At 39.7% G+C, this 55,510-nt stretch overlaps 3 protein-coding genes across 3 annotated transcripts; 1 reads left to right on the top strand and 2 right to left on the bottom strand.

The window, feature by feature from the left end:
- The first annotated feature begins 5,706 nt into the window (after positions 1-5,706).
- On the top strand, positions 5,707-16,782 carry onecutl (one cut domain, family member, like). The gene is made up of 2 exons (XM_042489226.1): positions 5,707-6,754; positions 16,472-16,782. Exons 1-2 carry the CDS (start codon positions 5,707-5,709, stop codon positions 16,780-16,782), a joined length of 1,359 nt encoding a protein of 452 aa, XP_042345160.1.
- Positions 16,783-23,808: 7,026 nt separating this feature from the next.
- LOC121945417 (cathepsin S-like) lies at positions 23,809-38,064 on the bottom strand. The gene is made up of 8 exons (XM_042489576.1): positions 37,977-38,064; positions 35,204-35,328; positions 34,946-35,068; positions 32,049-32,201; positions 30,540-30,767; positions 28,326-28,491; positions 27,618-27,720; positions 23,809-24,491 (listed from the first exon to the last, which is right to left on the bottom strand). Exons 1-8 carry the CDS (start codon positions 37,993-37,995, stop codon positions 24,392-24,394), a joined length of 1,017 nt encoding a protein of 338 aa, XP_042345510.1. The 5' UTR covers positions 37,996-38,064; the 3' UTR covers positions 23,809-24,391.
- Positions 38,065-39,044: 980 nt separating this feature from the next.
- Positions 39,045-54,973, bottom strand: ctsk (cathepsin K). The gene is made up of 8 exons (XM_042489577.1): positions 54,888-54,973; positions 53,449-53,572; positions 48,683-48,805; positions 46,181-46,333; positions 42,466-42,684; positions 41,096-41,261; positions 39,965-40,073; positions 39,045-39,784 (listed from the first exon to the last, which is right to left on the bottom strand). Exons 2-8 carry the CDS (start codon positions 53,569-53,571, stop codon positions 39,685-39,687), a joined length of 993 nt encoding a protein of 330 aa, XP_042345511.1. The 5' UTR covers position 53,572; positions 54,888-54,973; the 3' UTR covers positions 39,045-39,684.
- Between the last annotated feature and the right edge of the window lie 537 nt (positions 54,974-55,510).

Here is a 55,510-nt window from a genome sequence, read left to right as displayed (position 1 = left end):
CACCTGTTTAAGTGTAAAACGCACGTAACTTTGTCTCATGTGCTCATTTTCATGAGACAAAGTTACGTGCGTTTTACACTTAAACAGGTGAGGAAATGAAACAGAAATGTCGACTGTTGAAACTCTGGTGTTTTACATCAAAGAAAAGTGACACAGCTCACAAATTTAACGTTTGAGTGAAGTGACTTTATTTGAGATGGCTTGCAGAGACTGAGAGAGCAGATTATCTGCCAGATCTGGTGAAACGCAGGCAGCTCCACATATAACAGCTGCAACAGCTGATGGCCACAGCTATATGACAGGGAAATTAAAAAAGAAGATAAACATTGTTGAATATCGGTATAACACACACACACACGCACACACACACACACACACACACACACACACACACACACACACACACACACACACAAATGATGGACACCTTTTAGTCTTCAACTTCGGTTTTGAAGCCATGATACATTAACACATGACGCATTTATTCCAGCACCATATATACAGGCTATTCATTGATTTTATTTTACTGTTTGTGAGGATTTATTCCGGCTGAAGTCAGTTTTGTTTATGAAGTTTGTTGATTAAGTTGAAAACTTGCTGTGATTTTTTTTTAATGGCGTCAATTTATGTATCCTTTCAAAATAAGAGATGAACCGACTATCCGAAACCTGCTGTATTATATTTGTATGATTCTTTATGACAATAAACATTTTGGGAAATTAAATTGTGTTTTGTATGTATTATGCAGGCTACTGTACAGTGAGTACATGTGTGTGTTAAACTACTACACACAGAGTGATGAGTGTACATGACATCATGTAAGTTCACTCTGCCTCTGCAGTGTGTGTGTGTGTGTGTGTGTGTGTGTGTGTGTGTAAATAATGCATGTGATAAAAAAAAAACTTAACAACAACAACATCAATCTGTTATCACAACATGGGGGTTATTATTATATTTTAGTAGTTAAATATATAGCCTATCATTATCAATATATAGTAATATATGTTTATGGATATATTTATTGATTTTGTTTTACTTTTTGTGAGGATTTATTCCTGCTGAATCTTGCTTCCAATATGTTTGTTTGCTTATTAAGTCGGTTGTATAAGATGAAAACTTCCTAAATTTGTTTTAACAGCATCAACTTAATGACAATTATATTACAGCTAGATTTCATTCTTCAAACGAAAACATACAAATACTTTCAGAAATATGAAGAATCTGCTTTTCTTTGTTTTAATCCTCCAGATGATTCTTCTTCTCTCGCGGCATAAAAAACGTAATTTTTTTGTTTTTTTTTTTTTCCTTTTTCGCCTCTGCAAACAGGAAGTCAATATCTCATTCAAAACTGAAACCCTGCGCGCGCACTCCATCTATTATCATTTACCAATAAGTGATCACGTTTATGCGGTGATTAAACAGCAGATTTGGGGGGCGAGTGTGAAGTCCAGGATGAATAATGTCGCGCTGTGTGTGTGTTTGTCCTCCGTCCTGTTGCTGCAGCTGCAGCTCGGGGACGTCTGCAGGCCTCTTGGGCCAGCATGCACTGCGCGTCCACTGCTGCACAAAAAACGATTCAACTCAGTTTTTTTCCTTATTTTTATAATTTTCTTCTAATAAAATATGAATATATAAATGTTGACGACTCTTTCCTCAGCAGCATAGAAACTCAGACAGCAGCCTTTTCTCCTGCAAAAACAAACACGCCACCTCTCTGCCTCTCTTTGGATTATTCTATTTATTTTGCAGGCCATGCATGTCCATCTTAAGGTCACAGCAATGTCCCCTGACCCTTGACCCCCTCGCTATTGGCTGCATGTAATATTGGTGATGCAGGATTTGATGCAGCTACATGTCCCTGAGGATGGAGGCATCAGCTAAATGGTTCAAATCTGAAGGCGCTCAGTATTGGCTTTAGATTAAAAGCTTATATCAGGAGTCACTTTACATGAGAGCTGCGGCTAAATGGCTAAAATGTGAGTGTTCCTCTTTGGTGTATTTATTGCCTGGATTGGTAATGGAAGGTTTTTCCTGATGGCTTAAATGTAAATGTTGTGGTTGTAATGTTGCAGAAGCTAAATTATGAAAAACTGCTGCTGATCTGAAATTTTGGGCTCAGTGTGCACACTCAGCTTGCAATTTTTTGGTGGAAAAATGATGCAATGCAACCAATAAATGTTTTAGTAACATTTTCAGCAGCAGGTTTTCTTCATGTGTTCAGAATGTTCTTAAAGTTTGAGCAACATTCTCTATAAACATTAAAAAAAACGTTTATTGTTAAATTACATTTCATCCAAAAAAGAGTCTCTAATCTCAGTACTCAGTTACATTTTATGAATGTTGCTTTGAAATCGTTCTTCTTTTGTTCTTATGTAACATTGTGGGAACGTTAAAAAGAATCTGTCACCTCTGGACATCACCAAAACATCCTCAGAGTGTTGCGGTTAAAACGTTGCATCTTAGTTTATTCTTAGCATTTAACCTTAAATGAACATTATATGAAATGATGAACATCTTTATAAACGTTATTTGAACATTAGGTTAAAATATTTTCGTTAAAACATTATTATACCGTGTAGGTAACGTTAGCCAATGTTGTGGGAACGTTCTTTACTAGCTGAGCAAACTAATCTTTTCACTAAAGCTCCTTATTACGCAGAAATACGGTATTGCAGATCACAAGTGGCTCTGTGTTGACAAACTCGGACCCTGAACCGGGTGTGAGTGGGTAAAGTTGGGGGGCTCTGCAGCTCGAGTGTCAGCCTTCCTTCTCGGATTTGCCAGCCACAGAAGGTGAACTTTCACCCCGACCTCCAAAAGGACCTTTTATTTTCGCTCTGTAGCCGTTGACCATTTTACCTCCAGCTACTCGCCATCCATACACGCATCCCTCCGTGCTGGCTGCGCGCGGAGCGGATCGATAGGGCAGCATCTGCTCCGGGAAGCCGGCGGTCCCACACCGCGCACCGCTCCGCTGTTTCCAAACGCCAGAACTGCTCATCTCTGAAAATTAAACTGACAGACAGATATGATTAGTATGCGCTCTGCCTCCCTGCTTCTGTCTCTCTCTGCGTGTTTCTCTCTGAGGCCGGAGCGCGCGCAAACATGCACGCACAGGCCTCACTATGCAGACTAGATGTACATTTATGCTTTTTATATGCTCCTACAGGCGCCAAAGCACATAAATAGATTCACGTGAACGCGCGCAAGCAAGCATGCACCCACTCAAGTCTCCACAAATGATTGTACACTCACGCACGCTCACAGATTAGACACAAATCCGGGCGTCCATGTTGCACAGTAAATTTACACAAAGTGACATTAAGTGGATGCTCTTACACGTGCACGCACTCGCGGGCACGCGCTGTCAGCAGGCCGGGCCTGCAGTGTGTCTACTCGGTGTTGCAGCAGCAGGTCGAGGGTCTTTTGAAGAAAAAAAGGGTCGCATTGATCTTGTTGAGGGACTTTCCAGACTCAAGTGTTGGCGCTGTGAGTGAATGGAGGCGCGTGCTGAGTGCTGATGAAGAGCTGAAATAAACACGAGCGTCACTTGGCAGCTTTTGCCCCTAAAATGTGGCGCGAGAGGAAACAGAAAAAAGAGAGAAATGCAAAATTCTTCAGGAATGTTTGGTGCTGTAGAGACAAAGAAGGGCTGGGGTCTGGTGTGGAGCGGGCGCAGCATGGTGGGAATGGATGGATCTTTTTCTGGAGTCAATAAGTTAGTGAGACCATTTACATAATTGCATATTCATCCTAAATTCCCTTTTTAAAATGGGTTTGGGGCAGAGATACTCAACCTGCTTTGCTTGGGGGCCACTTTTGCAAAATGACAGGGGCCAGTTACATCAGCCCCATTCATGTTTATAGGATTTTAGTTTTTAGGACATTTCCAAGATTTAAGTATGTTTCTTTGATTTCAGTCTGTTTCTAGGATTTTATGGCATTTCACAGATTTTAGGACATGTCAGGATGTTTCCAGAATTTTAGGACATGTCTCAGATTTGGGGGCATTAATAGGATTTTAGGTTGTTTCTAGGATTTTAGGACATTTCCAGGATTTTAGGACATTGGGAGCTTAGGCCGGACCTCTGTCAGGGGATGCATAAGATCCTCCACTGACACTTTTTTTTTTTATATAAACAAGCCCTATTTTGATGGTGTTTTATGCACTCTGGCATCTTATGTTTACTAAAAGTACAAAAAATCCCTGAAATGTATTCTCTAGCTCTGTGTCTTTCAGTCTCCATGTTCCAGTTACCTCACTGTGACCAGAGCATCACTTGTTACATGATGAGGAAGAAACCGACATTGCAGCTTGCAGTTTGTGATGAGACACAATAAAGAGCCGGGCGCAGCGCACTGACCAGGATGCGCGCACATAATTCATAAATTGTGCATGCAATCAGCTGAAGGAGGCTTAACCTGTGGGGTTATGAGAAAGGGAGCATCTCCACCTCCACACCTCCCCCGCCCAGTCACCCCTCCCTCCTTCCCCCCCGGAGAGAAAGGGTTAATTGGAGTAGGAATTTCATCGCACATCTGTCAGATTTTTAAGGCCGTGACGCACTGAAAGCAGAGAGTCAATGTGAGCAAGGGGGAGGAGGAGGAGGAGGAGAAGGAGAAAGAGTTGGTGGTGAGATCGATGAAGTGGCAGGCAGAGGGAGGAGGAGGAGGAAAATCTCACGAGATAATGAAAGAAAAAGAGGAGAGCTGCTAGTGGAGAGCAAAAAAACGAGGCAAGACCCGGAGATTTTTTGGAAAACAAAAGACCGAGAAACGGGAACCGGAGAGAGAGCGCGAGAGATTTCGGTGTGTTAGCCGCAGATGGTTTTTGCACTCTTGGTTTTGGTGAATGTAGCACCCCGGGGCGCAGCGGACCAATTGTGTGAATCTGCAGGGCTGCTCGGCGACACAATCGGAGACATGCACAGGACGGACAACAGCCGCGGACGCGTTCTGAGAGGTGGATCATAAAAGGTAGGATTCATGGAGCTCCGCGAGGCTTCACACGTCGATGTTTGTGTGTCTGAATCGCCGTCGTGTTTTTGGTAGTTTGTTCACGCGTCGTTCACATTCATTACATGCTGGAAATATGCAAACGCACCCAATACGCACCTAATGCTGAGCGCTTCGCATGCGCGCTCCTTCTGTCCGGCCAACTTTGCATAAAGAGCAAAAAAATCGCATGTTGCAAAAATGAAGTGATTAAAATGCTGATATCGATGTTTTCTGCCGGGATGTGTGAGATAAAACGACTAAATGCTTCTATTATTGTTTTGTCTTTGGATGCACGAGTGTCGATTAGTGTTTAATAGTGAGCAGACAAACGTTATTCCCTCTCTGTGAGCATGAAAGTTGAAACGGAGCGGAGTAACAGCGGCTGTCTTGTCTCACGCAGGCACAAAGCTTCTGCCGAGGAGCACAGCTGAGCACCAAAGACACCACAAGAGCTGAGGATCAAATCTCAGGCAAAGCTCCTCATGCTTCTGCAAACTGCCTTTCTGGGAGTTTGAGGGAGTTTGAAGACAGTACTTAACGTTATCAGATAATTAATTAGACACCCCATAAGCCCGGAAATCAATTAATTCACAAATCGATAAATCCATAGTCTGGTGTAAGGAGAGCGCGCAGACTGTTGGCCCCGGCTGCTTGAACAACAATAACAAGAGCAGAGCCACAGCACGCGTTTATCTGCTGAAAGTGAAGATGGATGGGAGTCTCGGGGAGATGTCCCTCCACAGCCACTCCGATCTGGCTCACAGTCAGGACGGCAGGGCCATGCTGCACTCGCGGGACCTTTCAGCTGCTTTCCCCAGGCCCTCCCTTGGGGGACCCTCCATGTCCCTGGAGCCGGAGCCCCGTCCGCCGGGCTTCGACCACTCCATGTCTGCACTGGGATACAGCGGCGACTCCCCGTCCAGCTCCGGCAGCACCTACACCACCCTGACCCCCCTGCAGCCCTTTGACGACAAGTTTCACCACCATCACCATCACCATCACCACCCCTGCCTCCCTGTCAGCAACGTCATCGGCAGCTTCACCCTGATGCGCGAGGACCGAGGCCTTGGCACCAACTTCTACAACCCCTATGGCAAGGACCTGGCCATGACGCAGAGCCTGTCGCCGCCCTCCACGGGCTCGGGCCTGGCCTCCTCCATGCACGGCTACGGCAGCTTGGGCAACAGCCCCAACGGCAACGGCGGCCAGATGCTCCACGCCGGCTACGACGTCCACGGGGGGAGCCTCTTCTGCCGGACGTCCGATTTTGGCCGCGAGATGTCGCCGCCGGGTCTGGGAGGAGGCGACGTGTCAGTGGGGCATCAGCTGAATAAAATGGAGGCCCACCAGCACGCCCCGGGCCACCACGCTCACATCTACAGCCAACACTACCAGCCCCACCACCACCCGAGCCAGCAGGCCTCCAAGATGGGCGAGCACCTGCACTCCTCATCGTCCGGCTCGTCCTCGCCCGGTGAGGGCATGCTGCCGGGCTCGCAGGGCAGCGGAGGCGGCGGGGAGGAGATCAACACCAGGGACGTGGCCCAGCGGATCATCACTGAGCTGAAGAGGTACAGCATCCCCCAGGCCATCTTCGCCGAGAGGGTTCTGTGTAGGTCACAGGGCACGCTGTCTGACCTCCTGAGGAACCCCAAGCCCTGGGGCAAGCTCAAGTCCGGCCGTGAGACCTTTAAGAGGATGTCCCGCTGGCTGCAGGAGCCCGAGTTTCAAAGAATGGCCTCACTCCGGCTGGAGGGTAAGATCTGGCTTTGCTCTCTATCTGCCTCACACACATGTACACACTGTGCTCACACACACAACAACAAACAGACACTCGCTCTCCTCTTGTTTTCCCCAAACACCTTCCTTCTCCATGTCTTCCAAAAAAACAAAACCCTCCTCTGCAGCATCAGTATGCAGCTCAGGTAGAAACATGAGGAAAAGCATCACACTGATGTTTCCTTCTTGAATGCAGCACGGCCTCCATCTATTGTCTCATAATCACAATTTAGCAGCACACAGAGACAGTTTGAGCTGCAGAGGACCATATGTGCCGTTCCTTTGTTTACTTTGCTCCCAAACAGCTCCTATTGATCTGTACAGTAGTTACAATAATAAAAAAAGCCACAGACATTTGCCCTCCTCTCAAACGAAGCATGAAGATCAGCGGTTGGCAATTTAATCGCTTTTGAGCCCACAAAATAATTTGTGCAGATATGCCCATTCTGGAGCGATTGATTAATTCTAGCAGTGATTTATATCTGCTCAGCACGCGGCTGAAGTTGACTTGGCAAGGTAGCTGATGCAAATGAGGCTTGAGCTTCTGCCAGACGTCTTTTATCAACGTCGTCACCGAGGCAATTACTGCGAGGCTAAATACGAAAAAAACGCGGTCCTGCTCCGAGGCAGCAGCGTCGTCACTTTCCTCATATCTGTGAAAACAAGTGGAGGGTTGTTGCTGATGTGGAGGTGATCTTTAGTGCTGCATCAGCTGACATAATTAATTGGTTTTGATAATCAATTTATTGAAGTCAATTAGCCAGAAAAACAGGAGCTCCTCAAAATGTGAGATCATTTTAAATCCAATATATTTGTGGACTTTTGGCTCATTTTTCACAATTTTCTTGAATTTAGTCAGATTTTTTTGTTGCACACCAGTTAGTATTTATACAGACTCTACAGGCTAAAGATTTTTTTGAAAGGCACATTGTAATCTGCTGCTTGACATTTAATATTCTTTGGGGATGTGGATTGAAGAGACGACAGCACGCTGTACAGTGCCGTGTTACAGTGTTGTCCCTCCACAGGGACCAAGGGCCCATCTGATACACGCAGCACAGAAACAGATCCAAGTGAACACAGTAATATGAGAGGAGCATACGTGTGTGTGTGTGTGTGTGTGTGTGTGTGTGTGTGTGTCTCACTGCGGGGGTCTGTGAGGAGGACGTGTGTGTGAGCCTGCCCAGTTGATCACTGCTTTTCGCTCTCTGTCAGCAACTCGACTGATTAAGCTCAACAACACAATGGAGTTCATAGGTAATGATTGTGCACTCTTGCAATCCCTTCACAATTATTGATCTTTGATTGTTTGGCTCTGAGAGCACATGTGTACATCCTCCATTCAGCAAAACGTTACAGCAGCCCTTATCTAAAGACGAGTTATCTGCCAGTTTGTTGTGTAATTTGACAGAGATTTTGTTTGATGAATCTAATCGTGAGAGCTTTGTATGGAAAACGCCTCTTCCTGTCTCACACACACCTTATCTTCCTCGGGATAAAACAGCCCCTTTTTGTTCTTCTAATCATCAATCATTCTCTCTTTATTTTGCAGCATCTTCATCTTTCCAAACATTATTTTAACGAGTCCGAGAAGCCGATCAATCAGCTCATAAAAAATTAAAGTCCCTGCACAGAGAAGTGTGCTATAATGTTTGACAATGCTGCTCTCTGCGCTCCCACACACTCTCAAACTGCATATTTAGTTCTTGGCAAAGCCACAATTTGGACAGCCCGGCCCTTTTCTACATAACCTCCTTTCCGAAGGGGGTTGTTGTTTCCCCCCCCCCCCCCCCCCCACAGCCAACCCCCTTTTGTTTAATTACAAGCCTCTATTGATTTCCATGGGAAAGAGCAGCACGCCTTGCCCACACACACCTCGGCCGCATCGGCAAATCGAGACTGGAATTAGAATGCGCGGTGCCCTGTGCTCCTCAGTCTGAAGATAGCTCAACTGCTCTCTGCTTCACGCCTCAAGTTTTAAGATGATCCTCCTTAATGCAGCACTCGCTTAAACACATAGAAGGCCCTTCAGTGTCAGCCGGCAGCAGCGTGTTATTTCCATAACTGTGTCTCTGATAGATGGAGGCTGCAGAGCTCTCAGTAATTATGGAACGTAGCCGCTGCCATTTTGTCTTTTTCAAATAATTGTCTTTTCTGCGGAGACATTTTGCTAAACACGGAGGAGGTGATCCCTGGGATTTATCCGCAGTGTCTTGTTTTTGTGTGGATTACTGCACTGTATATATGAGATGCATCTGTAGCCCAACCTCAGGCGGTGGAGGAGGCAATCAGGATTTAGTCGGAGGAGAAGGAGGCAGGATAAAGACCACACAGCCATGCTCCGACACTTAAAGTCAAGCAGTGTTGGAGGGGGGGATCAGAGACTATAACTTTAAAGATGATGGCCGAAGCCCTTGACTAAAGGTCTAAATGAATAAGAAAGGTCAATGCGGTTTACGTGTCGGCTCCAGTGCCTGCACCACCCCCACAGTAATGAAAGCCACAAAGCCTCGTCCACCTCTCGCTGCGTACAGTTCACATCCTCCCAGCGAGGCTCAAAGGTCAACGCCGATTCCATTTACATATCAGGAATTGTAAACAGGCGAACCCACAAACATGCTTTTTTGTTTTTTTTATCTTGGCTCTTGCAGCTCCCCCCACTCTGGCGCTGAAGGGGTTAACCAGCCTCTGTGGGTCGAGGAGTCTGAGCTGCACAGATTTAATCAATAATTTCTATCAGCCCCTGGCCCAAGAAATCAGCAGGGGGTGGGCTGGGGGCTGCGGGGCGGGGGTGTTGTGTGTGTGTGGGGGGGGTAGGGAAAGGGCTTTCGATCACGTAGGTTGAGACGCCGGGGGGTAGGGAAAGGGCTTTCGATCACGTTTCAGCAACACGAGACAGGGGCATACATCATGATTAGGGGCTGTTCCCACGATCATAAGAAGCCTATAGGGGAATATTTATGTCTGCAGGAGTCGCCCCAGCGCCGCCGATTTATAGCATGGTAATTGTGAGCCTTTTACACATGATTACAGCATAAGGAAGCATTTAGTTAATGGTCGGCGTTATGATCGTCAGGACGGCAGAGAGCCGAGGATGGGATGGAGGCGAGGAGGAGGCACCCCGACTTCTCCAACAAGCCATAAATCCGCGCTACAAGCCAGCCGTAGCCAGCACTATCATGTCACTCCTTTCATTAAGCTGAGAGTGCACCACTGTACACCTCCCAACCCCCCCAGCACAGAAATATTGATGGTGTAACGCCAGTGAAAAATGTAGCATTTGGAAGAAAAAAAATAATAATTTCACTTGTAGTGATATTGACATGCCGCTGACATCTTGGCCTGTTCAGATTTTAATGAGACGTGGTTCGATAACTCTCAGAAATGCAAACGAGCGCCCCGGATGCCCAAAAGCTAACAGGCACCTGTAATCTCCAGTTGACAAGGGTGCATCCCCGAGTCCAAACACTTCCTTCAGATAATGATTCAGAGGAGGACGAGCACACACACGGGGAAATCACGGCCAGATTTATTCATGTCCAGTCGAGTACTTTAGTTTCAGAAACTCAGCTGGATGTCGGGGCAATCAAAGTCTAACGGCGCCGCACACACACATGCACGGCTCCACGCCCGCCTCTGAAGCTGCTGTTGTTGATGGCACTCGTGTGGAAAAGACGGCAGTAAGGTCACACTTATCTCTCAAGCGCTCTGCTAATGAGAGGAATTTGCTGCTGTGAGTTTGAGGAGTGCAGAGGCGGTCATACAGTAAACATCAGGCCGCGCCGTGTGAGATGTTTCTCAATGGGAACATGTAAGCCAATCAATCCAACGTGTCAGCTCTGCTCTCGCTGCAAAACGCCACCATCTTAGCTTCATATCATGCGTGTTTGGAGCATGTGTGAGTGGGATTGTGTCTCTGCGTGTGCTGGGCTTTGAAATATTGGATTTCAAGGTTGTTTCTTGCTGTTATCTCCATCTAATCAAGTCATTTTGGTCCATAATAGAGGACCATAAACCTTGTTTAGAAGTGGAGACATCTGACAGTGAGGCGACATTATTTAAAGAAAGTTTACACCACAAAGAGGCACCTCAAAATAAAAGTGTCATCTTCTGCCTTTTTGTTTCAAAACCAGGCATTTGGGAGGAAAACGATAAAGAATAATATTACAACATTTTGTGTGGGAATATTGTATGGATACACAGATGCCAGGTATCATTTAAAAAAAAGTTATTAATATTGCAAATACAAATTAAACTCTTGGTAGATGTCTTGAATAAAAAAATTAATTGCTTTTTCAGTCCACTAGATACATTTTGTTGCAATAAAAATGACTGACGTGAGATGAACAGAATGGAAACGTTATCTTATTAGATAAAACAAATGTTGTACAAGACATTTCCCCCTCAGGATTTGGTAGAAATGTGCATTCCCACCGCCAATAAAAATATAATAGTAACAGAAGACTTTTATTGAAATTAAATGCATTTCCACCGTAAAGTAATGCAGAAAAGGCACAAAATTTATGTATAAAAATTCCCGACCCGAAACCCCAAGTTTCATATGTGTCTGACCCAAAGTTTATATGAAATCTTCAACCTTGCTTTTTGTACCATAATTTGATAAAAGGAAATATATGTCATAATACTCAGTGTATTGCAAAACATTTAAAATCACAATAATACTGTATCTTGACCTAAGTTTCATGATAATATTGTAACTTGGGGTTTCTGGTGATTCCCAACTCTGTTCAAAATACAAATATGTCATTAAGCATGCATATTTCTTTGCATTTATTAATTCATTTATATATTTATGTTCCCATTATTCACTGGCAGGGTAGCAACTACTCTCTCTGTGGTTCACACAAGTAAACATTACTTCATAATTTTAAAAAAACACAAATAAAAAATTATTAAGGCAAAAAAAGGGAACGAAACACAACAAGAAAATGGGCAAACTACAAAAATAACAATAAAAGAAAACAAAACAATTAATAACAACAAATGAATGACAATATTATATATATATATATATTTAAAATTGATTGTTTATTTCAAAGGGACAGCGCACAGTTAAAGGCACCAGACTTAGTTAGCGGCTGATTTGCATCTGTTGTCGGGCAACAGGTAAACAAAAACAAAAAAAAAGTAGCCTTCATCGCCTAAAACACCACAATAAATAAACGACCACAAACTTTCTTAAATTCACTACATACAACCACACAAAAGACCATTAATGTGAACATATCACGCAAAAAGATGCAATACATAAAAGTCCATCAGTATAACATCAGCATGACAGACGGTAAACAAGAAAATCATTGATGTTGACACTTATGCAGATTTTAGCTAAAATTTAAATGCTGTGAACCTTACAGTTTATATAACTCCAACAATGAACCAATGTGCCCTCACTGTGAATAAATAATCAGCAAAACATCTGATACAAGTCAAAGATAATAGTTGCATTACTGAAAACAGCAAACAGCAGTGACTGAGAATAAAAAAAAAGAGCATCATAGATTTCTTTATTAATGACAAAAACATCTGAGATTGTAGGAAAACTTGTCCTGTGTCTGAATTTTAAATATTTTCCCTTTTTTCACTTAAATCGTTTGAACATATACAGTAGATGTGTGACACTGACATGTCAGATACGACAGAATAAGAAACCAAAAGACAAAACAAAACAAACTGCTTGGGTGCACGAACATTATTACATCTTTGATGATCAGCGTATCTGTTGATTATTGTTCCAGTCCAGTGTCGTCTCTTTAAGTTTTGTATAGTCCGTTTTTTAAAAAACATTTTCTTTCTGGTTTTGCTTCTTGTAGTCTCAGTTTGTGTGCCAATTTTTCCATTGAAAAGATTTCTTCCACGATTGTTGGCCATTGGTGTTTTGTTGGTTTTTTACTCTAGTTCCTCCTGACAGCTTTCTTGCTTACCACTTGCAGTGTTTTGATCAAATATCTATTCCTGGCAACAACATTTTCTTCAGAGAACTTACGTAGTTAAAGCACCAAACAGCTGTTAGGGACCTCATATCCTTGTTTGTTTTCTTTTAAATCCTTACCATTTCCCAAAATGCAGTTATCCAAAAAACATGAGAATGAAGGCACTCTTGCCAACATTTCTGATGACTGTTCAGCTGCTTTCTTTTCAGTTTTGGTGTAATAAAGAAACAAATCAGTTTCTTAAATGTTTATGAATTAGTGTATGAATGATGTATCTTCCACATATTCTGCCAATTTTTATCTGAAATTTCTACGTTGAGTTCTTTCTCCTATTTCATCTTGATAATTTTTATTTATCCTTTATTGAGCCAGGAAGGTCTCATCAGGACACAATCGGTTACAACAATATGCAATATCATAAAGCAGCACAAGTGAAAATAGTGAAAGAAGAGGGCTATTCAGAGCATACCAGTGACATCTAAACACATTCCCCCAAAGGTATGAACTATAAAAAGCAGCAACATGTTCCCTTCACTTAATTTGTACAAGAAACAAGTTGAAATCATCACAGTGTTTTGGCAGAATTCTTCACTTATTGTGAGAATATAAGACATTTGGGATCCTTTTTCTACACAAATATAACGTGTTCACATGGATGTAGCTAACCACGGACACAAGGCGTTTCTCTTGTTTTACAGGATTTTATTACACAAACATGCACTCACACATGTTGTCAAGTGTGCCATGAGAACTAAAAACACACAAAAAAAATCACAATATAAGTTGATCAACACATAAAAATCTCTCTACCTCATTGGCATAAATAATATGCTCAACTTAGAGCTTGACCACGTTAACTTAAAGAGGAGAACAGAAACGGCCTTGAGCGTTTTCACAGCTCGTAATTTTAATTTTATCTCCACAATTCATCTTGTGCATCAGTTTGACCACTCAGCCTATATTACCTTGCAGGTGAAGAGTTCAGCTCTTAGGAAACACAGTAAACAAGGGAATACATTAGTTCAGAGACATATATTTTTAAAACTGATCTTATTGTTAATAAACAAAAGACACACAAAGCATCATTTAATTCAACTCAAATATTAATAATAAAATTAAAAAGGTATAACTGCCACTTATAGCAGCAACAGTGGACACTATAAGTCCTAATTTAACTCTCAATAAAGTAATGTTTCAAATAAAACACATTTTAGCACAATCGGTAAGAAAATACACTTTTGTTTACAGATTTCAGGCCTCCAGGCCAGTGTTCAATAAAGTCCAGCATTGGCACCAATGCACCGGTCCTCCCTCAGTGTGTGTGTGTGTGTGTGTTGTGTGTGTGTGTGTGTGTGTGTGTGTGTGTGTGTGTGTGTGTGTGTGTGTGTGTGTGTGTGTGTGTTGTGTGTGTGTGTGTGTGTGTGTGTGTTGTGTGTGTGTGTGCGCACAAACACGCTTGCTTACACTCAGAGAAACGCGTTTGATACCATCAGCAAAACGTTCGCTCAGCCGCGCAGCGCTGATTGAAACCTCTTAAAAGTGTGCATTTAGGTAATTGCACGACTCCCCCAAATATGTTTTAGTCCACTTAAGGCTTCTAAACACCCCGAGCAATGCCGACTCTGCTTGTTTCACTCACCCCTGACGTAACCCGCCTTTAATAGAAAATAAATTAGTTCCCCCTAAAGTGATTATTACTCACTCAGTGCCGCCACATGTAAATGACTTTTATGAGAAACTAATGATGTTGAAGTGTCCACTAAGGGAAAGAGAAGAGAGGTGGAGGGAGATGGACAGAGAGGAGGGGTGGTGGTGGGGGGGAGTTGGCTCGGTACACAAAGGCAGAGGTTGGTGTTGTGTTTCCTGTAAATACAGAATTACAGCGTGTTGGAGGTGAAAGGTTCGGCGATGGATATGCAGAGAGAAACATTCAGCCTGAATTTAAAATGCTCGTCTGATTCTCAAAATGGATCTGAGCTCAGCCCACACATACACACACACACACACACACACACACACACACACACACACACACACACATATCAGCGTCTCTCACACAAAACTGGCCCTGCTTTTTTTTTGCACGATATATTTAAAAAAATAAAAATAAATTTCAGACTTTTCGTGAGGAAATATTGATTATATAATTGGGCAGGCTGCCGCAGCTACAGTGGCGTTTAACCCAGACCCCGAGTTTGTATTTTGTGGTTGGTGTAAGCGAGTCTGGCATTAAAAAGACAAATTAACACAAGACTTCATCACCTCCATCACCACTTAAAAAGTTTGAATACGGAGAACTTTGACATCCAGCTAATTTTTCCTCTGTGGTATAAAAGAAATATGGAAATGCAGAATATGAAGGGAGGCAGAGTCTGACTAAAATATGGCAGCTTTCTCAGTCAGTTTATTCTAAATGCAAACACAAGATGAAAAAATCATCATTTTGTGTATCTTATTTGTCAGTAATGTTTCTTTTGATTTCTGGGAGCAGATTTCAGTTAAAATATAAAAACAGACACCAGTGGTGGAGTATAATTAACTACATTGACTTAAGTACTGTACGTAAATGTGAATTTGAGGTACTTGTACTTTACTTGATTATTTTCTTTTTGTACTATTTTATACTTTTACTTAAAACTACTACTTTGCAGATGAATATTTTGCATAAAAATCAGAAGAAGAGTTTATAAATAATTTATTTTATTATAAATTAAATTACCCAACAATTTACCAAAGCACAAGTGGTTGATTAATCAGTCAGTTAATAGTTGCCAACAATTTTTATAAATGCTTTGGGGTTTGGGGGTTAGCTATTTCGCTATTTTTTAATTTTGAGTTTTTGGATGTTTTTACTTCTTTTAAAAAAAAGTTGTGTGGGTTCTTTTTCCCCCAAAATTTATCTTTGATCATTTTGAGTTTGGTGGTGTTTTTTTCCCTTTAAAAATAATTTAGAGGTTGTTTTTGGGTTTGTTTTTAAAGATTTGTCAGCTTTCAGTACTTTTACTTTGAATACTTGAAGTACACTTTCTGAGTGAATATAATTACTTTTGCTTATGTACCATTTCAAAGCAGGACTTTTACTTGTAACAGAGTATTTTTTTTACAGAGCTGTATTAATATTTTACTTGGGTAAAGGGTGCAGATACTTCTTCCATCACTGACAGACACAGGAAAATAAAAACTAGACTCCATGTGTGTTTTTTAAAAATAGATTTAATGATAAATAAGTTGCAGGAATGACATCATAAGAAAAGAAAACCATGGAGGATTTTTGCTGAAAATAATCCCTGTTGGGTCCATCGGTACTTTTGCAAACTGAGTGCTTCACTGTGCATCTGTTTGTGTGTTTTTTTGGAAGACACGGCCTTATTCAGTGGATGACAACACCAGATTTTGTCTGGAGGCCAAATCCATGTAAAAATATACAGTGTTTTCCAAAGCAGCATAATGAGAGCCGTGCAGAGCTCCGGCCTGGATGTAGTTATCTGTTTTCTGCCGGCAGCAGCTCACGGGCAACACGACGTGAAGGGTTGAACATCTTGATTCCTTTACTGCACAATGAAACAAGTTGCTGATTCATCTCTTTTAACTAATCAAAGTTGCTTAGCTAATCTGTTTTCTTTCAACAAATCCACTTTCCCTCGGCTTAATCCATTTGTCCTAGTTAGCCAGCCGGTCTGTTAGCTAACCTGCTCCCCCCCTTTCCTTTTTTAATTTATCTTTTATCCGTCTGCCTGCAGCCTGCAAGCGGAAGGAACAGGAACAGAGCAAGCTGGAGCGCAACCAGGGCCCGAAGCGCACCAGGCTGGTGTTCACAGACCTGCAGCGGCGTACGCTCATGGCCATCTTCAGGGAGAACCACCGCCCGACCAAAGAGCTGCAGGTCACCATCTCCCAGCAGCTGGGCCTGGAGCTCTCCACTGTCAGCAACTTCTTCATGAACGCCCGCCGACGCAACGTCAACAAGTGGGCGGACGAGGGCCGTCCCTCCTCCACGGGTTCCTCGGGCTCAAGCGTTTCCTCCTCCGCAGTGTCCTGCAGCACGGCATGATGACGGACCGCCGAGGAGGCGCGGTGGGGAGGGCGCTGAGGGAGCAAGGGGGCACATAGACTGGTCTAGGCAGAGATCAGCCGTCATAAATGTCCTCCTCGTTATCAGAAGGAGCGACGGAGCCAGCTATTATAGATGATTTTATGAAGATGAAGCATTTTCCCAAACCAAAGTCGATCGCTCCCCTTTGAAATAGAAGGGGGCGATACCCAGAGTGATATGAGCGCAGGGCGCGAGGTCCTGCTTGTATAGTCAAGGGCGCAAAGATGATTTGACTCAAAGATGAGTCACGCCCTCACATAGACTCCATCTCATTGCATTATTTTGAGTATCTAGATTAGAGATAATGAGGGTATTACAAATCAGGAGGAAGCATATTTTGGTGTACCTTCTAAATCTTTACTCATCTCTCCAGACATGAAGAATCAAGAAGTGCTCACATGTGGGGAGCTCCATCGTGTAACTTCTTAATCAAAAGTGTTCATCATCCAAAGACGTTAATCCTCCCCGCGATGTTCCCGTTTTTCCTCGAGAATCAAGGCGAAAGAGGAAGAAAAGGCTTTTTTTTAATCTTGTTTTTTCTGAAGAAGCTAATTCTCCTTTTTTTTTAGCATGTGTTTTCAACGGTGGCGTTGTTCCAAGTTCGGAGCCTGGAATTATCAGGACGGTTCTGTAGCGGCCTTGACTCCACGCTGTCAATCATTCACCGCCAACAGGAGCCTCTCCTGTGTTTTAGGAAAGTCGGTCCCGCCTTGAATGAATCAAGAGTTTTCGGGGGGGGGGGGGGCATCTCGCCATACGCCAGGACAGAATCAATAAACACAAGTAGGACGCAGACTCGTTGGTGCAACCGTCTAGCTTTAAGACTCACACCGAGCTTCCAAATGAAGCTCCTCAGCCATGTTTGACTCAAAATTAAGCCAAAAAAAAAGAAAAAATGAAACACGGAGGCTCGGCGGGAAGAGCTACACAATGTATAGTGACATTATTTTTTTCCACTCATTTCCAAACACCTCTGCTCCAAATCTTTTTTTTACAGATGTCTAGAAAAATGGAGGAATGTGATTCTTTCAGCCCTTTTTGTACAGATTTCAAGCACATCGCTCGATTTATAGAAACACGATGGAAGAGTGGGGCGGTTTGTTTCAGCCCTGCTGACGTTACAAGGTCATTTTTTTGGTCCACAAAGGAACGGCTTTAACACGCCTCCTTATAGCCAATAGTGAAATCCAACCAAGAACGTTTCAAATGCAATTGCTGATCTGATCAATGTATTTATTACTGCATTTGTGTATTTATTGTTTTGTTTTTTTTTCCCTTTTTTCTTTTTTCCTCTCTATTTATTTGGTTATTTATTTATGCTATCTATATACTGTAAGTATTTATTTAACAATGCTCTGTATGTCTGTGTGAACTGAGTACTTTTTCTGATGGGCACTTTTAGCTGTAGAATCCCATCGTAATACCAAAGATTAACATTGCCTCCCTGAATGTACGGCCTGAATCCCCAAAACCCCCAGTCCCCGACCCCGGTCCCGACCCCCTGTTCAGCCACCCAGTGATGTTGCGTATCTCTCTCTCTCTCTCTCTCTCTCTCTCTCTCTAAGGCCTGGCCTTTGGGTTTGTTTTTTTTGTTTTTGTAGAATAACGGGGATTTCTTTACTCTTGCAAATGTCTCTGCTGCGGTCAGCTCTTAACGCCAAGGCCAAAGCTTGTTTGAATGTTGTGATAATATTTATAATTAATACTATGAATAATAATAACAATAATAATAATGATGATGATGAGGCATCCCATAGGTTCACAGGTTGCTTGTAAAGTTGTGTTCAGACCAATGCCATCCGGCGGAGTGTGTGTAAAGTGTCCGGGGACCCACTTAAAGCGCCGTCTGAGTCCTTCAGGGTCACATGAAAACATGCGTACTGTGCGTCTGCCTGGGGAAATGCATGATTGTGACCCCCCTCTTGTCCCATCTCTCTCACCTGCCCCCCTCCCCAGTGCAGTGCAGACACTCCTGTCTATGTCCGACTCCGTGTGATTTCACCGTCCCCCCAACATGCCGAGCCTTGTGACAGTTGTCTCAGTTCCATCAGGGCTCTTAGGATTCGCTCTTTGACCTTCTGGGTTCTTAAGGTGTTTCTTGGGTTTTCATTTGCTGGTTTCTAAAGGTTTGTACTCCTGGTTTGTTCTCGTCTCTGGATCTCTGATTTGGTTGCGAGGCCTCTCAGGAGTGTAGCTAAACTTCTTAAAGAGTTTGTTCTAGGGATGTCCTGACGCCCCCCCCGATCCCCCCCCCCCATCTGAGTCATTGGATATCGAGTATCTGCAATACTGAGTCCCGATCGAATACTTGTATTTACCTCGATAATACAGCTGATACAGCTGCACGGTGCACACTTCAAGTGTTTTAAAGTTATTAAAATCATTCTGGTGTATGTGATGATAGTTTAATAGCTCTGCAGTGCAATGCAAGAAAAAATGTCTGCGTCCGAAAAGTTCCAAATAGTTTTTTATTTTATTTTTACAAAATAACAAAGTAAACAAACTGAAAATATAGTTTCTAGTTATTGGAATAGCAGCATCACACAAAAAAATCTGCAGCAAATTTTGCTCTACGTTTACCACTCCTGCATTATGCCGGACAAACAAAGGATTGCAAGGAGTGCGTGATAAAAAAATATCTAGATCAGTTAAAAAATGCGTTGATCCCGATCCTTCAGTACCGATCCTTCAGATCTGATTGGGACATCCCTAGTTTGTTCATCATCTTGTAAGAATCTGTGATTTTGATGCGAGGCTCCTGGGACTCTCTATTACCCCTTTCCACCAAATCAGCTCTGGTTCTTGAACTGGTTTCGTTTGGGACTATTTGTGCAAACCAGCAAACGTTTCCACCACTCTTGAGTGGAACCTTTGTAATTGACTTTGCGTCACCAACGCAGGGCGTTGCACAACGGAAGTGAAAACAACAATGGTACCAAGATGGCAAATCACATTGTTTACCTGCAAGCTTTTGTGACATTATTAATAGGGCTGCACCCGACTCAGAATTATGCCAGACGAATCAGAGTTCGTCTGGCATAGGCAGTTAAATACAAATTTTTAATGTTGCGTTTTGTTTTCCGTACAGAGTCCCGGGCTCTGCGGAACGTATAGTGTGTCACCTAATAGAGTAAACAAGCTAATGGTGCTAATGACAGGTTGCAAATGTGCAACAACATTTTTTGTAGACTCAAACAAAAGCCTGTATCCTATTGAGCTGCTGTGAGCTGTAAAATCAGCATTTCTTCACCTAATGGTGCAATCTCTCTCCCTCTGTGCTGCTGCCTACATGTCTGCAGCTGCAAAGAGGAGCGTAAAAGTAAGAGCGCTCAATCTGCAGCAAAATCTGGGGACCAAAAACTACCCAGAAGTTCACTGCACAGAAGTAAACTACTCCTCGAGTTGAGGCAAGCTTCCAGCTGATGATTCGAGCGTCCGACTTTCAAGGGGCAGCGCTACTATCCATAAAACCAGCACATGTTTTGAGTGGAACCATTAATGGAAGACATTGCACAACAAACAGTGGAAGTAAGATGGCAAATCACCTCGATTACCCGCAAGCTTTTGATATATTATTACAGATATTTGTTTTTATCTAAAAAAATGAGCATGGACCAACTTTTCATGATGCAGAAGACAAACAGTTGTGAAGACAACTATTACATGCAAGACTCCTTCGTCTCTTTTCAACCTGCAGAATATGCAGAACATGTCTTGTGATGTCTTCACAGTTTGTTCTTCAGGTCAAGAAAAACTCCTATTTTTGTCAAAATGCTCCAAACGTTTCAAATTTAGGTGTGCGAACCAGAACTGAAGCCGTTGCATGTTGGTGGAAAAGGGTTAGAAGAGCGTTAGTGGGGTTCTTGGAGTTCGTTCCAGGTTCTCTCAGGGTCGTTTGGGTTCCCCCGACAACTTGCAAGTGATTTGTATATTTCCAGCATTTCCTAAATCACGAGAAAATCACCCAAGATGTGATTCTGTGACCCCTGTGTGAATGCTGCCAAAGAGTGGTGAGGCTAGCTTGGCCATTTTCCACCCGTCTCTCTTTCTCTCTCTTTCTGTCTTTAACGGTGGAAGGGGGCGGATTGCCGGGGCCCCCTTCACAGCGTGCACTTGAAAGACGGGCGGTCATGAAAGAGGCCATCGACTTTTTCGCGGACTTCAAAGGGAGGCTTTTTTCATCCCGTCTCCTCTCTGGGTATCTGGTCTGGGGTCCGCTCTTGGCCAGACCTGTGGGCTTTAGGGGGCATTCAGAGGGGGCGGGGGGGGAGATCAGAGAGGAGGCTGAATCATCCAGAATGAGGATGGTGGTGTAGGAGAGGTCGGGGGGGGGGGGGGGGGTTTGAGGGATAGGAGGTGTTGGAGTGGTGGGGCATGGAGCTGAATTAAACTTTAATGAGCAACAATTGTAAGCATGCTGAGAGCGGGGGGGGGGGGGGGTGCGCGCTCAAGTCTGTACAGGGGGGGAATAAAAAATAAAAGAGCTGGGAGGCTCCTCTGCTCGCTACTGTCATTGTATCAAAGCTGAGGTGACACCTTTCAGGTTGCTCTTTGTCTCGGAGACCGCGAGCCTAAAATGGAGACAGAGCTTTTTGTATTGAGCCACCTTCTGCTCCGTGTCAAAGCAGGGAAGCTCTTCCCGTTCTGTACAGATGGGAGGCGTTGAGGGGGAGGCAGGGGAGAGGCTGCTGCAGGTGATCAGCATTGCCATTTTAGCCTGCGGCACCCCCTAGTGGCTTTTCTAGAAACTTGAGCAGCAGCAGCCGAGGACGCCGACAGAGCAACTCTGAGGGGGGAAATACTGACACAACTGAAAGCCGATATATACTTTCAGAATAAAAAAACGAAAAAAAGATTTTAAAAAATAGTTTGATAAACCAAAAAAACAACCAAAGATTGATGGGTGACTGCTGAACCGTGATGTATCTTGGGTAGTTTTAGCAGTTTCTTATCAGAGCTACCGTAGCACTCAGAGGATTCAAAAAAAAAAAAAAAAAAAAGCACCAGTGGGGTTCGGCGTGCTGATTATTTATTATGTTGAGCTGGAACTGAGAAACTGACATGAGGCAGTGTCTTCAGATGGAAGTCTCTGTGAACCCCAGTGTCCCCCCCTGTCTGTCCCTGCCCGTCCCCCTGTGTGTACATGAAGACTTTACCCATCTACCTCAACTGTGTGAGATGTTGTGTGGCAAAGATATTCCTTAACCAAAGAATCCATCCTGTCAGGGTGTCTGTCTATCTATCTATCTATCTATCTTGTCTGTCCATCCGTCTCTTCTTCATGCCTTTTACTCCGAAACCAAATGTGCTGGAATCAATCTGTAACAGGAGCCAAACGCGGCCCCCGTCCAGCCAAAGCTTTAAAGTCCAGTATGCTCGAGTGTCCCATCAATCCATGTCCTGTATATAAAGAAAATCATTCTCAAGACCAAAAAAAGAAGGAGGTGACAATCCAAGCAAGGAGGATCTTGCTGTAATCAACGTTGCCTATTCCTTGTTTTCCGAAAAACTAGAATCATTGCTGTTAACAGAAAAGCCCAAGAATCATCCAAAAATAAAAAAAAAAGGTCGGAGGAGACAGAAGCTATTTTTCCACATTTGTAAGCCACCCCTCCCACCCCTGTTTTTCCAAAAATGTTTAGTGTAGTTGAAATACTGTTTGATCCCACTGTTGTAAGTAGGAATTAATGAAATCCATACAAAAAGCTTTAAACGGGGACGAGCTGAGGGAAATATTATATTTGACTGAGTCTGAGTTTCCTCGGCTCCGACTCGACCCACCATGCTTTATCGTGCCATTCTTGTCCATGTGTTAGACTTACTAATGAATGTGGCTAACCAACCAAAGGCTTTAAAAAAAGATACACAACACTTTAAACGTCAATCATGGTGGGACATTTTGTATCAACAACTAAAGAAAATCCCTTTGAATACCTCATGTGAAAATTGTTTGTTGTGATGTTGCACTAAAAAAAAATAAAAATGACTCATTTGTAACCCAACGCTGGATTTCTGTTGACTTTGTTCTGACCTCGCTGGAGGTGTTGGCGGAGAGCTCTCAGCGCTCGCAACCAGAGGATTTGATCCGAGACTCTGCAGTCTTAAACTGTATTTTCAAATAAAGTTAAATTCATCCAACAAAAGGTGCAAAAAATCAAACTCATGAACTTTGCTGTTGCCTTAAAAGTTGACCCTGTGTTGATTCACTGCCCGAAAAATACAGTTTTAATATCTGCATCTTTCAGCTCCATAATTATGCTTCATGAAAACATTCAAACTTTACAGCAGGAACTCTCAACTTGTTTTGCTTAGGGGCCACTTTTGCAACATGACAGAAAACAGACAGGGGCCAATCACAGCAGCCTCAAACGTGTTTATAGGATTTTAGGACATTTCTTGGATTGTAGGACATTTCTAGCATTTTAGGATGTTTCTCGGACTTTAGGGACATGTCCAGAATTCTAGGATGTTTCTCAGATTTCAGGCTGTTTCTAGGATTTAAGATTTTAGCACATTTCTCAGATTTCAGAACGTTTCCAGGATTTTAGGACATTTCTCGGATTTTAGGACATTGTTTGGGTTGTAGGACATTTCTAGGACTTAAGGGTGTTTCCAGGACTCCAGGAGATGTCCAGAATTCCAGGACATTTCTCAGGTTTCACAACCTTTCTGGAAATTTACGACATTTCAAGGATTTTAGGATGTTTCTAGAATTTTGGGACATTAGGGTCTTAGCTAGGACCTCTGTCTGGGGTGTGGGAAATCCTCAACTGGCACTTTTTTTTATTTGAATATTTTTGTTATATGGTCAAGAATAATGTTATTGCACAAATTCCCTGAAATATGGTGATATTATTTTAAAGGTCATATCGCCCACCCCTAGCAGGCAGTTAGTTTAGCATACAGACTGGAGGCAAACGCAGCCTGGGTCGGGCTGTAAAACCATTTTTTTGCCAAATTAATCAAAAGAGACAGATGAGAGCATTTTTTTTGTTTTCATAAAAGACTTTAATTAAAACACACCAAAAGGCTTCTCACTTGAGATGATGTCACTGCCCTGCAGGGATCGAGTGTGTGACATGCCATCACATCAGCATGTGCACAGGACGGAGATATTAACCAGAGACACGCGTATTGATTTTGGCGTTCCCTCTGTTGCAACATGTAAAAGCTAAATTGACCAACAAGCCAATTTCCAAAGGAGTCGATGAATCCTTTCAGTCGGTTTTCATGGCGGATTTAACAGACAAACCGCGATTTCAAAAAAATCTCAGCTTCACCTTCATCGTGTCTGATGCACATCAGGCCGAGATCACACATCTGTCTCTTTATTACACACAAATATAGAAATATAGACAAACAGTCAAACACAGATTCTACTTCAATGCTGTTCATGTAGTACGAAAAAGTCCAGCAGCTTTTGACTTTCAGCATCAAAACATGCATTAAAAAGAATTTTAAAAATGTAGAAATATTAAAATGTTACGATCAATGTGACATTAAACTGTAAAAAAAAACCCCTGTATACATGAAAAAAGAGAAATTAAACGATTGGTTGCAGTTGCAGCTACATGATGGGGTAGCACCCGTACAGAGCGATGCCACACTGGTCGTTCTTGTTACGAGCCATCCGGACGTAGCCCTGGTCTCCGAATTTAACTCCCCAACTGGAATCACAGAGCAGAGACACAGATGAATATAAATAAAGAGAATTAACAGAGGTTTCTAAAATACCTTTTCAGCAGTAACCAAAAAAACCAATTCGCCAATATCAGTATAATAATTATAATAAAACTACCTTTTAGTTGCCAGCCAACATTCCCGTCTTTAAGAGGCTGTACCGGGCTGAGTTTTAAAGAGATATTATACTGATATCATATGAAACTAGATCATACTAGATCAGAGGAATCCAGTGGTGTCAAACAAATCATGCTAGCCCCTCAGAAAGAGGAGTTAATAATGCTCCAAATTTAGGCTTTGGTGATGATAAAACAGCGTATGGCCACGCTTCACAGGGGTCCCTTGACCTCTGACCTCCAAATTTCTGAATGCAAATGGGTTTTGTGGGTACTCATGAGTCTCACTATCACAGACACGCTCACTTTATGTTAGTCCCAGGCAGTTTTTGTCGTCATTTGATTCCTTATCAAGAAAAATGTCACATGGTCTTCAAAACTGTTTTGAAATGCAAAATGATGGAATTGAAAACATGATTAAAAAAATGTGTTTAGTCACGATTAACTATTGGAATTCTGCAATTAAAAAAGGTAATAGTATGACAGCCACAATAATAACAATAATAATAATAAATGATACAGGATGCTCGCCTGGCATGCACTTTAAAAATGTAGGTTCCAGGTTTTATTTCCACAGGAAACAGGATTGAGAACGACATGTTCGGTTTCTGAACGCTGCCAACTGGCTGTTGGTTCTAAATTTGTCGCCTGTTGCTTGTATGTGAATTTTTATGCTGTTTACTTGTTCTTTTATGTGAAATCCTTCCTGCTGCTGTCCTGGCCAGGACTTGCTTGGAAAAACAGATTCTGAATCTCATGGGAGTATTCCCAGTTAAACAAAAGGTTAAATGAATAAAAAAATAATCATTTCCGTGGTATGCTGCACACTGAATATTCACAGCAGTGTTTCTCACACTTTTTTTGCAGCAGACTTTGTTTGTGTGAGACACGAGGCAGAGTATTTTGTTTGGGGACTGAGCAGTAAAAGTATTCTGGACTGATCACTGCATCGATATCGTGTTGGTGTCTTGTTCACCCCTGAGGGATGCTCACATGTTTGTGTGCATGACACAAAATAAAGAATCGATGAATCAATCTGGCGACTGGACTGAAATTACCCACAATAAAGTTTTAAACTTGTTGGTAAAATAAAATGTATAAAGTCAGAGTGGCTCCAAAGTTGCAGGACTGGCATAGACACAGGAAGCGAAGCAGGACTGTGTGCAGTGGATGAATGTGAGTCTGTTCATCTGATCAAGCTCATCAGCTGCTTTAAATCATTAAAAAAAGATTCTTACTTTAGATAACATTAATAAACATTGTCTTTGTCGGTGTAATGTGTGTTAAAGTGTTCATATGGATAAGGCTGAATATTTTAAGAAGTTCTTTCCTGAATGTTTTTCTCTCTTTAAAGAAAAAGTCTCAGAAGTGGAGAACAGAGCTCAGAGCTCTTTTTTGTGCTGCTCACAAAAGTCTTTTCATGTCTCATCAGAAATAAATCAGCCTGTTATTTGGATATTACCAAATTCTGATGCGTTTCTCCTGACCCCCCCTTGGGAGCAAAAGAATAAATCATCAGGAGATTTTTCGGCTGTGCATAGAGGTTTCTCAACTCTGAGAGCAGATCAAATATAGAGCTGAAGCTTCCATTTGATCACTGAGACAAAACTCTGAAATCTTGCAGGCTCATTTATAAGCCAATTAAGTTTTCTTTTGGATCTCTCGGTTTATTTCGGACAAATAAAGATCAGTGCAGTGAGAAGCAGAAAGAGCTTTTTAAGATGATGAATTAAGGTTGTGCTGAAACAGGAAGGCTGTTTGTAAGAAAGTCTGAGAAAATGATGTGAAACTGAGCTTAGTAATGTCTCAGAGACACAGGCTGGACAAAGGACAGATCTTATTTTAAATTTGCTTTTCTTTTAAGAAAACCTCTAAACCTCTAAATGTTTTTGACATGTGCATGTGCATGTGCATGTGCATGTGCATGTGCATGTGCATGTGCATGTGCATGTGCTGTGTAGTCAGTGTGCTGCGACGCTCTGACTTAACCGGATGGTTTTTATAAGCTTGAGCTGCCCAGCACCTCACAGCTGCAGCTCATCAGTCGTCAACAGGAGGAGAGAACCAACAGGTGAACAAAATCAAGGTGACGGTTCAAAGTACTTTCGGTTGTCTTAAAAAAAAGTTAAGTGAGCAGTGTCCCTCCGCAGGAGAAAATACATTTTAATTAAAAAAAAAACCCTAATAATCTGCTCCTCTCTAACACAACACAACACAACACAACACAACACAACACAACACAACATAACATAACATAAAATAACATAAAATAAAATAAAATGAAATGTAGCAGCAGATGTTGAAGTTTCAGGTGTTTTCAGATATCACTGCTTAAACTCTAAATTAAAGGGCATATCTCCCTGTTAATATATTTTCACCAAACACATAATTTGGCATATGCCTCCCACTTTAGCATTTACAGTCTAAAGAAAAGAGCACAAAAAATATATGAGTATGACAAAACAATAATGATAATACTAAAATATGAACTAAAGTTAAAAGTAAAAACCAAACAGAAAGAAACAAACAATAAAAAATAAACAAGCAAGGAAAAAAATATTTTAATAGTAAAATTTTTTAAAATTGTAAATTATTTAACAATTAATGTTACCTTTTATATGTTTTCTCTCTTGTCTTTTACTGGAAGTTTCCATCTTATATCCATATATTTCCATATTATTTTTTTATATTTTATTGCTCTGTTAGGCACGCTGAATTGCTCTGTATGAAATGTGCTGTATAAATAAAGCTGCATTGCCTTATTTTTGATGCAATAAGTGATGAGAAATAAAACACAATGATTTTGTTACAGTGTCTGATAAGTCTGTTCAACAACTTAAACTCATATCAGCAAAAAGTCCCTCTGTGCGTGTTCACACGGTGTGTTTTACTGCAGAGCTCTGACTTCCCTGTTTCACTTTACTGCGTAAATATGCATGTATGCCCTGTATGTGAGGACTAGATGGGGATTTTTGGGACATCAGAAAAAAATCTCACCTGTTCTTCACCAGCCAGTAGTCTTGTCCGTTCAGCGTGCCGTAGCCCACAGCTAACACCCCGTGGTTCACATTCTGTGTGCAGCCCGGATCATCGAACACTCCTGATGGCAGTGGTCAAAATAAGAAAACACATCTCATTATATTCATGTTTTTTTGTTTTCTTAGAAGAAATATTTAAAGGTCCTGTGAGTCAGATTTAGGAGGATTTAGTGGCGTCTAGCTTTGAGAACTGCAGATCGCAATCAGCTAAAAAGTTTTTACAGGAGCTGAATTACCAAAAAAAGTGATAAAAAAAATAAAGATCTGAATGTAACTTTACTCATTTCTTTCTATTTTTGGTTCATTTTTTGGTAAGTTGCTTATTGTTTTTTTCCCATTTTTTTAAAGCTATGATATATTTGCTCAGGTTTAAAACTTGAAAGATTCACAAACACCAGGCTGAACAGCTGCGTTTTGCTGCCCTCTGTGGTTGAAATTTACTGTTTTGCACCTTTAATTCCAAACAAGTCAACAGTGACGTCGACCACTGGAGGTGTGCGAAAACAAGATTGTCAGAGAGTGTTAACTAAATCACACTCCATCTGTGAACTTCTGCAGTAACCACTTCCTGTCCCACAATGCTCTAACAAGACATTTGGATGTTTCTGCATCTATTTCAGTCATGTAAGAGCAGATGAGTGTGTGCAGCTGATGGTGTGTGACGTACCGCTCCTGTAGAAAGGAAATGTGGGCCGCGTGGCATCAATGGCTACAGAGATGGGTCCGATGGTGGCGAGTGCCTCCTTCAGAGTCCCCTCGTCTCCGTAAGGCAGGAAGCTGTATGTGGAGCAGTTGGCGGCGCGGTACGCGGGGTTGTAGCGGCACAGCTGGGACTGAAGTTAGAAGACAAACAGGGGTTAAAACCGATGATTGACATTGTGTGATATTCACCCAAAAATCATCCATATTTTTAAAACTTTTTTCCTCAGTCGCTGTTGTTGATGTTTCCATGTTGCAGCAGGTTGAGCCGCAGAGCAACTCTCAGACACAAACACGAGTCACTGTGCTTATTAACAGAACATTTCACATCACTGACGGAGTTTTTCTGCATTTTCGGGTGAATTGGAGCCACAACACCTCCGCGAGGCTGGAACAGTCTGTCGGATCGGCTCAGAGCTGCCCTCCTCCTCCACACAAACACCAACAACAGTGAACCAGATGAAGCCTGGAGGACAAACACGTTGTCCGCTCCGATTAATTTATTGTTGCTCCAAAGAGACATTAACAGCAGACAAGTGAGGAGAGTGTTGCAGTCTGCAGCCCGAAGGGCCCGACTTAACTTCGTGTACACCCACATTGTTGTCTGATACAGGAATTTGTTCACTGTAAACCCGAGTGTGCACCACATTTCCTGCTTGTTTCCACTTGTGTTTCTATTTACTGTAAAAATCTGTCCGCAACTTCCTGTTTCAGAAAAGAACAATCATTCCTTAAAAGTGAGTAGACAAACAATCCTTTATGTGCAGGAGAAGTACTGACTTACAATGACAAATGACAGTTTGATATTTTCACCATGCAGCCAAATAAAACTCTGAAGCATCGAACACCACTTTTTTTTTACGGTCGCAGCTGACAATTGTTTTCATCACTGACGAATCCATTTATTTGTTAGATAAATGTCAGCGAAAAGAGACAAATGTGCATCACACAATCTCCAAGTTCAAGTCTTCAAGTGTTTGGTTTCCTCAAACCAACAGTCCAAACACATTTTAACTTTTCTAAGCAGGATTCAATTACAGATTTAATCTTAAATTGATTTCTTTTTTTCCCCCCACAATTGAACCACAGCATATATATGTTGCACTTATTTACACTTTATTATTTGCACTTTATTGTTAGCTTGTCATTATATTTTAAACCTTATTGTTATCTAGTTTATGTTTATATATTTACTTTTCATTACTTTTTTACTTTGTTTTGTATTTGCACACTCTGTATGTGCACTCCTCTAACTCTGCATTGCAACAGCAATCTCGCTCAAGATAAATAAAGTCATATCTTATCTCATCTTAACATGTTTGAATATTTGAATTTTCTCTTCTCCAGCAGCACTGCACACACACACACACACACACACACACACACTGATCAGAGGAAGACTTGTCTCTGTGATAGTTTGTTTGCTTGGAAGTTTTTTTCAAAGAAATAAAATGAAAAACTGAGGCCAGAGAATTGTGATTTTTAAAAAAATGCTGCCATCTTAGTATAGTTTAGTATATTTAAGAGGGAGAAATAAATAAAGAAACAGGGCATACACTTAAACAAAAATCCTAAAATACAGCAAAGAAACAAAGGGGAAAAGAACAGGTCATTAAAAAAAACCACCTTCCTAAAATCCAACGAAGAAAGAAATAAAGAAACGGGTATACAGTTGAAAAACTAAAAAAAAAGGAAAAAGGTTTAAAAACAATTATAAAAGAAAAAACAAAAACAAGAATGGACATGCAGTTTAAAGACTGGAAAGGGACAGAATTTTTAAATACATCTTTTCCACCTAATTTTGCACCCTTTTTTTAAGCATAGGAAAATCCATAAAAAGTAGGCAGACCCCCCCCTCATGTGTACACAGCTCTGCAGCAGACGAGTATGCCTATCCATTTAAAAAGCAAACAAAATATTCTTATTATTTTTTGCTCGTGTGTCACGCTCGTGAGCTGGGAAACAGTTTGGTAAACAGTAGAAAGTGGCACGGAGAATCTTAAAACACCAAATTCTACTCGGTATTTCCTTGGAACATATAAAGGCAGCATTAGACGGTTAACTTTTAGTTTTATTTTTCTGCCCAGCTACGAGCTCCAAGAGACCAAATTAGTTTGGAATAAAAATTTGATAAATGGGTAAACGCGTCTCTGCTGTGTGTTTGATGAGAGCAGTCCCTCACCTGTTTGCCCGTGTACGGGTACGAAGCTTCCGAGTCGATGCCCTGGTTGTCGATGACGTACTGGAACGCTCTGTGCATGAAGCCGCCGTTGCAGCCGTGGTTGCCGTATTTGCTGGAACAGTCCACCAGGTTCTGCGGGCTGAGGTCCACCAGCTTCCCTGTTGTCTTGGCTAACTGGCCCTCCAGGGCCCCCGCAGCGCTGAAGGCCCAGCAGGAGCCGCAGGCGCCCTGCATGTAAACGAGCCGTGTTACTCTCATGTCATATTTCCTCTTTTCTTTATTAGCTTGGAAGTTACATGAAACACTTCACATCTCCATGTTTGGCAGCTCAACAGGAGAGTGTGGAGCCGGAGCCAGCCGAGTTGAAGAGGTTAAAGAACTCTGCAGACTCTATTGGGAAATTTCCTTGTTTGTCTGTTATCTCCAACATGTTGCACACAACAGAAGGAAGCCCAAAATCAATACTGAGAGTCTCTGGCTGAATGAAACTCATCTGCAACAACACTTCTCCTTTTTCGTCTCGCACTCGACATCAACTTCTTTGCAGGTTTTGAAACAAAAATACACTTTTCTTATTTTTGACTTTTCATGACAAAATCTTGAGACCCATTTTGTGAGAAAATGTCATAAACTTCATTTAGTAAACTTAGTTTTAGGAGTTTTCCCGTTTGATGTGTTTTTCAATCATTGTGTCTTCAACATTTTCACCACCATTTGTCTGTGGTAATTCAAGAAACAAAACTCTGAAATAATAATTGATGTAACAAATGGGCCCTCTAAAGTGACACTGACCGACCGACTTCTGCAGGTGTTTTTTATGACGACTTGAAAACAGTGAATCATAACAACCAGATGAGGAATAACAGACTACATGACGTGTCACTCCAAAAAATACTTATGAGGGGAAACTTTATAATAAAACGAGAGGGAAATCCAGACACTCCAAAAGTGTGAAAAACAAGGAGGAATTACATTAAAAGGCTTGTATTGTCGTGGCTAAATCATTAAAAAAGCCAACATGTTTGGACCAGCACCGTTCTTCGTCAGGGCTTCAGAAACATATGCATGATGGATATGGCCCCACCGCCGTAAATTATATTAATTTTAACTCTGGTGGATATTTGGGGTCAAAGAGGTCAAATAAAGGTTGTTCTAAATTTTGACTTCTTGAGTATTTTTCTGATCCAAAAACTGTAACTTTAAAAAAAAGTGACATCACTTTCATCGCTGAGACATTTAAAAGATAAAAAATAAAACTAACATTGTGACTTTCTGGTGTTAATGTCTGTCAGGAATTCATCTTAAGCAAAAAAATCAAAGTGGATATTGTGAAAAAAAGTTGCAAAACAGTTTTTTTGTGGTGACGACTTCCTGTGTGATGAGGAACTGCTTCGAGGAAAAAGAGCAGCGGGACTGAGTGGGACGATGTTTCTGCTCTTAAAGCTGAATCCTGCCGACTGTCGGTTAATGAGTCACTGATGGAAACTGAATCTGGGTGTTTTTGTGTACCTGCATCTTGACGCTGGTGACGCAGCCCTTCTCTCTCCAGTCCATGGTGTCGGGAACATCGGCGCCGGACGTCCCTGTGAAGGCAGATGGTGCCCTCTGGATGTCAGTGGGAGGACTGAGCGCCGTGTAAAACTGCACCATCTCCTCTGGAGTCTGATGGGAAAACCGATAACGACACATGAACAGCAGCACTCAGATCAGTTTAGAGCAGCCTGGATTTATTTATCAGGGCTGTGAATACGACTTTTACAGGACAGAAGTCTTTTACAGGAGTAAAAATGTCTGAAATTATCATCTAAAAACACATATGTGTGAAGTATGGCTACACTAAAAATAATTTTTATTATCATTATTAGTATTTCTTTCTCATTTACTTGATTTTTCTATAAAATGTGAGAAAAAAAGGGCAATATTTCACAGAATCAACCTTTTTTTTATTTTTTAATTCTAATAGCAGGTCAAATCCCCAAAATATTCATCTTATCATTTCAATATTATTATTTTACCAGTATTTAAACCTCTGATACATGAGAAAACTGGTATGATTTCTTTAAAAAAAACACAGAGAAAAACATAATGAGCAACTTGGCAAAAAATGTTTCTCATACAGGAAAAAAATAGTAAAAGGTGACAAAAAGAGATCTGAAAATTAGCTAGGGAAGATTATCAGATATGATTTAAAAAATAAAATATAATAAAGAAAACTGTATTTAAATTGCTCTTAATTATATTATTCAAATAATGTTACAGCTTATTCATTTTTTTGTTTGCCTTTTTTCAGGTAATTTTCTTGTAATTTTATTTATTTATTTTTTTTTTACTAATTTATTGCTTTTTTGGGGGCATTTTTTGTTCAGTTGTTTGTTGCCCTTTTCCCATGTTTTTGAAAGAAATCAAGCCAGTTTGCTCAGGTTTCAAAGGGTTATTAATAAAAATAATTGCAGATTTGTTGTCTGTTAATTAATGTGTTGTTGCAGGTCTTTTGTAAAGTAAATATATTTTAAACGCTAAAACTCTGCTGTTAAATAAATCATCTTGATTCCTTGAACATTTCTAAAATGTTGTGACGGTTAAAAGATTATAGCCGGTGGGAGAATAAAATCACATAGAAAGTTTATAATTTAACATTGTGCACTAACTTTTAGTGTAACTTATTATCCGCGCTGTTTCAGCGATAGTTGTCAGGAATCTTTCTTGTGGCGCGATGAAGATCAATAAACTCAGGTTAAAGGACACAAAGCAGACGCCACGTAGTTAATATTCCAGTTTGCAGTCACTCGTTAATTTCGAGGCAGAACAGACTGCAGGCAGTTTGCTGGATATGTGCTGGATGTGTCCTACAGCTGCAGAAATCATCTCATTACTTCACTCAAGTCTCAGAGAAACTTAAGAGCTTCAGACAAAGTGAAGTTCCACCAGTCGAGGGGCCAGAGAGGGAAAATTTACATTCTGCATTAAGGTTAAAGCAACGTACGGTCATTTAGATCCACGTTATCTAAAGCTCGGAGACACTTAAAGCTGCTATAATCAATGTTTTAACAAGAGAAAAAGTGTAATGCCAAATAAAGAATTTTAGATTAAAGTTAAAGTTTAAGAAGTCAATCTTTAACACAAGTGTATTTAACTTTTTAAAAAGACTCCCCCGCTAATTTCACAAAGCGGCCAGACTCTTAATGTTACTTTACACAGAAAGAAACAGAGAATTTATACTATTTTAGGGGTCAACAGATTATGAGCCTGGCTGATTATTGGGGTGGATATTTGGCATTTTCACACTTATCTATATTTTATTTTAAAGAACGCTTATAAAATAAATTAATTAAAAAGTGCAAAGAAAGAAACGTTTACTTTTTAAAACCCCAGGGAGCTATTTTTATTTATTAATTTAAATTTTCACTTGACTTCATAGAAAAAGCTGCTGAGAACTTGCTGCATGTGATGTTGAAAGTCTCAGTTTTGATTTAACATGTTAAATGCTAAAGGCATTTAAACAAAGTTTTATGCTGGAGTTTGTTTAATTTTAAATTATAAATATTGTGAGAAAGATTTTCATTTTTATTGTAAATGCATATCTGTTCCAAATATCAGTCTCTGCTAATCTAATAACTGATATCAGCCCTGAAAAACAAATATCAGTCGACCCCTGAACTATATCAAGACGCAGATTTAAACACACTTGCTGCTCCAGATTTGCACAAAAAATCTGATCTATCCCTTTAAGGTCCACATCTTTTAAGGCACTTTAATATTTCACATCTCAAACCCATTTGCATTTAATTCAGTCATCACAAACTGGAGGTTGACACACCACGACTGATGACGGAGGAAATCGACTTTCAATCACACTATTGATTCGATTTAATATGATTTTAGTCGGACTTACATGTTTACATGTATTTAAAAGTCCAGTTTTAGTCAGACTAATACAATAATTCCACTTTTTCTAACATCATGTAAACATACTGACAGAGTTTTGGGGCCTCACGGGGGTCCAGTTACCTGCTGCCTTGTCATTACTCAGCATAAATAAACCAAAATAACTTCATTATGACGTTTAGCTGTCGATCTTCAAAGTCCAGACTCATTCTGTGTGTCTGTTTCCTTCTGACCTTCCAGCATCATTTATAGCGTGCTGTTATTTATTTATTTATTTATTGTCTCTGTTCATTCAGGTATTGTCCTTGTCTACTTGACTTATAATTTGTCCTGTTTTTTTTCCTTTTGGATAAAACCACTTTAAATAAAGTGTTAAAAATATATATACCTAACTAAACTTCCTTCTGACCTTCCAGCATTATTTATCTTGTGTCATTAATGAATACTTTTTCCGATCATAAATCAATAAATAAAACTCTGTGTCCTCCGGTGTAAACCGGCAGAGTGAGCGAGTGCCTCACCAAGTCTCCCATGTGGTTCATGCTCAGGTCATAGGTGTGAAGCCCCATCGAGGCCTCCAGGTTGTGCATGGTAATGAGCTGTAGGTTCTTCTCCCACAATTCCCTGCGGCGCAAATCCTCCACCTTGACACACACACACACACACACACACAGAGTTCATAAGGTCAGTATGATAAATCCCACATATGGATCCTGCGCCTGCAAACATCTGAGAAAACTTACATATTTATAATACATCCTGTTTTTTTAATCTCATACCTCATTCTGGTACTTCTTCTCATGCGTCTTCTTCCACAGCTCCCAGTGGATGTCCAGCCGGCTGTCCAACATGCCGGCTGCTCTGACACACATGGAGACGAGCAGCAGGCCGCCCAGCATCATGCCTGTAAACACACACACACACACACGCACGAGAAGTCAGGATGTCGCCTGACCTTTGATGAGACGGCTGCTCGCCAACACGCAGAGAAAACAACGCGCCCGGCAGAGATCAGGCCTCGAGTCAGAAACATATGAGAAATAAAAAAAAAAATCCACACGGAGAGGATCGACGAGTCAGAGGCTGCGGGGAGGATCAGCTGTGACGACACAAGGTTTCGACAGGACGCAGCTCATTCAGAAGACAGAAAACTTATGAACACAACACAAATCTTAACTTACTGTTTCTTCATTCAACACACAAAATTCAATAAACCTTCCAACAACTTTGCAAAGCAGAAACCCAACTTTTCTCCTGGAGGTCTTAAATTATTACCTGGATAAACTGACACTATGCTACAAGCCCTGAAATAAAAAATTTTACCTTTTGAAACTCGAGGAAAATGGCTTGATTTCTGTCATAAAAGAGGAGGAAGAACAACAACAGAAGAAATGACCCCCCAAAAAAAGCAGTAAATAAGTGAAAAGTAAAATAAATTTACCTGAAAATTAAAAAAACAAAAACAAAAAACAGGTAAAAAAGAGTTGTAAAAAGTGCAAACCACAAAAAAAAAAGAAAAGCAAAAAGCAAAATAATAGTTAATTAATCGTAATCAAAGTAAAATGTTCAATTAATGGTTATATTGATTTTAGGTATGAGGTTCGGACCTTTGCTGAGAGGAAATTTTAGTAACTGGACCTCTTTGAGTTTTAGTAGAATAGGTCCTCCAGTTGGTGACGCTGTTCTACAGTATATTTGTCATGTTCAATGTCTGACAGAAAATAAATATTTAAACCAAAATAACCTTATGATATCTTCATATCTCACTGAGGAGTCAAAGGGAACCTTTAAGCTTGACAGAAATAGTGATTTGATGTATATCGTGATATATATAGATATCGACTGATATGAAAAAAAAATATTGTGATAACACTATTCTATATCGTCCAAATTTTTGACTCATTTTCAGTGATGTAAACCAATAAATATTTATTTTTTTAGTTTTGTGTCATATTTTAAGCATACAAACCTTAAAAAAACAAAAAAATATATAAAAAAATGTCATCTCAGTGAAGGTCTTTGTGTTGTTTTTTTCTTCTTTTTTTTTTTTAACTTTCTGATCCCTTTTATTTCACTTCTCAAACACTGTGTCCTAAGTGTGTGTGTGTGTGTGGGTGTGGGTCTGTGTGTGTGTGTGTGTGTTTAAGATCTTCAACTGCAGCAGTCTGAGTATCACTTCCACAAATTTAAAGCTATTGAACTGCAAATAAATTCCAAACCGATGCAACCATCACAGGACCAGAACTGAAACTAATGAACAAGCAGGAAATTTGGTCAAACTCATCACTGAACATTTACTTCAGTTATTGTTTTATCACAGCTGGTATTCAGAGGACTCAGGAATCAGCAGTTAATAAAGGAAATGAGATTAGCAGCTAATGTTCATCAATCATTGACTGTCACGTAACAGTCAGTTCAATATGTCGATGTTCCAGTTTCACCTGAAGGGAAAACAAAATCAAGGTGCCACAGGTGTCACCTGATACCTGACGGACTCACCATGACACCATGTTTTTTCACTCTTGTCATGCATGCTAACTGGCTTGTGCAAGTGCTTTCTTTTAAAAACATGTATAATAAAGTGATTTTTTATTAAATGTCACTATGTTACGGTCAGATTTTTTTTTTTTAAATACGGAAGTGTTTGCCCCACATAAAATTGTAAATCTCAAAATTTCAATGATAATTTTTGTTTTTACAGTTTCTGGCTGTGATAAATAGTGTCATCTAGGTGATTTTTAAATATGCTTCCAAACCTGTGTCACATTTTAAAAAGAAAACTAAAACGTTTAAAGAAAAAGGTCACAAAAAAAGAAAAATCACCTGAATAAAAAAATGCCAGATTGAAAAAATTTTTTTTTTAAAGAAATAAATCCTCAGAACTTTTTAAAGAAAAAAACCCAATATTTTATTTTTTAAAAATGCCAACATTTTAAAAATATTGCCATGTTGTAATACAGAAAAAAGACCCCTATTTTTTTTCATAATTTATATTGGTGGAAACATAATTACAAATTATAGCTATTTGAAGATGTATGCCCCTCCCCTACGCCAAAAGATAAAAAATTAAACACCCATCCCAGTGTTTGAAAAATTATTTGACATACACCCCCAATAAATGAAGTCCCTTATTTTTATCTTATTACTGATTTTAGAAATATTAATAAAAAAGACATGATATCAGATTTATAATATATGTTTTAAATAGTATACTGCAGAAAAGATGTTCAGCAAATCATTTTTAAATAAAAAAGAAAATGAAGAGAAACACATTTAGTCCTAAAGTCATGAAAGATCACCACAGCCACATTTAACCTCAGTGAAACAGTTTTATAGCAGCTTTACATGATTATTTCTGTCACTTTTATTTTTACCTGCAGCCTGAACATCTCACACACACACAAAAAAACACAGAAACGAAAGTAAAAGTACACTCGCCTTAAATCTTTTTTTACTGAGGGATTCACTTCTTTTCTAAAATACTGGCATTAATGTAAAGACAGAATATGTTAATAAAAGCTGTAAATTTACAGATGAAAAGATGAAACTTGCCTCGATCAGTCGGACTCATCTGTGCTGTGTTCAGGTTCAGCTCTCTGACGGGTTTCCTGCTCGCTATTTATGAAGAAAAGTGTCACATGATCAGACGCAGCTCTCCTTCCTCTTTTCATGCACTGAAGCTGCATCAGAAACCACCTGAATGACAAAACAAACACACACACACACACACACACACACACACACACACACACACAGAGAGGAGGAAGTGAAAGCATGACGACGTGAATAAATATTTTTTAAATATTTTTAAACTTTTACTGCGTCAAAACTGAACCACAGAATCAGGTCTTTTTTCATCTGTGAACAGAGGAGGAAGCCTGTGATCTTATTCAATATCCAAACACAATGACAAATCAACATTTATATTAAGACTAAGTCCCAAGACTAAAGTAAAGTCCCAATAGCGTCCTCCAAAGGGTGTGATGTGAATTACAGCTTACATTATTTTTATTTTTTTGAATGAAACAAACAATAAAAAATAGGATTAAACAGGATAAAATATCCCATCCCATTAATTCTAAATGTTTGTTTGTTTTCTCCTGAGGGAAACAGTAAAAATTCATTCAAGTAATGACAAAACTCCACATAAAGATACACAGCAACCAAAAAACAGAGTGACAATGCTGTTTATTTGCTTTTCACTCTCAACCAAATATTGATCTTGTCATCTGATTGAAAGGAAAAATCACATTTACATTGTTCTTAATTTTTATTTATTTATTTTGCAAAAAAATAAAAAAATAGTTTGGGTTGTTTTTTTCCTGAAATTTATATGAGATGTATTCATATTCAAAATCTAAATTTGTGTGATTTGAGGGATGATGGAAATCTGTCCCTGACTTTGACAGTGGGGAAAAGAAAGTGCTAACATGCTATCTCATTTCTGGGTTTTAGGATTAATTCCTGAAATACTCTTTCTTAGATGACAAGCATTTGTTTGTAGGCTGGGGGGTGTAAAATATCTTTTAGTCATTGTGTTCTTTTTTTTTTCTTGCACTTTTTCAGTGGAAATAATTATTAATTGTTGGGTGTTGGCTCGAAAAAAAAATCAACGATGCATTTAACTTTAAAATGAAACCTTTATTCATAGAAAACATCAGTTTGATCATCAGAAAAGTGCTGAACACAAAAACAAAACAAAAGTCGAGAGAAAACCAAATTTAAGGAAGTGATGCTCCAACAGGAAAGGAGGAGCTCCCATCGCCCAGCAATGCTTCCTGTCGACATCAATTTAAACTCAGAGTAAAGCTGAAACTGTTGCAGCCGGCTGTGATATGTTAGTGGTGTTTGTAGATTTAACTCGGCACCAAACTCGCCCATGTTCTGGTCGCGGGTTCCTAACACTCGGCCCCGGAGGCGCCGAGTGTTTCTGGAGGCGACCACAGCGGACGTCTGCTGCTCTGAAGATAAAACTGAAAAGTCTCTGAGGGTTCAAAGTGCTTCAGTGACCTCAAGATAACCAGACATCCTCATCAATGTTTTTAAGGACATTAAGACGACTCAACATGTAGCCCTTTTTCATCGTGGAAGAGTTTCATTCCAAAAAAGTCCAGTTTGAGTTTCTTTTTATTGTGCTCTGTTTAAAAAAAACCTTTGTAAATCTGCTGTTTCTGTCTGTAGTGCTGCAGTGTTAGAATGAACTCTGTACATTTTCAAACGTGTTTTTGTGTGTAGTCGTCTGAGCAAAGCCCCTTCGTCCTCACATGACCGGGTAGCTGGCGAGGTTGGCGATGCCGCAGAGGTTGCCGCGGTTGCGTGCCATCATGATGTAGCCCTGATTGCCCCACTCCGTCCCCCAGCTGTCAAAGACAAAAGACAGACACATGAGAGTCGAACGTGGCCAGGAGTCATCTCAGCTCTCAGTTTGTCACCAACAACAGACGGCGTCACATCAACGCCGAGCTAACAAACAGGCCGTCGTTTCATTTTGGCGGCCTCATGAGCCACCTGATGCCGCTCAGACAGCTGACATGTCCCACCTGTTCTTGACGATCCAGAATTTCTTCCCCTTGGTGTTCACTCCGAAGCCCACCGCCAGCACGGCGTGATTGATGTCCTCACTGTTACAGTTGCGGTCGTAGTAAACACCTGAGCACACGACGGAGAGGAAGAGTCAGTGAGCTGAGAAACACAAACACGCCGGCGCATGTGGAGCTCACAGAGGTTTTAAAATGATTTTTCACAGTTAACTTGTGGAAATTTGAAACTTGCTCTGGATGACAAAATCTCCAATCTGCCAGAATTTCACCGTTTCCATTCAAACTTATTATCCTTAAAATCTTCATGAAATCGTGAACACTTTTTATATCATTGGAAGTTTTCCTGCAATCGTCCTTTAAAGTACTCATATCCAGTGATCCTCCTGTGGTTGTGGTGGAGTCCGCCATTTGCGCCCTGGTCTATTAGCCTATTGGTTGAGACCTCACCACAATCATTCATCAAAATTGCGTCTACAAACCAAGCAGCGCTGTAATGTAATGAAGTAAAAATACTTTTGACTTTGACTTTTACAACATTTCTCCTGAGCATTCACAGTACAATCAGAAGGTTTTACAAATCAGCGATCCTAGCTTGCAGGTTGGATTATGGGTAAAGTACATAATGTACATAACCCTTTAAAACCTGGATTGACATAAGCGTTCTTTTGCAGCATTCAGACGCCTTTCACAAGCAATTAAACATTAGAAACAAAGAAAACAAAAGAAGAAAAAAAGGGGGAAAATATAAAATGCATACATATTTATCATAATTATATATTTAAATATATGTTACAGAAATATATTAATATACTAATTCCGCACTTAAAAAAAATCAGGAATTTTTCTTGTAACTTTTACTATTTCCTTTGCCAATGTTTTGGGTTATTTCCTGGAAAGTTCCACATTGTCTTCTTCTAATGTTCTTGAAAGAAATCAGGACAGTTTGTGGGATTAAAGTTTCTGGTTTCATGTTGGTTATCACATCATGTAGATTTGTTAAAAAAGAAGCCAATAGAAGCTCTAACCCTTCGAACCCTGAGCATGTTGTGTGAGCTAAAAACAAACAACGATTTCAGTTTGTCTCTATCTCCATAAAATGATACATATGATAACAAGGAGCGTCTCACTGACCCTTGGTGTAGAACTGGAAGCTGCTCAGCGTGGCGTCGATGCCCACAGAGACCGGACCGTATTTAAAGAGCGCGACGGCCAGCGCATGCTCGTTGCCCTCTGGGATCTCCCTGTAGCCTTTGCACTGGGCCGCCATGCCTGATGAATTGTAGCGGCACGGCTGGTCCTGCACACATGACAGAGGAAAAAAAAACTGTCAAAGGTGAAGCTGAAAGTGTTATTTGCAGTTCTGCAACTGACAAAAAGGGCCTGAAATTTAAGACCTTCGACAATCAGAAAATGTTACATAAGGACACAGCGGGGTCACGGTTACAGACTTAAGTGTCTTTATATGAAGAAATTCATTCTTTTAAACAACGAAGCAAAAACTTACAGAAATGCAACAAAAAGTGAATAATCCAAAAATAAATCAGCAGAAAATATCACAGAAACTTTTCAAAATATGAGAATCTGCTGAAAAATCTGAAAAAAATGTCTTCTGTTTTCTGGTGTGTTATGGAAGATATAATTAATTGAGAAAAATCTTTGAATAATTGAATTATGGGATTGATTGTTACTTGCAGGTCTGTACACTGAACATTAGATTTACTGTGACATGCAAACTTCTCAGGACATGTGTGATCACAGCGGCAGAACATTTCTAAAATCCAAACAACAAAGAAACAAAGAAATCAAGAACCAGCTGTTTTTCTTCCTTCATCACCAGCAGATGACTAAAAAGGAAACTCTCTCTTCATTTCTGCTGAATCATTTCCATTTGTGCTGATTAAAGGTCACAAAGTGTTTGGTTTTCTTTCTTTTTGTGTTGAAAGGTGATTGGGTAAAGTGTGACATCGGGACTGCTGAACATGGCAGGTTCAGTCTGTGTCTACAGCTCTGGTTTGATAGTGATTTTTAAAAAAAAGTTATTTGGTATCATATAAAACTAGCATGATTAATTATTAAATAGAAGTAGGACATTCATCTTAAGTTTGTCTCCACTCCTGTTATCAGTTTTTTTTTTCATGTTGCACATTGCCAGCACAGCGGTGCAGTTGTGTCACAGTGTCAGACTCTGGAAACAGACTCTGGAAACAGACTCTGGCGGGTATTCAGACTGGCTCTAGTTGCAGCTTGTGGTCACAGAACAGGAAGTCACAGCACCAGCAGCGGGGGAACACGTGTTTCACACAACAGGAAGGAGAAACGAAACACTCAGCGAGGTCGACCTCACTTCGCTTCACGTCTCGGGACATGTGATAATTTATTAAGTTGACTGAAAATCTGACCCACTGAAGTGAAAGTCGAGTATAAATCTATTTTATCCTCGACTATATCGGATATATAGACTGGATCTAAATATTTCTTTGATAGGTGCAGGATTTACTGACCTCTCCGACGTACGGGTACGCCTCCTCAGAGTCGATGCCTCCGTTTTCCTGCACGTACTTGAAGGCGTTGGTCATGTATCCTCCTCCGCAGCCGTCGTTCTCTGTGACACAGTCCACCAGGTTCTGGGGACTGAGATCCACCAGCTGACCTGTCGTCTTAGCCAACTGACCCTCCAGGGCCCCGGCTGAGCTGAAGGCCCAACAGGAGCCACAGGCGCCCTGAATCAAAGAGAGGAGAGTCGGATGATACACTGTGCACACAGCAGCTGATAAAGACCTGCTGAGAAATATAAGAGGAAGCGGAGAAATAAACAGAAATACGCGAGGAAATCACACTGATAAATGAGACATGAAAAACAAAAGCTTGTGTCTTCTCCTGTCCGTCCACAGGGAGGCAGACTTTGACAGCTTTGACTCAACACACAGAAATGTTTTTTGAATAACACAATGTCTCTTTTTGTGTGAGTGGTGCAGGCTCACAGGAGGACGAGTGTGTTCATGTCACAGAGAGAAATAAGATGTTTGATCAGGCTGTACGGAAACACCCCTCACATGACATGTCCGAGGCGCTAATATTGTGTTTTAACCCTTCAAAAGCTGAGCAAATTGGTTTCTGTTCTTTCAAAAACATGCGGAGAAGGAATCAAGCAACCCACCCCCACACCACATAGCCTAAATAAATAAATAAATAAAATAAATAAAATCAAATAAAATTTAAAAAGCAAGAAATGAGTAAAAAGTTAGCAAAAAAGAAAAAAGAAAGAAAAAAGAAAAAAAACAAAAACAAGTGTGAATATGATGGCAATAGTTTTTTTTATTTTATCTTTTTCAATTTATTTTCATTTGACCTTTTTACTTTATGTTTTATCTATTTTATTTCCCTTTATTTGTGGTTTTATTGATTTTTATTAATCCGTTGTTTGTGGTCTATTTCTTTGTATTATTTTATATTGACATTTTATGTTTTGCATCTTGCATCAGTTTTTTTTAAATTTTAGTCTAACTCTCCCTTAGTTGCTTCTTGCTTGTGTTTAATAGGAGTGTTCTACTTTGCTTTGTTTGTCAAAACACTTTGTATACTCTGTTTTTAAGGTGCTATACAAATAAAGTTATTATTATTAAAGTACTTTTATAATGTGGCCTGAACAAATATTTCAGTATCGTCCTGGCTAAGAGCAGCAATATGAGTTTAATAAAACATATTATCTCAGTCTGCATCAAACAGAATGATGAGACCTGAATACTGAAGCTGTTTAAAGAGTAAAACTGTGTCCTCTGCTGCTGTTTGTGTTTGTGCTCTCAGTCATGAAGAAGCAAAACACCTTCAAAGTTGTTGTCTGACTGTAAATTGAGAGTCTGAGAGAGAACACCTCGGCTGCTCCTCCTGGAGGAAAACGCTGCTCAGAGATGCTCCAATTAAAAGTTAGTAAATGTGTAATCGCATCTTTTCACTGGAGGAGGTCGTGAATGCGGCTCTGAACTCTGCTAGAGCTGAAATCTGCCTCAAACAAACAAAACATCAAAAACACAATTGAGCTGATGATAAATGCAGCCGGGGAGGAGGCTGTTAGTATGCAGAGAGCCACACTGCTGCATCATTCATGAACAACAGGAAGCTCAAGAACAGCTCATAAATCCTGTTCATGGCTGCATTTTGATTTCCACCCACCAGAGGGCAATGACCTCCTCCACATACACTGTAACTGCATTTACAGATGGTATTATTATTAAAATCACAATATTTAGAAACTAAAATAACAATATTGTTTACATTTTTCTTCTAAAATCACCTGGAATTAATACTTTTTCATTTTTGTGCATTTTTATAGAATTTTATATAGAATTTCTAATAAATCATTTAAACAAAAAATAAATTGCTAAAAATTTAAACAAAATTAAATGCATTGTTTTGTGCATTTTTATAGATTTTAGATCTTTTAAAAACTTTTCCATTTTTTTGTTGTTGTAATTTTCTAGTCTTGCAAAACTTTATGTATAGCTGTTATTTCAGTTTTGCCACGTGAAGCACTTTTGACTGAATATTTGTATGAAAAATTAATTAATAAAATTGAATTAGTTATAACATAATCTATCTGAAATAAAGATAAAAATAAAAACTACCTCTAAAACAGATGATTTTTTTTTCTGAGAAGTATGGAACTCTTTTTTTGTGAGTGTGTCTGACTGTACCTAATTTGGAGAAAATACATATACAAAAATCTATTTGCATCACTAGAAAAATATTTTAAAAAAAAAATTGGTTAACCAGAAACATTCAAACTGAACTGCAAAGTCAATAAAACTAAATAAAAAAGTAAAATATTATATATGAAATAAAAACTAAAAAGCACATTTAAAAATAACATAGAAAATAAAATATTAACCCTGCTGAGCCCTCTGTGCTTCAGTTTCAGCTCTCAGAAAACATCACATCATTCTGCTGCTGGCAAAAAGCACAGATGGAGGCGACTCCATCTACTTCCTGCTCTGCTCGACCCTTGTTTACTGAAATAAGACCTGGCTGTCTGATCTGCTCATAATGACTAATTACATTTCATAAAAAAATATATTCTTTTGTTTTCAGAGTCCAGCAGCAGCGAGAACGGGCTGTCTCCTGCGGCAGGTTGAACACTAAGTAACTAACTAACTAACTAACTAACTAACTAACTAATTGGGTTGTTTCACTTTTCTGAAGCGTGAAACAAAACTGGAGCAAAAACATATTAAGTGTTTTTAATTTAAAGAATTATTTTAGTATTTGTCATTTCAGATCAATAATGCCTACTTGGAACACAGACTGTATTTCTCTTATAATATTTACAGTTTATTTTTTCATGTTCCCGGTTGATGTCATTATTTTGCTTCTGCCTGCCGCAGCTTCATCTCCCCACAGAAATCAATAACGCTTGTTTTTCCTTCTCAAAGTTGTGCCTGGAAACAGCCATCGGGAATTTTTTTCTCAGTTTTCCCCGAACACACACCATCACCTGCCAAACCCGACACAACTTCTGTTTTTACATTCATTTAAGTAACTTCTGACGGGAATATGAAAGTCACAAAAATAGGAACTTCTTCTTCAGTTAGAGTTTTTGTAAATTTTTGGGTCATTGCTTCTCATGTCGCTCATGTGTTTGAAAGAAGTTTGCGCAGGTTTTAGAAATGTCTCACAAAATGCAAGACATTAGTATTTAGACATTTATTAAACATAAATTAAAAATGTGTAGAAAACTACATTTACAGCTTATTTTCTTAATTATACATTAAAAATATATTATAAAATTAGTATTATTTTTAGACATACAATTCCACTTTTCTGTCTTTGTTGTTTTCTTTTTACTTCAATATTCTTTTATTTTTCTTTTTTTGTTTGTGGTAATTATCACACACACACACACACACACCCACACACACATATATGTGTATTTATTTTATTTTTTTTGCTAATTTTTAGGTCATTGCCTCTTATGCTGCTCATGGATTTCTTCAAATATTTTTGAAAGAAATCAACCCAATTTTCTCATGTTTCAGAAATGTCTCACAAAATGCAAGAAATTAGTATTAAGACATTTAAAAATAAGCTACAGTGTCTAGAAAACTTTTTTTGCTTCTCATGTTGGTCATGGCTTTCTTCCCATGTTTTTGAAAGAAATCAAATCAAGATGCAGTTTTCAATATTGGAGGGCTGATTGGTGTTGCGTATTGGCTGATCTCTGACCTGGTTCTTCACTGACGTCACCATGCCCTTCTTGCGGTAGTCAAGAGATTTGGGGAGCCTGGTCAAAGAGTTGTCCAGATCCACGGTGAAGCTGCGCTCCCTGTTCACGGGGATCTGCAGGCCGGTCATCTTCTCCGACACTTCCTCTGAGGTCTGAGAAGCAGGAGACAAAGAAATGCGACAGCAGGTTGAGTTGCTTGATCAAAAACACTACTCTGGCATGTTGAGTGCAAAAGTTCAGAGTAACAGGTTGCTCTACTCCAACAATAGATGGTATGGAACCTTCCTCACTTCCTGGAATAATCTTGTGAGATAGAAATGTTGTGGGACAGGCAGAGGAGAAGAGAACAGAGAGGATTTATTTTTAGACTTAAGACAAGACCAAGTAAAAAAAGATCTATGGGACGGGGAGGATTTGATTCAGCTGCTGATGGAGGATAAAAAGTGTTTCATGAAGAGAAGGGTTTAACAGTTTTACTCCAAAGTGAGATGTCATTTTTCTGAAGTGTACAAATGTCAAAAAGTCGCCTCCAGAGGGGCTTAAAAGTGCAAATAAGGGAGGTACAAGATTTACAAAACAGTGACATAAAAGAAGATCAGAGGAGCACAAGAGGAATTTAAATAAGTGACTCCTGCTGACTGTCACAATGAAACTGCTGGTGATATGAATACAAGCATTTATTTATTAAAAAAAACCCCTCAAAAAATCCCCCTAAAATTCATTACTATCAGAATCCCCCAGTGCTTTCATCACAGCTCAGGCTGCAGGACAGAGATCATCAACATTAGAAATACAAATCTTCTCTTAACCCTTTAAAACCTGAGCAATGGGGAACAAGAAATTGCTAAATAATTATCAAGAACTTAACAAAATGTTACAAGAAATTACCTGAAAATAAGCAATAAATAAATAAATAAAAATAAAATAAGAAATAAAAGAAACAAGAAAATTGCTTTACAAAAATGCTTAAAATAAAATCAATTTCTTTTCTGTAGAATGATTAAATATTTTTCATAATTAGAAGAATTCTGAATAAAGTTTTCTAGACATTTTTCCATATTTTTTGTCACGTCATGGAGTGTGTTTGTGTTTATAATGTGAGACGCTGGCGGGAAAAGAAACAGGCTTTTTGTTAATGAATGCACTTTGCAGAAAAATCGATTGTCAAGATGCTAATAGCAGCTTATTCTCAGACTGTAAGGAAAGGATCAATGCTGATTGATTTTTAGAGATGCAACAATTAATCGACCATTTCTGAATAATCATATGATCTTTTTAGTCTTTCTTTAAAGCTCCGGTGTGCAGGATTTGAGGGGATATGTTGGCAGAAATGGAATATAGTATAATCAGTCTGTTTTCTTTAATGTATCCTGTAATCAGATGAAAATAAGAATCATTGTGTTTTTGTTATCGTAGAATGAGCCGTTCTTCTGAAGGATTGGGTCCCGAATTCGACATGTTGCACCGCCATGCTTCTACAGTGGCCCAAAACGGACAAACCACACACTGGCTCTAGATGGGGGCATTTGTATTTTCAAGGCAGCCAACTGCAATGAGCAGCGCTGGAGTTACAATGTTTGTAACGTGAAAGTGTAATTCAGTATTTCTACCACTTTTAATCACAGGATCTATTTCTTTTGGAAAGGAAGCGACCTTTGTGGGTAATTTGGCCTCCAGTGAAAACCTGAATGTCTGGATATTGACGTATCAGAGAAAAAAAATAGCTGACTTCACATTAGCATGTGTTGGACTCGCAGCATTGTGCCAAAATGTATCAGAAATACATTGATTTTTATTTGGTTTTTGATCAGTTTGAATCACAGAGTCTATTTTTTTTGGAGAGGAAGGGTTTGAAAAAATGTTTAATAAATGTCTATTATACATCTACTTGCCTTTAGACTTTAAGATTTCAGTTATTCAAGGTTAAAAAGTCAAATTTTGCTGTTCATAATGTAAACGCGGGTGTGCACAACTTTTGTTAACTCTTTCCAGGTTTTGATGTACTGTATTTTTAAACATATTTAATGATTATTTTACAATAATGGGCTGTATGTAGCTGATAAATCCTGTTCTATAACAGGACTAAAGCTTAAAGATGATGTTTGAATGATGTGTATTGCTCAGTTGGTCCCTAGCGTCTGGAGCAGAAAAAGGTGAACGCATATTACCTGATGAGAGAAAAGGGGTGAGCGTGTTGTGGCTGTCCCCAAGATGCCAAACCACAAACGAGATTCACAGATTTGTAACATATAACTGCTTTATTTGGTGTTTACGGCTGCTTTAATCGCCTGCTGTGTTTGTTTTAGACAGAGAAACTGCAGGAATTCTAGCGCGGAGACTACAAGAGGCCAGACATGACAGAGAAGGAAGGAGAAACATGTTTCTCTTTCCGTCAAACCCTCATGAAGACTCCTACAGACGGAGTCAGTTGTCCTCCACTGTGACACAAAGTAAAAAAACAGAAATGAGTCCCAGAGTGTGCAGGAGCGCCTCGGACTCACCATGTCGCCCAGGTGGTTCATCCCCAGCTCGTACGAGTGCATGCCCAGCGCTGCCTCCTGGTTGTGAGCGTCAATCATACGCATATTCTTCTCCCAGATGGCCCTGCGGATCTCCTCTTCACCCTGAGACACACAAGTGCACGTTTGAGTCAAAACAGAAACACACTGGGTGGTTTACAAAGGATGATGGGATACCGAAGGCTGGTTAAACCTTTGAAATCTGAGCAAACTGCCTTGATTTCTCCCCAAAACATGGAACGAAGGCAGTGAGCAACTTAAAAACCTAAAAATTAGTAAGAAATTAGTAAAAAGTACAAGAAAATTACCTAAAAATTAGTTTAAAAAAAAGAAAGAAAAAAACAAGGCAGGCAGGACTTGGCAAAAAGTGTTTAAAATGTCTAACTCTGTGATATAATTTTAAATATGTAATTATGTTAATTATGAATATAGTTTTATCTCCTAGCTTTTGTGTTTTTTTCCCCCCTTGACATTTATTTGCATTGCTTTTTTAAAAGACAGTTACTAATTTCTTGAAATTTGTGGAATATTTCTTACCAAGTTTCTCAACTTTTTTTCATGTGTAAATCATAACATAAACATAAGAGGAACGCCAAGAGCAATGACAGAAAATATGACCAAAAAATGTGCAATACATTTGTAAACAGTACAAGAAATTTACCTAAAAAAATGAAACAAAACAAAACATAAACCCAAAAGGAAAACAAGACTTGGGAAAAGTGCTTAAAAAATTACAATAATTCTGTAACATAATTTAAAAAAAATTTATTTATGATAATCATATAGTTTTCCCTAGCTTTTTTTCTTAAACCCTAGACATTATTTCCTCACTCTTTAAAAAATCAAATTGTCTAAATCTACTTATTTCTTGCAATTTGTTGATCATCTTACCAAGTTTCTTACCAAAGAAATCAAATCAATTTACTCAGAGCTTAAAGGTTTACAAACTTATGAAAGGCATCTGAAAGCAGCGCTAGAAAAGTGATGTTACTCCAGGTTTTAAAAGGGTTAAAGTCAGACACGACAATAAAAGTCTGCATTTCTAACCAACATTTGGAGAAGATTTTAATCATTTTACATTTTTCACCTGACTGGTTTCATAAGGAGATCAAAACATACACAGATTTGATTTAATCACCATAATTTCAGTCTTAAGTTTTATTTCCCTTCATTCCTTCCTGTGTTAACACCTGACAGCTACAAGAAATTAATTTGGGCAAATAGGGCAAATTTATATTTTAATTAGCAAGTCTGTCTGTGTTATAGCACCATTTCATTAATTAGGCCAATTAAAGCAGAGCACATAAAGTGAGCATACATCTTCCCTGGTACATCTCATATAGCAACATAACTGTCCAATGTTATCGTGAGCTGTGTTCAAATATTCTTTATTCCTTCATTTTTAGAATATTTGTATCTCATCACCACAAAGTGTCTATTAAGAGCTACGAGTGAGACTGATCATTTTCTCCATCACAACATGTGAATAAGATAGAGTAAAGCGCTCGCTGAGTTACTTAAAAAACCTCCATGCTCTACTTAGTATTCGTGGTCTTAACAACCATTAGCATAACCATAATCATTATTTCTATCTTGATATCCATTTCAGTAATGGAAAATGCAAATGATGCGAGGAGACTTTGATTCTATTACGGTGATGTCAGTTCAAGGAGGCTGAATTAGACGAACTGTTGGATGAATACTGATTAAAATCACAGCGAGCGAGAGCGAGAGAGCTGCGCTGTCTTTCTGCTGACTGCACAAATGTAAATAATACACCACATAATGAACACATGGACACACACACACATTCAAATAAATACATGCATGTACACGCAGATACAGATCAAAGCAACGTCAAACACACATGTTTACATACTGTGCATGCACCCCGGCACATGCAGCACTGTAAATAAACTGCACACGTGCATCTGTACCCACACACAAACACTAACACAGCTGTGGAGTGGTGACCTCTCGCCAGAGGTGAAGCGCGGAGGGATACTGTAACAGATGCTGAGTGAGCGCTCAAGACGGAAATCTGCAGTCAGCTCTGGTTTAACACCAACTGAACTACATTTCCTTCTTCACTGCCAGCAGCTGGAAATAAATCATTTAAAAAAAAGATGACTGTAAATTTTAGCGACGGTGAAACTGAAAGAGGAGGGTAAATTTAGAGGTGAGAGGAGTTTCCACTGTGGGAAGTTTGTGACAGCAGCTGACTGCTGCATGTAATAAAATACAAAAACTGATGGCTTAAGCTGACCTCAATTAAAAACTAAATTATAAAGCCTTGGAAAGACATTTTTTCTGTGTGATATCAGTTGTTGAAGCCATGTTAACCCTTTAAAACCTGGAGCAACATCACTTCTCGTGCTGGTTTCAGATGCCTTTCACAAGTATTTAAACCTTTAAGCCTTGAGCAAATTGGTTTGATTTCTTTGGTAGGAAACTTGGTAAGATGGTCAACAAACAAACAGTGAGGAAATAATGTCTGGGGTTAAAGAAAAAAAGCTAGGGAAAACTATAATTATCATAAATAATCTTTTTGTTGTGCCAATTCTTTAAAAAAAAGAACACTGAAAAAAAGGCAATGATCAACTCTATAAGAAAAGTTCTACAAATTGCAAGAAATAAGTAAATTTACAAAATTATTTTTAAAAAGCTAGGGAAAAAACTGTAATTATAATAATCGTAATTACATATTTAAAATTATGTTACAGAATTATTATAATTTTTAAGCACATTTACCAAATCTGCCTTGATTTTTTAAAAACCTAATCTAATTGGTCTAATCTAATTCTCAGGTAATTTTCCTGGGTTTTTGGGCTATTTTTTGGGTTCTTTTTTCATTTCATTGCTCATTGCCCTCTTGCCATGTTTTTAAAGAAATCAAGATACTTTGGCTATTTATGCCTGTATTTACTTCCTGGTTAAATAAAACCTGAATCAAAGCAGAAAGAGTCACTCTGGCTTTACAACAGCCTTTTAGAAATGAACTTCCTAAAATACCGAGTACAGATGAGAAAGATAAAGCGACTGTAAATTCTCATTGTGCTTGCTTTACTTTTGGTTCTCTGTTCTCCACCTGTCTCGTGTTTGCGGGCCAAAACAAGGACGTAGAGCAACCGGTGCCGGCCACTAATTTCTCTCTCTTCCAGTCTACAGTGTTTCTGGTAAAAGAAAAACCCGATGATATATTTTAACATTTATGATTCACCTTTACAGTTGAAGTTAGAGGAAGTAGCTGCAGGGCAGCTGCTTCGTCAAAGTTTCTCATCAGAAGTTAGTAATGAAGCATCAAACTCAATCCAGAGGGAAAAATCTTAAAAAGGGTGAGCTGCTTTGTTATAGTAAATGCTTCATAAACTACAAAAAGATTACAGGGGGAAATAATGTGGCAGCAACTATACGTCTTTGTAAAAAGTAACTGGGAAAAAAATCAGTAATTGCACTCTCTGCTAATTTTTAAACTGTTGCCTCTGCAACACAAATACTTCAGATGTTCTAGTTGGAAAAATCTGTTTATATGCCGATGATATGATACTGTCCACTGGCACACCACCACCACCACAACAACAACAAAAAAAAATCTGCTTCCAGATGATTTTCACAAGTATTTAAACCTTTAAGCCTTGAGCAAAGTGATGTCTTTTCTTTTAAAACCATAGAAGAAAAAGGTAATGAGCAATTTGGTAAGAAATGTTCTGCAAATGCAAAAAATTAGTAAATTTAGAAAACTATTTTCAAAAATCTATGGAAAAAATATATTTCTAAACATCATAATTAAAATGATGTTACAGAATGAAATAAAATGATAGGCTATCTTAAAAAATAAAATAAAATAAGACTCTACATATAGAACGAACTGAATGTTGGCCAAATGACAAATCAATAAAACCAGTGGAATGGACATGTGTTACTTCCTGAGAGGAAGATCTGCTCTGTTGTCTAAACAGAGCTGCATCCTCCAGATAAATATCCACCAGACTGACGACAGGCCAGCTGAGAGAGCGAGAGGAGACTAGCACTGAATCGACTGGCCGTTAAATTGAGTCAGCTGCAGACAGACAGTGAGTCAAACACAAAGACGTCCACATGTTGAGCAATTTACTGAAGCACAAAGAGAGACGCAGCGAGGGAGGTAAGAGTAAACACAGAGAGCCTTCAGACGGAGAGGAGAGCTCGATAAATGCTCATTGATACCTCCGTACATACAGACGCAGCTAAGAGGGTGAAGCCACCGACACTCAAGATAAATGAAGACTTTAAACGTCGCCATGGAAAAATTATTCAGTCGACTCGACTGTGCTGCAGTTTTTCTCTGGAACAACTGACACGCCACCAGCAATAATGAACATTTGACATCCTCTACTGTTACTGTCAGTTTGATTTTCACATGCAACGTGCACAAGTGATGTAACTTGAGAACGTGGCCAGATGGAATCAGACGTGTGGGCATGAAAAGCTTGAATGACAGTCAGGTAATAACTTCTGCCTCGCCACTTTTGCTTGCCTACGTGGTCTTGGATTGGAAATAATGACGGCGAGTGAGGTGGCTGCAATAGAAATAAACCTGCTGATGTTTTGAACATCCATTGCCATGGTTACTGGGATGTTATCCCCAGAGGAGATTTCACTCAGTGAAAACACAGTTATCTTGCAAATGTGTTTTATCAACATTAAAAAATATCACTTAAATTTTTCACAAATCTGTGACAGAAACCCGCCCACTGACAGAGACTCACCAGGCCGTTGTACTCTCTCCTGTGTGTGGTCCTCCATTCCTCCCACTGGACGTCCAGAGACGCTTCATCCAGGTGGCTCAGAGCCGACGCCGCCAGCAGCAACACGCAAACAAACTGCAGCATCCTGAGAGAAAACGCATCATGGGTCATATACATCACATGCAAAATGAATGTATGCTGGAATTCTTTCTCAGTGAGGAGGGAGAGTCAGATCCGTTATTATGAATAAAAGATCTAACATGAATCATCACTTTGGATTGGTATCTGCAGACTGGATTACAGTAACATAACAGTTTCAGTCACATGATGGTTTAGTCACTGAGCTGGTCAAGGAGCTGTTTATTTTTCCAAGGAAACCGTCCAACAGCTGACACTGGAGATGAAACCTGCGTCCTGTCCAGAGGTCAGAAAACTAATGATCTGTGCTGCTTGCACAAGAATTCAAGTCTGTTCAAAGTTTTTCTTTGCTGCAAACTTGAAATTTGAAGATAATGAACATCATCTGTCAGTTTCACACAAAACATATGTGTACCAGTCCACAGACCTTTTGTTGTTGTTGTGTGAAAAGTTCCTTTGCTGTCTCATCAGAGTTTCAGAAACTGACTTTGCGCCCTTTTTAACTCTAAACCTGAGAAAATAAATCACAGCAGTCCGACTTGTTTGTCCATCTTTCTCTGCTTTCTCTCCATCTGTCATTCATTAGCACCTCCCTGCTTCTCTCTTGTTTTATTACTTCCTCCTTCTAATCTGCATTTGTGTCCACTGTTTCTAGTAAAGCCCATCGATCTGTAAAGTTTTATCTAAACCGAAAGCAGACAACAAACTCTGAGTCTGTGTGAAGAGAGCTGCTTTACGCTGTCTGCTTCCTACACACATTGATTTGATCCTGTCTGGCTTCACCCCTGGGTGGTTGAAAGGAAATGTGATCATTTGAATAGCAGGGTCACATGATCTATGCAAATAATTTATAGTGAAAACGAAAAACATGTGCACTGTGTCGTGTAGCTGTGTGACTCGTAGGAATTCTCCTCATGATGGGTTCTTTGTGCTTCAAAAATCATATTTTACACCATAAATCGATAGTTTGAATGATATGTTTTCTGTCTCACATTAACTCTGCAGAGGTCACAGCAGCTCCCAGTTCAGACGGCAGCTCTGACTTCCAAAACTCTTTCTATGAAGGTCCAACTGGGTCAAAATCATCCTCTAATCCTAATCCTATTAACGCTAATTACTTTCTTAGCTGGCAAAAATACTTATGAATTTATCTCAGCCAAAACTCAAACGGAAGGAATGTCAAAAGTCAAACTTTAACTTGCTTTAAAATTACTGCAAGACATTTCTATCATTCAATCTGAATCTCCGTAGACCGAATTTTACAAAATCTGAAACAGTTCCAGAGAAAGAATTCACAAAATTCAGTAAACAATAAACTTTACCTTGAGTCCAAAAGAGTTTTGTGAAGTTCTCTGAGTGCGTCTTCCTTGACTGCCAAAGTAGGTCAGCGTGTGAGTTTATATCTGCTGGATTTTGAGGAAGTACGCTCCAGGTTTGGGGAGGAGTTTCCTTTTTTTTCCAGGCAGGGGAATTACATCTGGTTTCACTCAAATAGCAAAGATCCTGAACACAGATGATGTCAGGTGTCGGATTACACGCATCTGAAACTTCACAGAGGCTGATCTCAGCACCCCGCTGCATTCTGGGGCAGCGCCTGAAAAATGAACAAGTCTTTTGGATTTTTAATAAAGATGGTTTCTTGAACTACATTCTTATTTTAACCTCAAACATCACTTGTTCATATTTCACCACGCTCTGATGCATAAATCATGTGCTTAGTTCTTGGCTTTTATGTACAAGAATCAATATAATATGAAAAAAGAGGAGAGACTTTTAACTTTGTGCTGTAGTCTGCTTTAAAGTCATGCTAAATCATTTTGCAGAATAATTCTGTATTTAATGTGAATGGACTTTGAGACCCAACTGTAGGACACTAAGCAAACTTTCTTTTTTATCTTATCACTTAAACCTAATGCTGAAGTGAGCACATGTCCAGGCTTGTTAC

This window comes from Plectropomus leopardus, chromosome 7 (assembly GCF_008729295.1).
Source record: "Plectropomus leopardus isolate mb chromosome 7, YSFRI_Pleo_2.0, whole genome shotgun sequence".
Lineage (NCBI taxonomy): Eukaryota > Metazoa > Chordata > Actinopteri > Perciformes > Serranidae > Plectropomus > Plectropomus leopardus.
The sequence above is the reverse complement of the archived record's forward strand: the minus strand, read 5'-3'. Positions and strand labels throughout refer to the sequence as shown.

Excerpts from the sequence above, each read along its gene's own strand:
- onecutl (XM_042489226.1), top strand. The coding sequence starts at position 5,707 with ATGGATGGGAGTCTCGGGGAGATGTCCCTCCACAGCCACTCCGATCTG. Across the intron at positions 6,755-16,471 it reads GGCCTCACTCCGGCTGGAGG|CCTGCAAGCGGAAGGAACAG; the intron begins GTAAGATCTGGC and ends GTCTGCCTGCAG.
- LOC121945417 (XM_042489576.1), bottom strand. Across the intron at positions 30,768-32,048 it reads TCACCAGCGTCAAGATGCAG|GGCGCCTGCGGCTCCTGCTG; the intron begins GTACACAAAAAC and ends GTTTACATGCAG. Across the intron at positions 27,721-28,325 it reads ATTTCCTTTCTACAGGAGCG|GAGTGTTCGATGATCCGGGC; the intron begins GTACGTCACACA and ends CACTGCCATCAG.
- ctsk (XM_042489577.1), bottom strand. The coding sequence starts at position 53,571 with ATGCTGCAGTTTGTTTGCGTGTTGCTGCTGGCGGCGTCGGCTCTGAGC. Across the intron at positions 41,262-42,465 it reads CGTACCCGTACGTCGGAGAG|GACCAGCCGTGCCGCTACAA; the intron begins GTCAGTAAATCC and ends TCATGTGTGCAG. Across the intron at positions 39,785-39,964 it reads TTCTGGATCGTCAAGAACAG|CTGGGGGACGGAGTGGGGCA; the intron begins GTGGGACATGTC and ends TGTCTTTGACAG.